Below are 63,672 nucleotides of genomic sequence, written 5' to 3'. Positions count from 1 at the left end.
CCGGGCAGTACAACCCGGTCCAACCATGCACAGGTCGAGCCCTGGACCTAGCTACGGAAGCCCCAAAACCTAAAAAGATCTTTAAGGGTGTGTTTGGATGGGGGTTTTGAGTGGATATCTATTTTTTGTAGGTGTTTGGTTGGTGGGCGGGAGTGGAATAGGGCGGCCCGGGGGAATATTCCCCCCAGATGTCGGATGGAGGAATCAGGCCGATTTGGCCGGATTTGGCCGCCCGAGCGAGCGGGCGAGGGGGCGAGCTGGCTGACGGCGATGAGCGGGCGACGAGCTGACCGATGGCGACGAGCTAACCAGCGACGACGAGCGCCGCGATGAGCTGGCCGCCACCGACGAAGGCGACGATGAGCACGGCCACAAGCTGGCCGCCGCCGACGACGATGGCGACGAGCGGGAGACGAGCGTGGCGACGGCGACGGCGACGAGCGCACCAGCGACGACGAGTGCGTGGCAGCCGGGGGAGGCGGCGACGAAGACAAGCGCGCCAGCGGCCGTGGGGAGGAGGCGACGGTGGTGGCCGGGGGAGGAGGCGCGACGCGGCGGCCGGCAGGAGGAGGCGACCGCCGGGGGGAGGTGAAGGCGGCGGCGGCCCAGCCACCCAGATCCAACCATTTTTTTTTCCTTTTTTTCTTATTTCTTCTTCTTTTTTCTTTTTTCTATGTATATTTATAATGGAGAAAGTGAATTGTTGGAAATTTTATGTTTTGTATTGTGTATTAATTTGATGGGAGTTATACTTACCTACAAATTCATCGTACTCCCTCCAACCAAATAAAAGACTCGATCACCAAATCCATCTTCATCCCTACAACCAAACAAAAGACTGAATCGTTATATTCGCTCAACCAAACAAAAAACTGGATCGCCATATCCAACAAAATATGGATCGCCATATTTCATCCAGTTTTGATCATGAACCAAATGCACCCTAAAAGAACCAAGAAAAGTACTCTAGGGTCGGGCTAGGCCCGGGCTTTGCTTTTTTGTAAAATTATCAGTGTCGGGCCTAGGTTTTTTGGATGGACTTTTTTCCAGGCCCAGCCTCTCCCGTTAGACGATAGTGGCCTGTACTTTGCCTCATAATTTCCACCCACTTAATATGGATTGGGATAGGAATTGGTTTTGACTTCGATCGCCGGCCGGCCGGACAGTACGTGGAATAGTGGATGAATCTGTGGTTGTGATCACTGGATTCACGGGTGCTGCGCTGCAGGTCAGACGTCCCACTTCGCTCGACGCCGATTCGCTGCAGCAGCGTCCTCCTGATCTTTGCTTCGCATTTGCCGGGTCTCGTAACGTGGCTCCACACGCCATCCTCAACCAGGATAATCTTCCACCGCTTAGGCAATTGGTAATTTGATACACGGACAATTTATGGGGCATGATTATCACGGTTTTTAATGGTTTTTCACAGCACTAATTGTGATTATCATGCTAATTGTGATTTTTGAGGCTAGCTTATTGTCTGTTTTTGGAAACACTGCTTGTAACCACTTCCCTTGTATACTCAGGGGTGGATATAGTATGAGGGCGGTGGGGGCTCGAGTCTCCACTACCTCTGTTAATTAAAGTCTTTCGAGATCCAACGAAGACCCTCTAAAATTTTATAGCAAAAATCAATAGAAAGAAGGGCTAACACTCTAACTAACTTATTCAGACAAGCAATTTTACCGTGTTTAAGAAGGTACACACCTAAAATTTGGTACCTCTTGATACCTACTCAAGAACAGTAAATTTGCTCTATTCAGACCCCTCTAATCTCGTTAACTGGATCTGTCACTATATATACTATAATTGACTTAAAGATTCTTATGTTTGGCCCTATGTATATTTGAAAGAAATGTATTCAAGAAAGGAGGGAATTAGCGAACTTAGCATGGAATAGGTGCATCTCATCAAATTACTGTATGTATATATGTCTTCAGTGTAATAACCAGAAAACAAGTAGATGGGGGAAAGCACGTCGCTAGGGGTGTAACTGGGTCCTATAAGCAGGATCATGAAAGGAAGTGACATATAAACAGGTCCACAGGCCGATCCACTTACATCTCGCATTATGTGGTCGTTTTTAGGGATTTCGTTACCACGGTAACCGGGAACTCCGCGGGGAGCGGTACGGGATATCCCGTGTTTTTGAGTTTAAATTCGAGTAGGATTTAAAAATTTTGAGGGAATTTAATGGAAAATATATATGTCGTAGAGGTTGATATTTAATGGAGTTTTGTCAAAGAAAATACTGAAAAAACATATTTCTGGCATAATTAAAAATTGTAAGTGAGATATCCAGGAAAAAAAGAAAAATGGTACTATTCATGGGAAGGCCCAACCAGGCCCAAGAAGCGGCGCGCGGTAATCCCCACGGTAAGCGTGGTTACCGCGGCTTTAAGCACCCAAACCACGCGCTAACAGGCGGTTCCATCTTCCTCTCAGTAATGTGCTGCAGCCACAATCCACGGTTACCGTGGTTTATTCGATTTTTCGTCGATTTTGCGCGGTTTTCTCTTGGAAGCCGGCGGTTTGTAGCTGCTGAAAATATATGTAGTGGACAGCATGTGAGAATTTGTTTATTTGGCAGCATATATGCAATGTATATATATTTGGCAGCATAAATGCAATGTATAAATATTTTAGCTTGTTCTAGATTGGCATAATTGTTTAGACAAATATGCAATGTATATTAAGTCCTATTACACTTGTATAATAGATTTGTAATTGCGTGAGCCATATATACAGGTAGTGACACATGGTTGTTATAGTTACGTGATGCACAATTAGAAATGAATTTTTCATTACTTCTTGATAATATTTTATCATATTTGTAACATACTGGTTATGTATTTAATTATAAGTATTATGTAATTATGTGATGCACAATTAGAAATGAATATTTTGGTACTTCTTTCTAATATTTTGTCATATTTGTAACATACTAGTTATGTATTTAATTATAAGTATTATATAATTATGTGATGCACAATTAGAAATGAATATTTCAGTACTTCTTTCTAATATTTTGTCATATTTGTAACATACTAATTATGTATTTAATTATAAGTATTATGTAATTATGTGATGCACAATTAGAAATGAATATTATTTGTCTTCTTTATAACAAGTGCAATGTCAAGAATTTAGACAAGGTAATGCTAAAATTTTCTTTTTTTCACTAATACATGCTCTCACTCTGGCCTCAATGTCACAAATATAACTACATAATATTTTTCCTGTTTTTTCATATTTTTTTCAAATTATTTTGCATTATGCGCGTTGCGGATTGTATTAAGCACGTTTACCGCGCTGTTTTGGCGCGGTAACCGTGTTTACCGCGGAGATTTGAATTTAAAATTTTTTGTTTTCAAATTCATCGTGATTTTTACAGCATCTACGGTTACCGCACGGTAACCGCGCTACCTCCAAGCTGCGGCAGGGGTGGGAGCCAGGTAAGTGGAACCCACAGCTGCATTGATCTATGCCTAAGACGAATTCTCGTTTCTAAAGTTGACCGACTAATATTAGCTAAGACTTCCTTGCGCATCATTCAAGAGGTCCATTGATCTCGTACTATCAGTAATCCTGGTGGATGTTAGCACTAGCTACAGGATCAGCAGGATTTGATTTCCGTACGTATTCCAAGCCAAGCCTAACATTATATGGGACGGGATGCATCTAACATGTTTATCCAAAATGTATATATGTGAGGTATTACTGTGATATTCACTGAATTTCAATTCAGTGGTAGGGAATTGTCTTCAAACTCCATCCACGGAGGGGGGTGAAGGAGAAGAAGCTGGACGAGAGGAAGTGGATTCACGGTGGCAGCAACGGTGACGTCGCTGGCTTTTTCTCAGCGATGGCAACGATGTACGTCGAAACACTGATAGAAAAACCTAGAATCGAAGTTTTGGGGTAGGGTTGGGGGAGATGAAAGAGGGTGGTTTCCATGGTGTTAAAGAGATGATCGTAGACACTAATTGGACATGTGATGTGAGGTGAACAATGGCGGGTAGCGAGGTAGTGATGGTGCCAGCAAAGCCGCAAGGTTGGAAGAGGGCAGTGGGCAGGGGTGGTAGGATTTGATGCTAGAATCCATCAAAGACAGTGAAGGAGAGGTGGGACGGGAGCAGGAAGGCCCAACTAGTTAGACGACGAGAGCAGTGATGGTGAATCTGGTGGCATAAACTGTCGAAGACCAAGGAGGTAAGATATGATAGGGGATGGTACCAGACCTAGATAGCCTCGCCGGTACTGGCAAGGTGGAGGCCGGTGGAGCTAACTTGTTGGCAGTGGCGGTGTGGTTGGGAGCTAGGCATGCACGACTTTTAGAGCAATCCACGTTGTTCAAAGTGTGACTGGAAGAACTCGTTAACCTTAATAAGCTAAAAGAATTTGTGAGCTGCCTTGTTAAGCTTGTTAACAAGCTATATATTATTTAAAGAGCTTTTTTACCATCCTTGAAAAATAACACACTTTTTAGTGTGAAAAGTATGTTACCTTGAGGTACTAAAAATTTATACTAAAATTCTTGGTGACTTGAGGTATTTTTCAAATATGATAAAAAACCCTTATTTTAAAATATATATTAGTTTAAAGTTACCATTTTATTACATATTAACATAATAATAGACACTACTATTAAAGACACTCACTAAATAGAAGTAATTTGGATATAATTATAGGGCTAAGCATCGGTTAAGAAACTCTAAATATGTGAAGGTATTGTAATATTTTGTGTTAACGAGATAGCAATCAAAGCTCATGACCTAGCTCGCTAATCTCACTGAGTTAAAAGCCAAGCTCCTCTGGATTCATTGAAACTACAAGGTTAGAGCTGATCCAAGCCATATGCTTCAAGAATTTTTGTCCATGCCTAGCTAGAATACGTGTAAGTCAACTATTGAAGTTTTAAATCGTTAGTAGATTAAAAATATTAAGATTAGATACGAGCAAATGATTTTAGTGGATTTAACTTGAAAATACTTTGATTTATTTATATTTTTACCAAAATTTCTAAATACAAAGTTAGTAAAAGGAACTTTTTTAAATAGTAATTAGACTAAGTAATAATGGCACGTGTATCTTTGTATAGTAGGTTGATATTAAAAAGGTCATGTAAAAAACAAATATAGTACTTCTTCTTGTGAAAAATATTTCATGCTTACAACAAATTTGGGTAAAAATTTAAAAATTCCATCCATCGATAATTTTTTAAATGCTTAGTTTTAAAAATGGTTTACATTTTTTTGACTCTATATCACAATATCATAAATTTATTTAAATACAAAATTGAATTTCGGAATTTGAAAATTTTAACCATCTTTTCTAAGCGTCCAATATTCCAAAGAGAGGAGTGCTACCTACATCTCAAAATACTAAACTACAAAATTACTAATATTTTGACACGGAGTTAGTAGGTCATTACTTTGAAAGTGAGCCATATGCTGGATTTATATATCTATGACCATCCTAATAAAGATTCTGATTCTTCTTCGTCTGAAAACACTTGTAAAGAAATGGGCTCGATGAGTCGACGGGTCTTTGTTTTTTGCAAGTCATTTTTTTTTTGAAAAGATTTGCAAGTCATTGGACCTCTCATGCTCCAGTGAAAGTGATCTCCGTGTTAAAAGTAACCACGGAGTCTTAGTTAATTTGTCCAGAGTAAAACCAAAAAACGTGAGCATCTAGTAGGTCAAATCCATAAAGCAGCCTCCTTTTTGTCCGTACTTTGCGACCTTCTAAGGATCCAATGATGCTCTACGTAAATTCAGCTGGGTAGGAGGGCTAGAATACTGTATATTAAAAAGAAATTATATTATGGTCAGAAACTTGGAATAAATTAACCTGTGGGTAAGATTTATTATAAGAACTTAGACACTAAGCAAACAATTATTGTAACTTACTGAGTGACTCTGATTTGTTTAAAAAAAGAATTAATGCAACAACCGAGTAAATTGCAGTTGCATTACAGACGCCGCCGCCGGCTATCAACGGCGATACCTCGGCCAGTCTCCACCTAGAACTGAAAGTCAACTGACAGACCCACGAGAGCAGGTACAGTCGCAGGCTATAAGCCAGCTATAAGCATATTTTAAAGATATAAGAGGGGAGAGAGAATAGAAGTGAACTACTAATTTACTAATTTATAGCCAGTTGTAGCACGAGCTCCAAGATACCATATGTGTATGACATGTGGGACCATGTATTAATATTTTATAGGTAACTGTTGTATTAATTAACTATTAGATTAACTATAAATGAATTGGAGCTAGTAGTTGGCTGTACTATTGAACTTGCTCTAACGTCCGGGCTCGAACATCAAGGAAAAGAAAATCATCTCATAATCCATATACTCGGGTTTGGCTTCCACCCAGATACTTTCACATGTGCTTATGTTCATAAGTCAAAATTTAAATTTTCTACCTTAAATTTAAAGTTGTTTTTAGGATTCTCACCAAAGTTTATTATTAGAATATATATATATATATAAGTTTTATTCATATAATATTTTTCGTTTATAAATATGTTGCCGCTTTGTCGTACCGTTTCAACTTCATGCACAGATACTTCTTTCTGTATGCTCCCATCTTACGACATCTCTACGAGAATGATATCTAGATTCTCCATATAAATTTTATTAGTACAAAATAAATGATTTCAATAGATTACTCATATGACTTGACATATCATCTGAATCACTAAACTTGTCTTCTCAATAACTAAATCGGTCAAGTCTCACTCTCACCAAGCTGGATGGCTTTCGTAGATCCCATGATGATGGAGCCACACTTAATGGAGAGTTTTCAAATTTATTACAGTGGTAACTTGCTGTTAGGATTTGAAAAGTGATGATGAAGAGTTGTTCGAGTACACATCAATTTAGAGATAAAATCTTTTTATATGAATGACTAAATTGAGATTTGAAAAAGCAAAATTTAGTCATGCTTTTGAAGATGCTCACATAGGGGGTGTTTGGTTGCCTGCACCAGTCCAATCTTGCATCCACACGTGCAACTTTAGTTTGTTTGGTTGTCTGCACTGGCTTCAGAGCCTGGTTGAGCGGATGCAAATTTGGCCTTTCGACCTGGTTGAGAAGAAACGTGAGGGAGGAGCGTCGCTGGGTGGCCAGGCTGAGAGCATGCAGCGACGCTGCACGCGCACGTACCTGCGCGCCCCCGAGTGCACTCGCTCGTGCAAAAGCAACCTGTGCCTCCTCCTCCGGTCACCGGCAGCCTGAGCCGCACGCCAGTTGCCGCCACGGCCGCGTCAGTCGCCCCGTCGCCGGATCCGCCATCGCCCCTCTCATCGGTGCCCCCATCGCCGGATCCGTCCCCGTCAACGCCTGCAGTCGCCGGATCTGCCGTCGTGCGCCGTTGTCCACTGTGGCCCACATGTTGGTTGATTTATCGGTTAGCCGATATTTAAGAAAGGATATAACCACCGTAATCCTATCCGTAATCCATCTCTAACTCTGAAATTCGTAACCCTTATGGGCCGTAACTGCGATCGGTGGTTACGGGTCAGAATCGGATTAGGAAAAGCCCCTGAGGCCCACCAGTGCTATATAAAAGAAGAGGAGCCCACGGGGACGCTCGTGTCGCTTATTCTCTAAACCAGAAATTCGAAATCAAGCTCTCCCGATCAGAGAAGCGCTGGAAGGGTTTCGTGCGGCGATTCCAGGGCAGTGCCGTTGGAGACCCGAAGGTCGGAGATTCAAATCAGATCACCGGCGACCTAATCTTGCCGGAGACGAAGGAAAGAAGACGGAATTGAGGAAAAGAAAAGAAGGGAATCAGATGGCTTCACCTGCAGGTTATTTAGTTTTCCGCATTTGAATTAATCGGTGATCATGTGCTGATTAGGGTTTAAATTCGTAATCTATTGTTTATGATTGAATTGAATTATCTAACATTGTGGTATCAGAGCAATCCTAATCGGATTTGATCCCATCACTGATTGATTATGAATCAATTGATTGTTTTTCGGTCTGTTAATTAATCTAATCGGTGAAGGATTCGAGTTAGCTGCATACACTGTTGTTGATTTGAATTCCAAACCGAGAAATCAAAACCTCAAACCCTAGATCAAATTACAGTCAACCAATCTATTCGATCCGGCTTCGGATTGAAGAAAGCTCACCGGAGCAATGCCGGTCGTCGCCGTCGCCGTCGGGTGGGCTTCGCCCATCCGTGCGTGTGCCGGTGCCGCCGCTATTTGCGCCGGGGATCGGCCGCCATCCACCGCCGCCGCCGCTGAGCGGGCTTCGACCCGTGCGTGGCACGCGCGCGTGCGTGGTTGCCGCGCGCCGGCGCAAGGGCGCCGCCGCCTCCGCTCTCCTCCTCCGGCCACGCCAGCTCCGCCGTGCGTGCGCCATCACCGTCGTCGGGTCTCCGCGCCGACGGGAACGGCCGGCTTGGGCTCCGCCGCCTTCGGGCGAGCTCGCCCCCCCAGCCGGTGGGTGATGGTCCGCGCTTCCGGCGCGCGCCCTCTCCGCCGGACCGCCGCGCCGACGCCTCCGCTCTCCTCCTCCGGCCACGCCGGCTCCGCCGCACGTGCGCCGTCACCGTCGCCGGACCTCCGTACCGACGGGAAACGGCCGGCTTGGGCGCCGCTGCCTTCGGGCGAGCTCGCCCCCCAGCCGACGGGCGACGGGCGTGCGCGCTTCCGGCCGAACCGCCGCCACCATCCAGCGCCGGGCGCTCGCCGCCCGCCGCCAGAGAAAGAGGAGAGAGAGAGGAGTCCGAAGAGAGAAAAGCGGCTAGGGTTAGGGTTTCGGTCGCAGGGTCTTTTGATCTCGTCGCACCAAATCCTGGCCGTCCGATCAGATCAGACGGCCACGGGCCAAGCGCCCTTATTCCTGGGCCGCCGCCATTATTTGGGCCGTCGGCGCTCATGGGCCGACTCGGCCGTGTGGGCCGGTGCCCCTACGCGCGCGCTGCCTAACGGGCCGGCCTCTCGTGGGCCGGCCCGATAAATGGATAGGCTAAAAAAAATTGATTAATTATTTTTTTTAATTCCATAAATCAATTTATACCCTGTTTGGGCTGTTTAAAATTGCAAAAAAATGATAAAATATATTTTATTGCTTAGAAAATTATTTCTAGTCAAATGGAACCAACGGGAAGTTTGCTAGAAAGAATTTATGATGTGAAGTTATTTATTGACCAACGTTATTTATGATTTCACGTCAATTTAAATTTGATTATTTCTTCCTTGATTATTTCTGCCCAACGATGATATAATTAAGGATTTATTTTATTTTTTCTAAGTCTTTTCTGCCCAACGGTGATTAGATTTGGAGAAGTATTATACACATATTATTTTATTTTGATCAAATGTTTTATAGTATAAATTGTCATCTGCAGCTTTGTCACAGCTCAAAAGGATTGAGCCACTTGATGGGGCTAATTATGCTGAATGGAAAAACAACATGCTCCTGAATTTGGGGCTGTTGGAAAATGATCTCGTACTTAGAGAGGATCCACCCGTGGAGCCAAAATTAGCTGACTTCATGGATGAGAATGATGAGGAATACACTAATCTCAAGTGGGCTTACGATGAGAAGTGGCCCGCTTGGGAGAAATCAAACAGAGTGTCCCTAATGTACATCAAGAGCAACATCTCTCCTTCTATTATAGGGGGGATTGCTGACACTGACAATGTTAAGACGTACCTGGCAAACATTGAATTGAACTACAAGGCGTGTACCAAAACCTATGCCAGTACTCTTATCATGAAAATGGGCTCTTCTGTCTATGATGGAAAGAAAGGCATCCGACAACACATCATGGAAATGTCACACATGGCTCATCAACTAAAAACGATGGACATGGAAATTTCGGAAGCCTATCTTGTCCATTTCATCCTGAACTCACTAAACTCTGATTATGATCCGTTCAAAATTCACTACAATACTCAAAGAGAAAAGTGGACCATTTCAGAGCTTATCTCCCACGCAGTGGAAGAGGAAGAGCGTCAAAAGGCCAAAAGGCAGAAACACATTGACCAGCTCAACCTCGTCAACTCTAAGGGCAAGAGGAAGTTCCATCAAGGAGAAGCCTCTGGATCAAAGAAAAAGGGCAAGCCACCTCATCCTCCGAAACAAGGAGGGAGTAAGGCTGCGCAATCAACTGCTCAACCTTCAGCTGGGCCAAAATTCAAGAATCCTCACTGCACTTTCTGTGACAGTAATGGACATTGGCACAAAGACTGCCCCCGCTTCAAGGAGTGGTTGGCCCGTAAAGGTATAAATGAAATTAATGAAATTTCCAACGTTAATGAATCCCTATATATTGAGTTTTCCCGGAATTCTTGGTGGGTTGACTCAGGTGCCACCGTGCATGTTACTAATTCATTACAGGGATTGAATGGCGTCTAGACGCTAAGAAAAGGGGAGCACATCCTAAGAGTAGCTGATGGAGCAGAGATTGAAGTGGAGGCTGTTGGAGACCTCGCACTCAAGCTTCCCAGTGGCTACAATTTAATACTTAATAATGTCTTAGTTGCTCCTTCCGTTAAAAGAAATCTTATTTCAGTCAGAGTCCTAGCAGAGTCAGGATATGACTGTTATTTTTCCAAGAGAACTTATTACATTAAGCATCTAAATAAAGTAATTGGTCTTGCCTTCGTGCGAGACAAACTCTACTTGCTCTCTTTGGATCATACTGTGATGAATGTCATAAATGCCTGCAATGATAAAAATGAGACTTCATCGAAATTGTGGCACTGTCGCTTAGGCCACATTTCTAGGGGGAGAATCGAACGTCTCATTAAAGAAGAATTATTACTCCCCTTAGATTTTTCTGACGCTGATCATTGCATAGATTGCGTTAAAGGAAAATTTGCTAAATCAATTAAGAAAGGAGCCACTAGGAGCACGAGTCCACTAGAAATAATTCACACTGATATTTGTGGACCGTTCCCAGTGACATCTGTAGATGGTTTTGATTCATTCATTACATTTACGGATGATTACTCCCGTTATGGATATATTTTCCCCATAAGCGATCGTTCTGAATCTCTCGAAAAATTCAAAATATTCAAAGCAGAAGTTGAAAACCAGCACAACGCAAAAATTAAAATAGTGAGATCAGACCGTGGTGGTGAGTACTATGGGAAACATGCTCCATTTGGGCAAAGTCCTAGTCCATTTGCTCAATATCTTCAGATTCATGGGATTATTGCACAATATTCCATGCCTGGGGAGCCTCAACAAAATAGAGTGGCAGAAAGACGCAACCGCACACTCATGGAGATGGTGCGGAGCATACTTAGTCACTCCAACTTATCAAATAAATTATGGATTGAGGCATTAAAAACGGCTGCACACATACTAAACAGAGTTCCAAGCAAGTCCGTGCCGAAAACTCCGTATGAACTGTGGACCGGAAGAAAACCGACATTAAATTATTTGAAAGTATGGGGCTGCCGTGCAGAAGCGAAATTATTCAACCCCCAATTGAAGAAACTAGACCCCAAGACTGTGAGCTGTCATTTTATCGGTTACCCATCACATTCTAAGGGATATCGATTTTACTGTCCAGACCGTGTCACTAAATTTGTAGAAACCAGACACGCTGTCTTCTTGGAAAATTATGAAATAGGGAGCTCACAGGAAAGGGAAATTAATCTCGAGGAAATTCGGGTGAGTGCTTCTTCTCCTCGGGAAATCCAAGAGAATAATGTCCCTATTTTTCATAATGTACCACAAACTGTAGTTCCCACAGTTGGCACTACGGCTACTGCTGAGGAAAATATTGAAACCCATGAAAATAATGAGCCTCAACAGAGTCCTGTGATACATAATGAAGAAGAGATTCCACAATCTGATCCTGAACTGTCTGTGGTCAATAATGAAAATCAAGAATTAAGACGATCACAACGGAACAGGAGATCTGCCATCCCTGATTATTATGAAATTTACATGGGTGAAGATATTGGGAAGGTAGACGACCCCACCTCATTTAAAGAAGCCATAAGCAGTAAAAATTCATCCAAGTGGGTTCAAGCCATGGAAGATGAACTCAAATCAATGAGCCAAAATAAAGTGTGGGATCTAGTAGAAATCCCTAAAGGAGTAAAAACAGTAGGCTGCAAATAGGTCTACAAAACTAAATTGGACTCCAAAGGAAATATCGAACGATTCAAAGCAAGGCTTGTGGCAAAGGGTTTTTCGCAGAGAGAAGGAATTGATTACAATGAAACATTCTCTCCTGTCTCTAAGAAAGACTCATTCAGAATTGTCATGGCGCTAGTGGCACATTATGATTTAGAACTCCATCAAATGGATGTGAAAACAGCATTTCTAAATGGCGACTTAAATGAAAATGTTTACATGGCTCAACCGGAAGGTTTTGTTGTGGAAGGAAAGAGCCATATGGGATGCAAACTTAAGAAATCCATCTATGGACTTAAACAGGCGTCAAGGCAATGGAACCTTAAGTTCGATGAAATTATCAAGAAATTCGGATTTAAGGAAAATAAGGTGGACAACTGCATTTATACCAAAATTAAAGGTGGGAAATTCATTATACTAGTACTCTATGTAGATGACATTTTATTAGCAAGCAGTGACAAGAATCTGCTGTGAGAAACCAAGGAATTTTTGTCATCGAAATTTGATATGAAAGATCTCGGTGATGCATCATACGTTTTGGGTATTGAGATTCACCGAGACAGGTCCAAAGGGGTGCTAGGTTTATCACAGAAATCATATATTTCCAGAGTATTGGAAAGATATAATATGAGCAAATGCTCGACATCACCTGCTCCAATTATGAAAGGGGACAAGTTTGGTTCATTCCAAAGTCCGAGAAATGAATTGGAAGAAAAAGAAATGACTAAGGTACCATATGCTTCAGCTGTCGGAAGCTTAATGTATGCTCAAGTTTGTACGCGATCAGACTTAGCGTTTGTAACCGGGATGCTTGGCAGATATCTGTCTAAACCAGGTATGGACCACTGGAAGGCAGTAAAGAAAGTATTGCGTTATTTGCAAGGAACTAAACATTACATGCTCACATACAGAAAATCTGATAACCTTGAAGTTATAGGCTATTCGGATGCTGACTTCACAGGGTGTTTAGATACCAAGAAATCTACTTCTGGGTATATATTCACTCTTGCGGGGGGAGCCATTTCATGGAAAAGTACTAAACAAACACTGACTGCATCGTCGACAATGCAGGCAGAATTTGTGGCATGTTATCACGCAACGGGGCAGGCTGTATGGCTTAAAAATTTTATCCCGGGATTACAAGTGGTTGATAGCATTGAAAGACCACTGACGATATACTGCGACAATGAGGCCGCAGTGTTCTATACGAGTAACAACAAGTTAAGTGAAGCTGCCAAACACATTGACATTAAATACCATGTTGTGAAAGATAGAGTACAGGATCAAACAATCAAAATTGAATACATAAACACTAAATCAATGCTTGCGGATCCGTTAACTAAAGGCTTACCTCCCAACTTGTTCAAAGAACATGTGGCCAACATGGGATTATGTAATGACCTTGAATAAAGATCCTGGAAACCGGGGCAATTAAGTTCAATCAACACCCGCTTAATTAATCAAGGGTTTATTCGTATGATATTGTGAACTATAAGTGTTGTCGTCTCAATGATGCGAAATGTTGTTGTGACACATTGCTTTAGGGAGCTGTATTGTATGATGAACTCGTAATTAACCTCTAAATCAAGGGGAGAATGTTGGTTGATTTATCGGTTAGCCGATATTTAGGAAAGGATATAACCACCGTAATCCTATCCGTAATCCATCTCTAACTCTGAAATTCGTAACCCTTATGGGCCGTAAATGCGATCGGTGGTTACGGGTCAGAATCGGATTAGGAAAAGCCCCCGAGGCCCACCAGTGCTATATAAAAGAAGAGGAGCCCACGGGGACGCTCGTGTCGCTTATTCTCTAAACCAGAAATTCGAAATCAAGCTCTCCCGATCAGAGAAGTGCTGGAAGGGTTTCGTGCGGCGATTCCAGGGCAGTGCCGTTGGAGACCCGAAGGTCGGAGATTCAAATCAGATCACCGGTGACCTAATCTTGCCGGAGACGAAGGAAAGAAGACGGAATTGAGGAAAAGAAAAGAAGGGAATCAGATGGCTTCACCTGCAGGTTATTTAGTTTTCCGCATTTGAATTAATCGGTGATCATGTGCTGATTAGGGTTTAAATTCGTAATCTATTGTTTATGATTGAATTGAATTATCTAACACCACATCCATCGGCTCGACGCCGTCAGCCGTCACCCCCGTCCGCCGTTGCCTCCATCCGCCCACGCGACGCCATCCACCGTCGCCCTCGTCCGCCCGCTCGAGCCGGTGGATGGGGGCGGAGCCGCCGCCGCCGCCCCATCAGTGCCGCCACTCGACGCCGACGGTGACGTTGGTGGTCACCGCTCGACGACCCTCCCCACCGCCGCCGCTCAACGTCACCCCCGTCGGAGTCCGCCGCCACACCCGTCGACGGTCGGTAATCTCCTGTCCTCCGACGAACCTAGCCGCCGCCCGCCAGATATCGCGCGTGGCTCCAACCGACCATACAGACCAGATGGTGGCCGCCACGGCATCCGTGTACCTGCGCGTGCTTCCAGGAAGCACTTTCGCGAATTCATTGCCTCCGAGTTCGTCGCCTTCAATGTGTTTTAGTATACGAGCTCGCAGTTGCTTCATTGCTAATTCCCACTTCCCAGTAATAATCACACCTAGTTTAGACACCGCAGAAGCACCGCTCTCCACCGGGCAGCTCGACGCCGTCGATCGTCGCCGCCGCTCAGTGCCACCCCCGCTAGCCAGTCGATGCCATCCGCCACCACCGTTGTTCTTCATTTTTTTTATTTATATTTTCTTTCCCACCGATTTTTTTGGAATGTATTTGTTTTATATAGTATACATGCACTATAGTGATATTTCATCTATTGGAAATTTTATATATCATATATGCAATCAACCAAACAAAATCTCTTTTCTACTATATCTCTTATACAAGAAATCAGACAAAATCTCATGCAAGCCAGGCTAATATGATACAAACAACCAAACAAGTGCATGCGTTCCTCTATAGCCAGGCTACACTCAACCTAGATGAAAGAGATGGACCAGGCTAGGACCATACGAGCAACCAAACACACCCATACTTGATTGGTGGAGTATATAGCATTTAACTGATCGGGATATTGTCCAATATTAAACCCATGCATGTATGCATAAGGACATTCACAATGATAGGTTGTTGTTTATAGAATTAAATGGATTGCTACATAGGATAGAAGATGATGCAGTAAGTGAGTAAATGAAAAAAAAAAGAGGACAATGTCTTGCATGAAATATGGTTCTACACACCACTCAAGACACAAGACATAATGAGAAACAAGTAACGTTAAATTCGAATGTGAAATAACATCATTTGTATTTGTATTATAAGAGTGGTATATTTGTTTCTATGTGACATAAAGGGATATACTATTTCTGTTTCATATTGTAAGTCGTTCTTGGCTTGTCTAAATTCATCAATTGATGAATGTATATAATTTCTATATATGTCTAAATTCATTAGCATCCATATGAATTTAGGCAATGCTAGAAAAACTTACATTGTAAAATGAAGGAAGTAGAAATCAATAATAGTGTCTTTTATTAAGATTGCTCCAAAATATGAACCAACAAATCGAGATTTTCATCGCCTTGATCAAATTTATATTTTGCTTTTCACAAAATCTAGCGGACGGAATCCCGTCCGACAGGATTACAATGATCCTTTTTTTAAGGATGGATTCAGGGGGAAGCGGCAAAGTGCGAACGAGTCAAGAGGCACTGGACACGTTGGAGCCTGCAGCTTAGCTGTTATGAAGAAATATTTTTCCTTCTTTTTTTTCTTTTTCCCCTTCTTCTGGGGTGGTTAGTGGTTACTACTCCCACTACCTGTTGCTACAGGCGGTATGAGGTGGTGGTACAAAGCCTGAGCAATATGGTGCTATCTCCCTCCCTTGTCCATATTTCTCTCTCATGGGCAAGCTATGGCTGACAGCTACATGTGCCGCACCACCTTGCACCCTGCAACATCGTCGTCGCTGCTGTGTCGACCGCACGCCACCACCAGAAGCTTTGCACCCCGCGCCCCAACTGTCCTCATGCCCGGTGCCGCTGTGCAACGTCACCGTCGCCACCGTCCACTCCTACGCCAGCTCACAGCGATCGTTGGCCTCGAGCCTTGCGTTGCTGATGCATCGTCTCATCGTCACGGTTCCTTACCGTTCTTCCCCTTATCAGCAACTTGGCCTAGGAACCATCGCCCACGTGCTCGGCTATCGAACAATGGTAGGTTCGTCGGAGGAGTCCATAGCCATCCGATCGTGCGCAATGTAGTGGAGGCTGGCTGATACGTCACCATCTGATACATGTTGATACCTTCTGATATCATGAGATACATGGTTGTACTTTTTGATACCATATGATACTACTTAGAACCTAGTGGATTGATACCTGCTGATATCTTCTGGTATCTTTTGGTATCATCTGACAAATATTGATACTAATCGGTATCATCCAGATTTCCATATGAGAATCAAGCGATACCTATCGATACTTATGGATACATGTTGATACATGCTGACATCATATGATACCACTTAGAACCATATGGTATCACTTAGTACCACCTGGTACCATGTGATACCTGCATCTTTTTTAGCTTCCCTTGTCGCGCGAAGCTATGATACCGGATGATACCAACTAGTATCATACCAGTGACATCATCTAGTACCAGCTACGCGCTGGTACGTGAGGTGCATTTGAGCGCGAAGGTGGTGGACGCGTGCGACACACGGCGGTGAGAGCGTGACGTCGGCGGAGGCGGGCGGACGTGGGCGACGGTGGAAACGGGCGGGCGCGCAGAGGCGGGTGGCATGCGGGGACATGCGGGAGGCGAGCAGATGCGGGTTTGCTTCTCAAGTTTTATTTTTTATTATCCTGTCCGACGGAATACCGTCGTGTAGCAGTTCTTATTTGGTACTAGATGATCGCGTCATGTATTTTTTTTGGTATCATCTAACACCTATTGATACCAATAGGTATCATCCAGGATTCTATATGGGATTCACATGATACATATTGGTACTAACTAATACATGTCGGTACATGTTGACATCATATGACACAGCTTAGAATATGAATGTGATATATATAGTCTCACGATAGTTTGCAGGACGAATTAACATGGTTAGGTGATAACGCGCGAGGCGCGCGGAGGATGGTCGTCGTCGTGCTCGGCACGGTAGCACGGAGACGGGCGGCAACATGAACGTACATGGTGCAGATGACACTACATTAACTATTCGTGCAGATGACACTACATTAACATTTGATCGGTACGGAATGCCGTACGCTAGCCATCCTCTTTGCTTTTTGGTAATTATAACTTGTGGCAAAAACGAACCCAGCCAAGGCTTAAGCTTATAAGACCGTATGTTTGTTTGGCTTGAGCTCTGTTCGTAGTACAATCTAAGACGTGAGCTCTGTTCGGTTCGTTTTTTAAGCTCGACATGGCTTAGGAGTCATTGTATTGAAGCAGGTTCACATCTTTAATTATTCATAATTCAGATGATAAATTAAAATTTACCAAATGATACTCCTAGTAAAATATAAATAAATCCACATGAGTATCTAATAGCTCAAGCTCACAAGCCAAACAAGCAGCTCGTAACTCACGTTGGGCTCAACTCGTTTCATTTTGAGCCGAGCCACGCCAGCCCAAACCAATTCTAAGCTGAGTTTTTTCTCCACCAGTAACTTATAAGGCATATGCTCTAAAAATGACAACAATGTTAGATCGTCCAAACTAATTAATTTGAGCTATATTTGTACCAGAATTTTTCTAGGACCGCTAATGATAGTCCGAAAACTGCAACGTTTTTTACGGTGACCACAGTTACACAACCCCTTAGTGAGATAAGCTAACCGTCTGGTAATATATTGACGTGTAAATCTTTTACGCGTTTGACAGAAAGAGATAAAAGCTGACCGTCCGGAAGATCAAATAAAGGAGCCAAACTATTCAGCACCACCTACAGCTTGCGCAGTACCGTTGGTTGTATAAGGATTAGCTGTGAAGTAACAAGGGTTTATTTATACGACCAGCTTGCCATATTCTATTTCGGAATTGCAAGTAGCAGTAGTTGCCGGGAAAATGCACGTACTAACGCAGGGCAAGCATCACGAAGAGTATTCGCAACACCGAATTCTATAAGATTCTGATAGGAATTAAACACATTGTCAAGGTTATAAGATTTTTTGAGTTTGCCTAGATTCATTTATGTCTCAATGTATATATTTTATATATGTGTCTAGATTTATTAGCACACGTATAAATCTAGGTAAAATCAGAAAATTTTATAACCTGAAACGGAGGGAATACGAAATTTTCTATAAGTTTGGAACAGATGCGATTCAGTCGTATTTGTATTGCCCAGTGCCCAGTTATCCACCACGGAATACGGATCAGTCGATAATTAATCTCTGGCTTGTTCTGCTGGGCTGCGTTCTTCTCTATAATTTACTTTCAGTTTTGTTAAGTATTTACACATGATTTTTGAACACTAAACAATATAATTTATATATATATAACTTTATTGGATTAAATTTTTAATTCCGTAGTAGATAATCTGAATGTTTAAGTGCTGATGGACGTCAAATCGGGCAAAGGAGGCGTGTGGTGTTCCCTGACGAAGACGATAGCAGCAGTGCCATCGTCGTTTCATCAATATTATAGAGATAATATTTGCTACCTTATCATCAATTAATGCAACGACAGCGGATCGTCCAGGTATCCGGATCCAATCTAATCCGGTCCTGTTCAAACACACCGCTCTACGTCCCTCCGTGGATTGATTTCTTTCTTGCGACATTTCCATGAAATTAATTGTGATTTGTGCACTGTGAGTGTGATTGAACTTGAATATGGACTAGTTAAACATTGTGAAATCCCTCGTTAATTATGTAGTATGTAGTACGTTTTACGTAGTTCATTATATAAGATGTTTAACTTTTTTGTTTGTAATATTTGATCATTTATCTTATTTAAAAGATTATAGAAATATCATTTATTTTGCTTGTGACTTACTTTTTATATAAAAAACTTTAAGCATGACTTGTTATGTTTTATATTTGTACTAAATTTTTGAATAAGACGAGTAGGCAAACGTTACTACTAAAAAGTCAAACATTTTACATTATGAAACAAAGGCAGTAGTATCTAGCTTGAAAACTCTTACCTATTGGAACTCTAGTAAGGTCTACACAAGGTTAATCTTTTGTGTAGTCAAACTCTGGACGTAGCACAAGGCATGCTTTAAATTTTCGCCAAAACAGCATCACCATTTTTCGACGTAGATCTTTGCATATCGTTCAAAATATATTAAGGATCCAGATCGATAACAGCAGTGCTCAGTTTTGAAAAGAAGCCCAATAACTCCCGAGTGATTCCCTTGTAGATGTTGATAAGCTTCTGGCCTTGTTTCTATCATCACTAGAATAAATGGCCTTTTGTAGAAGGAAGAAAGCCCGTATTGGCTCCCTCAACTGTGGGCTCAGTCTGATTGCGCTCCTCAACTGCAAAACTGGTATATCATTACTTTTTAACTGCTACCTCCGTCACTAAATGTTTGATGTCATTGACTTTTTTATGCACGTTTGATCATTCGTCTTATTCAAAAAATTTACATAATTATTAATTATTTTTGTATCATTTCATTTATTTTTAAGTATACTTTTATGCATATATATAGCTTTACATATTTTATAAAAAAATTTGAGTAAGACGAATGGTCAAACGTGCATAAAAAATTCAACTGCGTCAAACATTTAGGGACAGAGGGAGTATTAGGGTTTATTTGTTTTGGAGTAAAAACAAAGAATTGGATTTAGGGTTTAGGGACAACTAGATTCATAGGAAAGTCATTCAGTTCGGAGGAATGGAGTATAGAAAAAACAAAAGAAAATTTTCTTTCCTATGTCTTGTAGAGAGAAAATATAGAAAATTTCCATCCTACATTCTTGAAAATATTCCTAAAAATTGATGTGAGTGCATATTCTGATTCCTACATTTTTTATATTTCTATGGGTGAAAATTATTCCAAACTAAATGGGCCCTTAAAAGCATGTCATTTCATCTCCCTTGGTAGTTTGGGTGTCATTTCCGTCCTAGGTGATACCTGTTAAATAGTCACACATTGGTTGTGGAGGGGCAATGGACCTACGATATAAGTGGGGGAGCCCCTCATCTCAACGGCTAGCTTTTGAGGTGGAAAAGACCATTTACGATCTTACAATACCTACGTGTTATGTTGACTCCGCTTTCATCCTATACGGCATACTAACATGGTGTGCACATGAAAATCCTTCTTTGATTAGGGCACAAAGGTGGTACGAGGTGGCTATTAGGAACTTTGAGCTTCTCACATGTGGCTCAACAAGATGGCAATAGGAAGCCCTGATGGTAGTCAAGCTCCTCTCTATCATGGGGGTTGTGCCCTCATCGAAAGCACCATTCGGAGCTTGAACTCCATACTGTTGTGGAAAAAGACAAAGAGGAGGAAGGAACACCTCACTAACCTATTCTCCATCAACTTCGCTTCCCCAAGCTTAGTTACATTCGTTGAGCAAGGGAAGAGAGGAGTGAAGGCTCCGTCCCTAATGGATGCGTGATGTGGTTGGCCTCCATGGTCTTGGTGGATGTGCGGCATCCTTACCTGAGGTGACGCTACCACCTCCAAGCGTCATTGGTGCCACTAGTACTCTTAGCAACCACCATCTTGTCAATGGCCGCAAAGGAGCTTGGCCCTCATTTCTATCCTCCGAATGCTCCCGCTGTCTCTGTTCCCCCATCATGCACCTGACCGCCGTCGGCTTAGGGACGCGGGAGAAGTAACAGGGCAAAGCTCCACCCACAGACCTCCTCGCCATCTTTATCGTCTATTGATGGCGGGTTGGGCTAAAATTCAAATTGAATTAGTTTGGATTGGATCCTAACGAAGAATAAATGGTGTGTGTTGGTTTGGTAGACTAATTAATAAAGAGATGATTGTAGTGGACTTGAATTGGATTGAAATCCATTAGCAGACTTATATGGAAGACACCCGCATACCACTATATATGTATACATACACCATATACTCATACATGCTAGTCTGTCCATTAAGCCGTGATGGAATCTTATTATTGGTTTAGAGATTGAAAATAATGGTCTTATAGCAAAACTTAGAGTAAATTTCATAAAATTACATATAGTTTGATCAAAATATCACAAAACTATATATTTAATACCAATTACTTTTACAAAAATATATATCTAAGATTAATGTTGTCACAAACCTGTAACTTTTGTAATTAAAAAAAGACAATTGTAAAAACATGTATGAAAAATCTAGTGCTAAATATATAGTTTTGTGATAATTCAACGGTCAATCTCTTCACATATTTGGTTCTCTCTATCTCGCTATACAATAATTAAGGCCTTTGGTTGGAGATGTAGTGAAGCAATGGAGCTATTAAGCTATTAGCTATATATATTCCAGGCTTCCAGCCAGCGTGACCTCGATCGAGTCACCAGTCTTGCTTCTACGTGACCGCACGCCGATCACCTTTCACTCTCTGACTCACTAGAGCTAGGAAAGCAATGATTAAATCTCCTTATTGTCATTTCCCTGTCTTAGAATTCTAATGTCTCTTCTCTCCCTAGAGTATTACAATAGCAGGCTATAAACTAGATATAAGCATATTTTAAAGAGATAATAGAAGAGAGAAGAGAAGTGTGCTACTAATTTGTAGCTAACTGCACACGGGCTCCAAGACAAAATATGTGTATGATATGTGGGACCATGTATTGATGTTTTGTAGATAATTATTATATGAATTGGCTATTAAATTGACTATAGATGAATTAAATCTAATAGTTGACTGTAATAATATGACATTTTTTATCATTCTTAAAAAAAATATCTTAGGATACCATATTTTTTACGTTAAACTGACTTACGGTCTGCTATTATACTTGCTCTAATGCGTGCACATGAGAAGATTGTTACCGGCGGTTAATTTAATTAATCATTGATCAGTATTCCCTAGACATGCGCAAATTAATTAAGCAAAAACTATCAAGCAGTAACCGATCGGCTTCTCCGTTTCGCATTACGCTAGTTGGTCAAAGAGGTTCCCCAATGTTAATAGTTGATTGCCGGTCTCCAGCACCCGTAATCCCGTATTCAACAAAACTTTAGCCTGAAACGAGGGATATATTATCAGCGCAGTCTAATACCGCACGATTCCGCGACCCTAAATTCGGCAAGAATATAGGAGTGCGTACACTTCTGAGAACGATCCAGATCAGAACGTTTAAAACTCAGCGATAATGTCGAACCGCTAAATGGTTGTTTTTTTTAGAAAAGTCATGTTTGTTCATTGAATTTTTATAATAATTAATTTCATCATTTATCTTTATTACTTAAAAGCAAAATCATTTCGTACTCTTTCGTCAAGCAAAAACCATCTCTTTTAAAAAATATCAAAAAGAATAAAGTGAAAAAAAACTCATTTCTTTTCTTGTAGGCAATGCGCGTTACATCGTCTATTATATGGGTTTGATACCATGATCAGATTAAATAGTTATTAAACCATGATCAGATTAAATAGTTATTAAAACCAAAGATAACCTTCCCTCTTCATCCTTCGTCAGCCAAAAGAAAGCCGCCGTAATCTCGTCTCGATCGCTCGCCCTCCAAAGCCAATCAGAATCAATAACCGCGGGCCTGCCCATGCATCGAGATCGCACGTCTGCACGCAGCAGCGAACAGTATCTCGCAACCCAACTCCGCGCTGTCCAACCATCCATCTAATCTAATCTAGTTTCTATCCCATTAAATACATTGACACATAAACAAATATCTTAGGGTATTTCCAATCCATAACACTAGATATGGTTTTTATAAACTTCTCATCATCGAGAAACTAGTACTAGAAACATCACTATTCCACACTTAAATTTAATGCTACTTGTCTCACATGATATATTGGATGTTGTATAAAAATCATGTCTCATGCAAGACATTATTTTATTTTCTTTCCTCATTTATTCACTTGTCATATCATTTTTCATCCTATATAGCAACTTATTTAATGATAGACATCATCCTAGTCATTAGGTTAAAAATGTCCTTACGTGACAAGTGTGTTAACGAGGAGAGAGGAAAAAATAAAGAAATCATTTCTCATGTAAAAACCATTCCTACACAACAATCAAGGAAAAAAGATGATAGGTGAATAAAAGAAAAGAGAAAAGAGATAATTGGATTAAGAATTTAATCTAAAGATACAGTCTATTAAATACATAATTTTTACGCATAACATCTATATAACACGACAAATATAAAAAACTTTGGAAGGGCCTTACCGCATCGGTAGTTCGGTACCTCACCGCATCGGTCGCCTCGCCACCCCACCGCCCTCCGCGAGACGCAACGGCACGAGGCCACGACTCCCCCCTCCCATATCCCCTCGTCCCCCCTCCTCTATAATTTCACGGCCGGGGCTCTCTCAAACCCAACGCCAACCCACTACGTACGTGCAAACAACGCCTCTCGCACGCGCGCGGCTGCTGCTGCTGCTGCTGCCTGCAGCGCGGCATCTGATTCTAGTATAAGTTTGGTTTACGCAGCTCTCGCGCGCTTCGCTCGCTTCACCGGCCACCGCGTGCTTATTCCTGCACGATGGCCGCTACCACGACGTGCTGCCGGGGCCACGCTGCCGTCGGCATGCCGCCGCCGCCGCTGTTCGAGCTCGACCTCGAACAGCGCCGCCGCTGCCCCGGCCTCGGCCTCTGCACCGAGGGCCTCGGCTCCGAGAGCTCCGAGAGCTCCGGCGGCGACGTCGACCTCGTTGGCGGCGCGGCCGACGACGGAGCCTCCGACGACACCGACGTCGTCGGAGACCACGCGCTGCCGTGCAAGCGGCAGCACCGCCTCGACGACGACGACGATCAGACGGCGGCCGCGTGGCCCCTCCCGGCGTGGACGAGGAGGGCGTTCCCGCCGCCGATATCGGTGATCGGCGCCGGCGGGAAGCCGTGGCTGTACCTCCGGCCGCACCGTGAGGACGGCCGGCTGGTGCTCCGGGAGGTCAGGATCCCGTCGCGGGAGCTGCTCCAGGCGTGCCGCGAGGAAGGCCGCTTCAAGCTGCACTTCGCCCACCCGGAGGAACAGCAGCAGCAGCAAGAACAGCTATTGCTAGCAGCAGATGATCCAGATCCAGCAGATGCGATGCTCCAAGAATAGAACAGGTTTCGGGTTAGTTCGTGTCAACAAGTTCAACAGTGCATGCTTGCTACTTTTCCCTACCAGAGAGATGTAAATACGGAGAAAATTTTGTTTACTGTTGCATCATCACCTTCCAATGCAATGTCACTTAATTTTTTTGCTTCTGTTTTGCTCAAAAATTATGCTGTCCACTTTGATGATTCAGTTGCTACAGGAATCAACAAAGCAGAAATGAAGTGACCACCAATTACAGTGTACAGAGTGGCAATGGTGTCCGAGCAGGCATGCAATTAAGCACAGCTGAAAATCACATTAGAGACGGACCTTTCAAGGAATCACATGCTCAGTTCACAAGAACCCTGGGTTTAGTTAGTTGATGGAAAAGGAGCAGATAGCACGTGAAAGCTCACTGATGCATGGTTCTTCAAAGCCATCACGGATGCTGTACTGAAATAAAAGATCCTGATTCTTCTAACTATGATCATGTTCTTAAATCCAATAATAAAAAAAAAATCCAGCAGTACCACAATAAGTGTATATGCAAACACTTTCAAATCCAATTATTTCAAGAAACGCAGTTCGGAAAAGAGAGTGTTTCAAGATCATGTGGTGCATATCATGGAGGTTTTAACATCTGTTACATTCTCAATTTGTCTGCAGAAAGACACACCTCTAGAATTTTAATGAGGAAACAGAAATCGGTGAAAAATCATTAAGCATTCCTGCGAAGGTAAGAGCGGAGATCTACCATGATTGATGAAGCGGCGGCATTTATGGACCATGTGTCCTCCCAATGTTGTGGAGCTCATGTGCCTTTCAAGGACAGGGTGACTCCACAATAAAAATAGACCTTATCATCATTTCTCTCCATCCAATGTCAGAAGCACTTTATATAGATCAGGTCGCCTGTCCCTAAAGATCCCCCAGCCATGCCTAGTAGACTTGATCTCGTCCAAGTCGAACTCTGCAACCAGCACTTCTTCATCTTTGTCATTTGCAACCTTAACAATTTCACCTGTTGGGTCTGCACGGCCATATAGATGCAATGTTCATGAGTTCAAGGGTGATTGTTTGTTTTTTTATTAACAAAACCAAATGACATATTTGTAAATAAAAAATAATTTGTGAATACAACTTTTATATGAGATTTGCTCCGGTGTAACAAAAAGTACCTCAAGGTACCGTTACTTCACGGTACTAAATTGTTTCTTATCAGCAAGATGTGTATTGTTAGGTCCAACGATCAGAAATGATTTCATACTGTAAGATACCGGTATCTTAAAGTATTTTTTGATGCACTGAAGCAAATATCTTTATATATATATATTTAGCGATATAAAAGTTAAGGCTAGAAAATAAGAGTAATTTTACAATTCTTGAGTAGGTATCTTGAGTAGATACTAATTGAGTAGATACTAAGAGATACCAAAATTTTAGTGTAAAATTTGGTTTTTCCTAGTAACTAAGATACCAAGAGGTACCAAAACTTACGTAGAAAAAAGTAGTACCTCTTAGTACCTTTTTAAGGATGGTAAAATTGCTCAGAAAATAAATATCGATGAAAAACCTCAAAACCAACTCTAAATTTAAAATTAAAAATTTAATTATAAGTATAAGAAGAAGCAAAAGGATGGGGTGAAGTTGCTACATTGCCAGCAGTAAAAGACATCAAGATGTTGAATTACCTGCTATAAATGAATTCCCAAAGAAGTTAATAGTGCTGTTGCCATGCTCAGTCTCAACGGTTTCCTTTCCTATACGGTTAGAAGCGACAAGGGGGACCTGCATGATTGGTGTGAATCCGGAATTATCACAACATATGGAGGAATCACATATATATAAAAAATAGTATATATACGATTCTTCAATAAAGTTGAGTAGATGACAAAGCAGTCTGTCATAGAAAAACAAATATCAGTACCAAGTTAGCACCAGCATGCCCCTGCATGACACGCTTCCAGTGCTCTCGGGAATCCAGGTTATTATCCTGGGGCTCAGAACCAATTGCAGTCGGGTAGAACAAAATTTCAGCCCCCTGAAGCACCATAGCCCTTGCACACTCTGGGAACCACTGATCCCAGCAAATTCCTACCAGGATAATGGTTTAGCAACCAAAAGATAAGTCAGGTAATGTCACCTTAACTGTTGCAGTGCTCATGCTTAAAAACCAAATAGTACTCCAATGATCAGTTACTGAACAACATAATGACTTACCAACGCCAATTGTTGCATATTTCGTCTTGAAAGCCTGCATAGCACCATCAGTTAGACGTTTACACCTAGAGAGTTTTTACTAATAACAAGGGCATACATAAAATGAAAATAAAAGGGCAAATCATAGGACTATAAAACATGCTTACCTTGAAGCCAGTGTCACCAGGATTGAAATAATATTTCTCTTGATAACCTGCCCAAAAATATAGTTAACTTGTTTGCATCAGATAGTCCATGACTAGTCTATAGTGGATCTGTCATAAACTATTTACAGGCAATACCTGGTCCATCTGGAATGTGTGATTTGCGGTACAAGCCAAGATCACTGCCATCTGCATCAATAATGGCCACTGAATTGTAGTGAGCATTGTTTGCTTCTTCAAAGAAGCTGACAGGTATTACAATTTCCAGCTCCTTGGCGAGTTTTTGGAACCTATCAAACATGAAGCGATTAAGCTTAGGCCTAACTAGAAATAGAACAACAATATTACAATAGCTAGCGGAGTCCTGAAAAGCATCATGCATGAGCAAGTAAGTCCACCTGCTTATAGTTGGGTTCCCTTTGTAAGGCTTAGCACGTTGGAAGTAGTCCAAGTTTTGAGCTTGACAGAAGTACTGCCCCTCAAACAATTCCTAAAGCATTAACAGATAAATTCAGTACACAGAATCAATTAATCAAAGGGTTTTTTTATCATTCTTGAAAATTACCTAAATGTACCAAGAATTTTAGTACAAATTTTTGGTACCTTAAGGTATTTTTTCAAGGATAGTAAAAAAGCTCATTAATCAAAACATGAAGCACTCCGCTAACTCTTTGAGGCTCTGAATGGATTCGAACAAATTAGAACCAATTTAACCGGAAGTACAATAAGAGTGTTTACTCAAACACATCTGTCTTTGTGCTTAAATTCCAAACAAATATTGCAAGTTAAATCTTCTCAACTTATCACTCAAAACATATGAATGTATCATTTTAATTTAAGTATACCTGAATTAGGACAATGTTTGCGCCTTTCTTATGAGCTTCTCTTATCAACCTGCAATATGAATGAGCAGTTCTTCTCAGCAAAATGTATGATTTATTTGAGATTTAACAACTCAAGGTATAACAAAAGAAATGTAAAACAGAACTAGATCAAACAAATCAGACTTTTCTTTCCACATTTATCATGAAAATATGATATCATACCAAGTTGGTCAATATTGAAAAATAAATGCAAATTCCCATGTTAGTGGCACAAAAGGAACTCCAAATAAGATATTTTTTTGGTATGAAAGTGCAATTGATTCCATGCATACTGGTGGTGGATTTATCTGAAACAATGTTGAAAAACTTAAACGGTCTTCAGCTTTCACAGAAATCTTACATCGATGATTTGAAAATTGAAATGCATGTGCTGAAAGCTCACCAGGTGATACCACTAAAGGCATAAACCTTATGTTTGTGGTTACTGGTTAGTGCAAGCTATTACTACAGAGGTTCAACTTATTGCCATTATGTTCTGTTAGGTTTTGTGATATCAATAGATATGACACGGTATAAAGGCATATTCCTAACAGTGACACAAAATAAAAAGGTGCAAAACACAATCAGAACATAAAGGCAGGTGGATCAATAATTCAATGAACAAGAGAACAACAGTACCAGGTATCTCATTGAGAAAAAAAAAGTACAATGTACAGCACATAAAGGCAGGTGGATCAATAATTCAATAATTCAGTTTTAGTAGTTTGCGCAATGAAGAAGAAGATTGTGGTATTGTTCTTCTAGTTTTTCCTTTGTTTTTCACTTTCTTTTTGGTTATATTCCCAGTTCGCTTAGTCTCTCAATTGCACATGGGCATCTGATGGTGAAAGATGAACTCAATTGAATAGGTTAGTCAGGCTGCCTCAAAATTCAGTAGTACCAAATCACCGCAACAGAACAACTCGTGGAATTCAGAAACAACCACCGGAGCATTCATCACAGCCGAAGTGCTAAGCTGTCAGAATCTCGACAAGACCAAACCAAGCAGTCAATCCCTCGGTTCCTTCACCTGGAGAGAAAGCAGCAACCAGCAAAGCCACCCTACTCAAGAACTCAAGAACACCGTGGTACCTCTCCGCGGTGGCGACGTTCTCGGACTCGACGCCGGTGCAGGCGAACTGCACGGCGGCGACCGACACCTTCCTCCCGGCCATCTCCCTCGGCTTCTTCGCGGCGCACTGCCCTGCTCCCTTCCCTTCTCGGCTTCTGGACCTCGCGTTAGTCTTGCGCTCTCCTCTGCTACCCACTCCCCCGTTTTTAACCAGAGGAGGACGAAGGGGTCGGTCGGTCGGTGCCGCGGGGCCCACATGGCAATGGGTGCGGGAGAGGCCGTCTCCGCGGCGTTGACCCGATCGGTCGCGCGGCAGTTGGTGGCGCGGCGCGAAGCGAATCTCCCCCATCGCCCCTCACGCCGTTTTGATGGGCCGGGCCGGGCCCCAATTCGTGTTAGGCCCAAACCGCTCGAGTCGCGGTTTCAAGGCCCAAACCGCTCCGGTTTGTCTGGTTCCTTCCGGATTGCTCCGTCCTTATCTTCTTCAGCTTCGCGCCGGAAAAATGGTCAGGATCAGATCATCGGATGGACACTGACCGACTAGAAATATAGGTGGTCGGCGAGGCTCGGAGAGGGATCGCGAGTCATCGTCCACGCGTCGCCGCCGCCGCAGTTAGTACTGCTGCTCTTGGGGAGCAAGAAGAAGACGTTCTTGGGGAGCACGAAGAAGAAGAGAGAAGGGATGGCTACAAGAACGGCCGTGGCGAGGGTCGCGGCGCCCCATCAGCCAGCGTGGGTGGCGGCCTTGGCGAGGAGGATGGAGGGGGCAGGAGCAGGCGGCGGCCGGCGCGTGGCCCGCTACTTCAGCGACGGCACCGGCAGGGTGCTCAGCGAGGAGGAGCGCGCCGCCGAGAACGTCTACATACAGGTTCGTCGGATCAATATCGCACAAAAATGTTGTGAGATTCATCCGTGAAGTGGACTTCTGAACGGTGAATTGGTCGCCCGATTGATCTGGGGTTTTGGTTTGGTCGAGCAGAAGATGGAGAGGGAGAAGCTGGAGAAGCTGAAGAGGACGGCGGACAAGGACAAGGCCGACGCCGCGAAGAGGGCAGCCGCCGCCGCCGCCGCCGCCAAAGGCGACAAGGTAAAAAAAAAAAAAAGGACGAACTTTTAAACCATCTCAATCTCCAGCTTAATTGGTTCGGATTTTTGGGCTGTGAATGATGAACTGATGAATGATCTGCTTGTGATTTTCGCTTGCCTGATTGCAGAAAGGCGAGGATGCTCGCCCAACCTGATTGCTGGGGTGGTCCGTGATGATCGATCACACGATCCGGTGCTGGTGCTCTGTTCAGATGCTTTCTGATATGTGGATTTGCAGATAAAAGCTACTCTTTTTTTCGTTTTTATCTTCTGTACAGATGGTAACAAGTCAAGAATAACCGCATCAGCATGCGCTTGGTGTGTGTTACTGATGTCGATTCCTCCCTAGATGCTGAAATGCGAAATGTGACCAAGTGTGTTGTAACGCTATCTTTACGTGTAATAAATATAGTAATAGTCTATCGAACTGATGACATGATACTGTGATAGCGTTGTTCAGACTCGATAAAAAGATGGATGGAGTGAATGCTTCACTAAGAAAGCAGTTTGGTTGAAACTGAATAATCGTGTCCTTCCTCTGTTCACCATCTCCTAATATATTTGGAAACAAAAAATAATTTATAAATAAAATTTTTAAGTCGTATTCTTAACATTATAAAAGTTAAAGCTAAAAAATAAATTTCCATAAAAAGCTTCACGATCAACTTCAATTTAATGTTAATTTAAATTTTGTATTATACTTTTTTAATTTATGTTTTTTATAATTTGATTTATTACGAAAGTATTTCAAATATAATTTATAATTTGTATATTTGAAAAAAATAAGACGAAGAGTATTTAAAAGTTAACGGTGTTAATTAAAATAATCGATGTGGGTAAGAAAGATGGTTGTTAACTCCAAAAAAGATGAATAAAAGACTTTTGGTTATTTCTAATTAGCATTATTATAATATGATTATTAGAAATAATCTAAAAAAAATAAATAGAGTATTGTGGTGTACTATTATGTTATTATATTCTAGTAAGTTCATCGAGGGTAATTTTTTTATATCATTGGCTAGGATTTTTGTATTGGACAAACAGGGCCTAAGTTGCCATTCTTACTTAAAATTTTGTTTTCGTGGATGAGTAGATTGAGAGTAGGGATTAGTTTATTTTCGTGTAAATTTCACTTATAAAAATTGATTTATTTTGAGACAACCAAAAGTATATATTGCATTGTTAAGAGCAGGCAGGGCCTGCTTTTTTTTTTCGTTGAACTAACTAAAGTACCCACGATTTGCTACGAAAATATATTAAAAAATGTAAAGAAACTTTTTATCAACAATGTTTATATCACTTATTTAAACTAAATATGAAAATATCAGAAAAATATAAAAACTAAATATGAAAATATCAGAAAAATATAAAGAGATAATTTGTAAAGAAAACTGTGGAAAGCTTTCACTGCCATCATCAGAGATAGAGATATTTACACCACCGTCTTTTTATTTTTTGATGCTTATAAGTCAAATTTAAAATTTAAAATTTAGAGTTAATTATAGTTTTTTTACCGTAGTTTATTTTTAGTCTTAGCTTTTAAATCCCTAACAGGACGTATATAAAAGTTCTATTCATAATTTTTTATATTTACAAATATACATTTTAATCACCCCTTAAAGTAGAATGGTAGTCGTATATGCACTCTCCTATTTTATTCGAGTCACGTTAGATATGTGCTAATTCATACATCTCTGTGTTTGACAAAATTGTTAAAAAAAAATTATAACATCCATAGCACTAAATTAGTTTAGTTAAATTTGTCATTGAATATGTTTTTCTAGTATATTTATTTTTTGTACGTTAAAATAGGAACAATTGCTCGTGTGCATTGCTGATGCTTGGTGGGAGCGCCGCAGCGGAGCTGCTCCGTCGAATGGGACTGGCCGTGCTGGGTATTAGCCTTAAATTTCAAAATGTTTTTCTCACGATTTTTAGAAATATATTTTTAATAAATTAAAATTATACCTATATCACCGCTGTCCTTGACTAGTCCGGATTCTCTGACTTTGTTAACAAAAGTCATCAACACGTACAGTAAAGTAGTCTTGTGCTACACACCGTAGCTACAGCGAAAAACAGTAAAAGTATGGTACCATATGTATTGTTTATCGGTACTATAGCGATCAATCTCGTACGTTGGTTGTGAATCAAATGGTTAAAAGTACATCTAAAGTCACAGCACTGGTCATCTCTGATTTTTCTACACCAAGTCGAGAATCTCATTTGGTCCCTAACGACACAACTCCTCTCTTGTATTAACTCTGAAGTCTAAACGATAAGAGCATCCTAGCAGTACATCTATCTCATCATTTGTCCTAAAAATAGAGAATGATTCGTAAAAATTAAGCTCCAGCAGATCATCTATCTCATACCGTATTTTTTGATGTTATTCATATTAGAAAAGAGAAACTCTATATTTAGATGTTCTCTTTATCCTTAAAAGAAATATCGAGGATGTTATATATGGATTATCTGTTGAAATATAAAAAGATATGAATGATGAAAATATTTTAGATGATCATCTAAATAAATATATGGATAATCAAATTTAGATGAACTGCTGGGATGCTCTGTGACTGTCTAAGACTCCTTAGAACCAGGAGGCATCCTATGGCAACGAGGATGGTGTTACGTCACAGTAGCGATACGGATATACTTTTAATTTTTTTATAAAACTATTTCTGAAATAGTGTGAGAAAAACTATATTTTGAGGGAGAAAAGAGGGTATTTTACATGCGGCGTGTCCGCGTGTGGCCACTCTCAGCGAGCGAACTTGGAGAGTTGGAGTGTATTACCGGGACTCCAGTCTCCAGCCCAGCCGTCAAGGAGAATGTTTGCAAGGACTGAGCTAGCCGAGTGGGCCCGTGCTAGCTGGGCCAGCCCAGTGGCACAATACTTATCCATAACTCTGACTAATTATGTTTGTCTCAGAAAAAAATATATAATTATCTGTACAGTATAACACAATAGATGAACACCACAAACTTTGAGACTCGAGAACACAACTCATCAGCGAACAAAAAGGTGTAAAGGCAGATCGATCGAGGGCCATGTCAGGATCCAAGTACCCAGCTTTGAGATGTACTTACAAGAAACTAAATCAGATCATCAAAGGAAGAAAATTAACAAAACTAATTCAAGGCTTCCAACAATTAATTCCTGACCCAAACTAGTAGTGATCAACTCGACGCCGCCTCCCCTTGGTGCTCCGGCTGCGCGCGCGGAGCGCTCCAGCACGCGGCGCTCACCATGCGCAGCCACCAGCGACGCCTCCCTGCTACTGCTGCTGCTGCGCCGGCGGGACGGCACGGCGGCTGCTGCTGCTGCGCCTGCGACCGGACGCCGCCGAGGCAGGACACCTTGGGCGACCGGGGCTCCGCTATCTCCGCGGCCTCCCCGTCGAACACCCTCGCGCGGGCGGCGCGGCAGCGACGTCGTTGCCGCCGCAAGTGCTCCCGCGAGGCCTTCCCCGACGCCGCCGGCAGCCCGGCGATGACGACCGCCTTCATCGTCAGCGTCGGCGTCGCCCCGCCTCCTCCTCCCCCGGCGCACCCCGGCGCCGCCGCGCAGCAGCTGGCGCGCGCGCATGCCGACTTGGGGTTGGAGGCGCCCTTGGTGGAGTCCTCCCGCTCCAGCACCGCCCCGACCTCGCTCCAGTCGATGTCCTCCCCGATCCTGAGCCACAGCGACTCCACGGGCCAGTACGGGTCATCACCCTCGCCGCCGCATTCCTCACCGCCGTCGCCGTCGTCGGAGCACGAGAACTCGTCTTCGCAAGCCTCCTCCGGCTCGCCGCCGCGGCCGCGCAAGAGGGAATCCAGAGTAACCGGTGGCATGCCAAGCTCACTGTGATACCTGACGTGTTTTTTCTATCTTTGGCTGTGTGATGTGTCCAAAGACATGAGATGGTTTGGTTTTGAAGAAGATTAGCGGAGGGTAGAAGGGGCAATTAATTTGCGGGTGTGACTGTGAGAGAGTGATGGGCGGTGGCGCCAATGGTTTGGAGATGAGGATTTGAAAAACGGTGGCACGGTGGCGGTGACAGGGCAGTGGTTGGGCTGTCGCTTGATTTGGAAGCTAATGGCGATGTTTAGTTCCGTCTCCCAATCGATCGTGCTCACGGGGCCCGACGCCGTGTTCTTTTTCTGCTTGTTTTGCATCTGACAACACTTTGCGCTGCGCTTTTTGGAGTGAAGGCAGCAACTTCGAATTACTACCTCACTACCTTTGTAAAATTTATCGCAGTTTGTGTGGTAACTCCTTGTAGCGTTTGCTTGTTGTCTTACTATGCACAACCGAAATTTAAATTCGGGCATCCACGTAGGTTTACCTCTTTTGGCGCTTCGTATGACACCCTATCAATCTTTCTTCTCCAACTCCAATAGCAAAATGCCAAGCCTAGTGACGGCTGATGTCCTTTTTTTCTTCCTTGTGTTATGGTGCTCCGTCCTCGAGCTGACAATGACGGGAAAGGGGAGTGGACTCAACTGTGGTAGCCCGGATAGAGCTAATTGGCACAACGAAGGCGATGGGAGCAATGTGGGGGTCGACTCCCTGTTCCTTCTCCCGGCTTCCACCAGTAACCGCAGCCATCGGATCCGTGAGCATCAATCCGCACATGAATACATGATGCGACTGGGCAAGGCAGATCAGGAGCAGCTTGAGCTTAAGCTCTCTCCTTCCTTCGCGGCGGTGGAATTTTCATACTTTGTCCTTTTAAAAAATTTATTTTATAAATAGATCTTTGAAGAAAATTATTGTGCGAATGGAACTTATGATAAGAGTGTTATATGTCCAGATACAATCCATAATCACCCATATTGTAAAAGACAGCAATATGATATAATCACCCATATTGTAGAGGGGCGACAAGGGGAGTGAAGGAGTACATGATGTTATGAACCTTAGCAGTGGCTGGCTGCATGATACGAGCCAACGTCAACTGCTTCTCCTCGGCAGCAAAGCATGATTTAGTCAGAGGTGGATAAGAGAGCGACAAAGGGAGGGTGCTCTGAAGTGCAAAATAGTGCAAAGAGCATTTTTACCCTATTTGAGTAGGTGCCGAGTAGGCCTGGACGAAAAACTTAAAGCTCGGTAGCTCGCTTGGCTCATGACTGGCTCGGCTCGACTCGATTCGGCTCGTTAGGATAACAAGCCGAGCCAAGCCAGCATTTTAGCTCGGCAGCGCTATCGAGCCAACTCGAGCTGACTCGCGAGCAACTCACGAGCCAAACGAGCTCAAAAAAATGTCCCTAGGAAAAAGGCCCAATGGCCCAAATAGCCCATCAAGAAACCCTAATCAGCTGCCACCCCACCCCCGTGACTCACTCCACGCCACCGCCCCATCGCCCTCGTGACCCTCCACGCCAGCGCCCCCGTCGCCCCCTCCCCGCCGTCGTCGCCTCACCATCGCCGCCCCCCGTCGCACCCCTCATCGGCGTCGCCGCCGTCGTCCCCTTTCCCGGCGACACCTCCCGTCGTCCTTCTCACCATCGCCGCCCCCCATCGCCCCCCTCATCGGCGCCGCCGCCGTCGTCCCCCTCCCCGGCAACGCCTCCCGTCGTCCTTCTCACCATCGTCGCCCCCCATCGCCCTCCTCATCGGCGCCGCCACCGTCGTCCCCCTCCCCGACGCTGCCCCCCGTCGTCCTCTTCACCGACGCTGCCGCCGTTGCCTCCGAGCACCACTGCCGCCGCCCCCGTCGACCCCCTCATCGCCGTCGCTTGTCGTCCCATTCCCCGACGTCCCACTACCCGATGCCGCCCCCCGTCGCCCCCCTCACCGGCAATGCTGTCGTTGCCTGTGAGCCCCACCACCGCCGCCCCCGTCGCCTTCCCTCCCCAACGCCACCCATCGTCCCTCTCTGTGATGTCCTCCTCCCTGACACTGCCCCCCACTGTCCCCCTCACTTGCATGTGCTATGATTGCTCACAAGCTAAACGAGCTGGCTCGAGCTTTTAACGAACCGAGCCGGCGTTTTAGCTCGTTACTTATAACGAGCCAACTCGAGCCAGCTCGTTATCCTATCGAGTTATACCGAGTTAAGCCGAGCCAGCTCGTTATCCAGGCCTAGTGCCGAGAGATATCAAGCTAAAATTTTGGTATCTCTTGATACCTACTCAAGTACCGTAAAATTGTTCTAGCGTAAAACATTGAATTGCGGTAGTCCAAACTAAAACTTTATTAAGGAAAAACCTAGCGTAAACCAAAATTACACATATATAAAGTATTTTTTTCTGGATGAAATAAAAACTATTTATTGACATAACATATGACCTTTTTAAAACCAGATTGGTAAAAACTGCCCAGGCTCTACGCTCATGTTAATTTTTGAAACCCACTAAAAATAATACGTTCTCTATTTATAAATAATTGTCGATTGTGACTTTGAGAGTTTGAGTTGTTCTGTGTTGACCCATGGCAATCTCTTAGATAATTTCATTAATTAATTTAGTTAATTAACTATTTGACATCAAAATTACAGCACTATATTTATAATTAAAAAGTGTTAGCTTAATCTATCCGTTTTGACATGGCTTAAAAACTAATGTTGAAAGTTCTTCTACCTCCGATCATAGCCGAACCGATGACCATTTGTTAACGGAAAGAGGCAGTGATCATTGGAGCTGTCTTAACTAACACTCCCCGCCCCCAATAAAAAAAACACTCACGGCTTTTTTTTTTTTGATAACGTTAATTTGACTGTCCGTTTTTCAAATATATAAAATATAAGTCACGCTTAAATTTTTTTATAAAATACTTGATAATTATATTTTTAAATAAGATAAATAATCAAATATAAATATAGAAGCGGTCTCTTGTTTCACGCGTGGAACGTTTCTCTTGTTTTGGAGCGGTCTGCCGGCTGTGTTTCGATTCAGGTGGCCCGTTTATTTATAGGATATAATTTGGGTGACAACCCTAGTGCTTTGTGCTCTGTGCGTGCGTTTCTGTTTGTCCTTTCCGGATAAGGATCAGAAGCGTGAGCGCAGTAGTCATGCATGGAAACAAATCTGTCTCTATTTAGAATTGTGAAAGTGATGTTATTAAATTTGCGTTGATGATATCCCAAATCATCATAATTACGAGGAAAGCCCAAATTGCATAACTGACACTAAATTAAGTTTTTGAGGGTGATTGTTTGGCGGTTATATTTGCAAACAAAAAATAATTTATGAATAAAACTTTCATATACATATTTTTAGCGATCTGAAAGCTAAGACGAGAAAATAAACTTTAGTGAAAAAAACTCTAAAATCAACTCAAAATTTACTTTTGAGAATTTAAAATTTAGCTTACAGCAAGCAAAAGCGAAAAAGTTGGAGTGTTTGTTTTTTAAAATCTGGTTTATAATGAAGTGTGGTAGAACAACATTGTATACTACTAAATCTGACGAAAAATTAGCGAAGGGTCCATAGCTCAGTGGTAGAGCATTTGACTGCAGATCAAGAGGTCTCCGGTTCGAACCCGGATGGGCCCTTTTGTTGTTTCTCCATTTTTAAAATTAAAAAAACATTGATTTTAATAATTTTTTGTTGATTTAATTTTATAAAGATTTGAAAACATTAATTCAAATATTGATTTCAACTATTTGTTTCTAGTATTTTCTTTCACATGAATGACTTATTTCCCAATATTCATTTCAACTTTGCAATACCTTTGACTTAAATGATTTATATTATAGTACATTTGACATACCTGATTCAATTTCCTTTTAGAAGCCCTGAAGTACCTTAGTTTCTAGGGATAAAAACGGTTTGAATATAGACGAAAACTATCTCTATCATATTTGCTTTCATAATTTTCACGGAACCGAAAGCCAATATAGATATCTCGAATACAAAACAAAAATTAGAATAAATATTATTAATATAGATATGGAGTGAATATGAACCAAAACGAATGTGGTCATGGATATTTATCGGGAAGATTAAACCCCCACTGTGTTTCCAAATTCGGCTAGTCCATCTATCAAAGATAATATATTAAATCCACTTTAAATATAAATATAAAGTACCACTGTAGATACTATAGATGCTTTATGTTTTCTAAAATTTTAAAAAATAATATTTGTAATTATGAAGTTTATCCATTCAGACTCTCAAATCAGAATTTTATTTATTTAATTCTAAATTAATAATTAAAAAAAATGTGATTGGCGTGGACTCTTTTTTTTTATAGCGAAGCACTCATGGTGACTTCGTTCACGATATGATTGATCATTCTTTCTAAGGTGCTCATAGAAGTAGAGTATGTGTTTATAGGGATAAGTTTGTGCATGTTGCAACCGCATGTCTTAAAGTATGAGTTGGTACCAGTAACTAAATATAATATATTATGGACAGCTACGTACCATGTTTCTAAAATTAAAAAAAAATTGACAAGAAATAGCGGGAGAGCCTCCCACGGTACTGTACTCAATTATGTAGAAGAGAAGATAATTACAAGAGTTAGAAAGGCAAAAAGAAAAAAATTACAGAGGTGTATTAGTTTAGAGAGTCTATCCATGATTGCCAGGATGGTTTTTCTGCCTCTTACTCTGTACATTAGCAAAGTAAAGTTCTTTTTTGAAATTTGCCTTCAAAGTCTCCAAGACTCCAAGAAGGATTTGTATTATTGAAGATAAAATCATTCCGGATAAACTAAATGTTCCAGCAGGTGATCGCAATTACTTGTATGAAAAAATGATGTGGGAGCTGCTTTGAAGCATGAATAATCATATTCATAGAATTTGTACTGGATTAACAAGATATCCCAACGTACTGTCAACAAGGTGCATTAAAAATAAATGTATTTTACAAATGAGTTGGGCTTAAGACATGGATCTAAAGTTGAGGTAATTTTGGGCTAAGCCTTTATTTTCGAAAACTATCTAGATAGGTATTTGGTTAGTTTCTCACCGTTTTTCATTTCCGTCAGATACTAGCCTTATCGTATTCGTTAATGTTTTGGGAGAAATCTTCAGTTATGTTTTCAATATTATCTGAAACTATACATTCAACTCTGTCCATTTCTAAAATAGCATCCAGACCATCTGAAAAATCCGAACCATTTTCATCACTAGTTATTTTGACATACCTTTGGACAGCTTTAGCTGAATGGTTTATCATCTAAATAATGTTTTCCTTTTAAAAACTTTGATATACCTTGATTTGAATAACTTATCTTCTAATATTTTCGTTTTTAAAAAGGATCCCTTTCTCATTACATACCCTTAGTATCCATATTATAAGATTTTTTTACACTATTCATCTATAAATCAATGAATATGTATAATATATATACATATATAGGAAATCCTACTACCAGATATATATATATGTGTATATTTCTAGATTTGTTAGCATCCATATAAATCTAGAAAGTATTAGAACATTCTATAATATAAAGCAGAGGTAATATGGGATTGTAGTTGTGTTTCACTCCCATAACTTAAGAGAACCTTGCTAATGCTGATTGCCAAATTGATGTGAATGGTGCCAGTTCTCGGTCTAGAACAAGCAGCATCAGGAAGCCAGAAAGAGGATAAATTCCTCCATTTTCAAGCGAGAACAGTTGAGCGAACCTGCTGCTATACCATTGTAAATTCCTCAATTCATTTGATTAATAATTCCTACTAAGGCCATGTCCTTCCCTCCTATGCATCGAATTCAAACATTCAGGATCGTCCCAGCATCCAACCCGTCATCTTTCTCATAAAATGTCTGAATCTATTTCAATCGGTAATATTCAAGCAGAGCGACCTGGTGGTAACACAAGAAAAACGAAGGACGTGAGCCAAGACAATGAACAAGGTTTTATTGCAGTCCATGGTGCCGATTACAATTTTACCGACATTCCAGGACTTGGGTCTTGGGTACATACTAAAAAGCACATTTATTATCTGCAGATCGATGAACTGCAGCAGGCTACAACATCATTTCAACTTTTGGAACAATTACAAATTTGTCACTGGTTTAAAACGTTATTGCAAAACTGTCACTAGAAAATTATAAAAATATCATTAGAATGGTCATTCGAATGACATCCTTGCAATTTAGGAAAAACCAGTAACAAATTTACAAATACCCCTTGGACTTTCGTTATTGAGCTACATGTGATTGATCTGCACGGTGCGACCATGGAGTGGCTGCGTTGGCCTGCAGTTGTGCCTGTAACTCCCGTGCAAAGGGGCCATCAAAGCACCAGCCTGCTCCTTGCTCATTTCTCTTATCTGCAAACGGAAGCATCAGTCTCAGTTTCTTCAGAGCATAGCTGCCCCACGGTGAAGTTTTCGCACTGTTTCTGTTACTCTGCAAAAGGGAAATACCTCTCCAAAGATGTTCCAGATAACATTTTCGGTGCATGGAGGTGCAGTGAGGGATCCAACATATCTGAAATACCTATGAGCACCCTGCTTCAATTCCCTCATATCCACGAGTCCAGCAGGAAGAGGATCGCCTTTCTCAGCTTTACACCCCTCTAAGTGTAATTCAGCCAACTTACCCTTTATCTGCAAGTCACCAAGACACCAGCATAGCAAATAGCTAAAGTGTGCATGCTGATTATGATGTGTATTGAACTAGTGATGATAAAGGTAATCCAGGGATGAAGAAAAAAGGGAGACGTCAGATATATTGTCTATCTGCTTCCCAGTATACATTTCAATGACACATCGATTCCAAGCTGTGAGCAGGTTATTGTTTCTTAAGCCTATGTATTAAATATCTAGTCCTTACAGAGGACTGACTCCTAATTTGGCCGATGCAAAGGGGAAAAAAAAGCTAAATTTAAATGGAATTAAAACTCAAGTTGACTGAAGTGGGGATCCCATTTTTAGAGTCCTACAAACTACATTATTTTGGGTCATTATAGCAAGTACTACATCCTATCAGACTCACAAAAATTCACCTGAAAAAGGAATGAATCAGGTTTTCCATGCCGATAAAGGACTGCTATGACAGTAATGTTGCCATCATCAGAATAGTGAACCATGTGGAGCTCCACTGCAAACCTATTCATATGACATGGTCCATAAAATTTAGAACAACAGATAACCATGGTTCACAATGCACCAGGTTGTGTGCAGCATTGTACATGGATGGATACCTTTGGCCATTGATGGTGTGCTCTGAAGGAGAGTGCCAGTGCAACTGCTTCAGTTTATACTTCTTCCCATCCACCTTCACAGTCCCGGCAGTGTCATCGCAACGCAGCTGCATCAATCAATTAAACCCATATAATTTTCATTTTTGTAACAAATTTCTTGTTGTAGTTATAGCTACTTTATTTCAAAACACTATAATATATTGGAGACAAAATCCTATGCACTAATCAATTACAGGACATGGATATGTCATATGTGGAAGAAAGAACAGCATGAATGGATAAATCATTGATGGAATAGTAAAACAATGATGTATTCTTCTAGAAAGAACTGATTAAGAGAACATCATTCTCGTATTTACACATTTTTCGTTATTAAAATAAATAACCATCTGTTTTAGATCGAACCGCAATATTGAAGACATTATCAACAATGGTAGTGTTTGCAGCAGTATAATCCATTTCAAGGGGCTCCAACTTTGGGTTGTAGACTGAATCATCTTTCAAAATATTGATCGGAGACTGGTATCTCCCTTTGGAGCACATTGTGAAATTAGGACTTAAGCTCCCCCAATACTTCGGACCAGTACTCCCACTGTACCCAAATCTCACACCATCTGCTTCAGGTAACAGCAATGTAAATAAGACATCAGCAATAACGTATTTCATGAAAATTCTGTGAATCAACGGGAAATATCCACACTTGTGATTTCTCTTATTTTCCATTACTAGTGGCATGTGATTTTCTATGGAGTTCTGTTATTTATCTTTGGATCATCCAACTTTTTTCTGAATAATTCTATAATGTTGATAGCATTGAAGAATTCGCATAAATTTATCATGGTTTCTTAGTTTTTTTATATTGAGATATATTCTTCGATTCAATAGAAATATTGAAAGAGTAGTCATTAAAGAACCAAAGGACATGAAAGATCGCTAGATGATTGGCAGATGATAAATTGTGTGCCATTGTCACATGGATGGGGATGGTTGACAAATCACAGGTCATATGACAAACCAAACAACAGCACAACAACAGACTAGCTGAAGAGGCACAATGCTAAACAAGGGTAAACAGAATGCGTACCACTGTCACATGCATGATTCACGAGAAAGCAAGTGTACAGAAGTGCAACACAGGTTGCACTTTTCTTAGCAGTGCCATTTATCATTTGGTCCTCTGTGCAAGGCACTATAAAAGCACTTTCAGTTTTGCACTCTAGCCACAAGCGGAGCACACAGATATATATAGGGTCTGTTATGGTTTTTTTATGTGCCAGCTTCCTCATACCTGTAGAGATAAGTTGAACAATTCAGAGATGTTGATGTTTTGATCCCAAGTGCCCCAGTCCTTTCAGTAATTAGAAAGCAGCAAGGTCCTCCTAGTAGCATCACGGGATGATTGCATCAATTCCTCAGTCTTGTCCAGTGCCAGCTCCATCAAATAGAGAACTTGTGTAACAGACATAAAATAAGACAACTCTTCTTAGTAATTATAAATGTAACTGACAAAAACAATGTAGGTCACTTTTCCACCTCGAAATTGATCTCAGCTATCTTGATAATTACAACTAAATAGCACCTTATTATGCTTTTCAGTCTTTCAGATATGAATGGGCCTCACCTCCAAGATGCCAACTAAGAGAATATTACAAAATCATGCCAAGCAAAAGCATCCTATGAATAGTTATGCATATGACTAGTGCTGAAGAGCAAACACCTTCCCCACACGAATTCACACATGCTCACACAAAGAAAAGGAAGGTAGTATTGTGCTAAAAGCAGGGTACCCTTCACCTGACAACAGGAAAACCAGAGAAAAACTAACAACAGGTTTAACTTGATAATATGTCTAACCAGTCTATATTTTCAGTTGCATCGAAACTGGAAACTATTCAGAGACCATTAATTGCATATAAGAAAACACTAAACAGTGAACGGGCGTGTTCTGCTAGATGAAACCTGTGACAGCTGAATACCATTTTTTCCTTCAAAACAAGAACTGTTTATTAGATGAAAATAAATGTTGTACTTGTACCACCCTATTTTGCAGGATGAACAGGCTAAACTACGACAACCATTAGGCAAATTGTTGATGTTAGTACACAATAAAAACAAGGAAATAAGAAACCAAGTATATCTTATGCAGCCGCAAAACACATCTCTACTGCTTAAAAGTAGACATCCGTCCTCCTCCCCATCCCAAGTCGCGCAAAACCATCAAACCAGAAAAAATCAAGTGGCTTCTTTAAGAAACCGTTTCTTTCTCTATATGCATGGGCAGTCATCAGTTGTATGGACCATCTCTTTTCTTTATAGGCTGATGCAGTCCATCATTAATTATATAGACCTGTTACAATATACAGATATATTACTAGTATAAGGAGTATATTACCAATAAATGTAAATGACAAGCCAAATCATTAGATGGTAGAATATATCCCTTTTGCCAAAACTGCTGCATAAAGATCACAGCTTTACAAGTTCAGAGTTCAAAACAGAATCTGGCTTAAAGAACAATATAAGCACATTCAAGAACTTAATGATGAATTCTGTTTTTCCTGATGCTACCTTGTACTACACGTTAATGGGGTGAAAGAAATGCCCATAAGTGTCGAATATGGCAGGCACAAAACTTTGCAGAACGCATGATTTATTTAAAAACACTTCCTGGCTTTGATAAAAAATTTGTATGGAGAAAAAAAAAATCTAACTTGAGCCTCGTGACAAAGATCTTAAGCTTGGATTTCTACACTATAAATACCATACCACAAATTAAGGTATGAAAATGAACTTATGATATTTTAACACTCAATTTTACAATCAGGTAAGATCTGTGTGCGATACATGGTATACAAATTTATATACAATACGAGCAAAGGGAAGATTGGAATTCTAAATTTGTATTTGTGTACATTTGCTATACACTGAAATCTAACTTATTTGTCGATAAAGGTCATCAAAAGTTTGCATCAAGCCTCTTAACCTCCAATGCTATTTCATTACGCCTTGTAAACGGAAGTGTGAAGGGAGGATTATACTGCAGATTCAGAAAACCCAGTATCAGGCAATGGTCAATCTTATTAGTCTAGGACATTAGATTATTAGAATATTGATTGGTTATTTGAGCAAGCTTTACCTGAGCGATTTCCACCACTGAATCATCTTTCACCTGAAATTGGGTGTCTTTCTGGAGAGCTTCCCGCAATCTGGATTCCCTCTTACTTATGTCATCATCAGTAACCAAACCTGTTTCAACAGCAAATAGAGTATAAAATAATAAAAGATGACCTGTTAGTGCGGTGGATAATGGTCACAGTACGCAGGAGTGCATAACTGTGCAAAATTGCATATTCTCATGAACCCATAAAGAACTTCCTCAAGAAGTTTTCAATAACTATAAAACTTACTACCTTTGTTCCAAAATAAGTGCATTTATAGCACTCAAATGAGAAATTTGTAGGGGATACAAATGACCTTGATACCCATTATTAAATGAGGATTGATACGGAGTGGGAAGTTATTTGAGGGTAAAATGGGGAGAAATTTGAATTTGAGGTGGTTGGAGGGCAAAGTTGTACTCTAGAAGAGCACTCTTTGTGGGATAAAATTCAAACTCTAGAAATGCACTTATTGTGGGAGGGAGGTAGTATATTACTTTAGTTAACCTTTTAGCTCAAAACATAATTAATACCATGAGAGATGCTTAGTTGCTTACCATTTTCAAACTTCTGAGAAGGAAAGTTGAAAATGAAATGTTTAATGCTACATAGAATTTTGGGTGATTTTATAGTATGTTGAAATATATATAAATATATATATATATATATATATATATATATATATATATATATATATATATATATATATCACAAAGTCTAAAGCATTTCTGGCAAGATGATAGTGTAAGTGGGTGAACCTTTTTTTGGACTTTCTGGTCTGATTACTTGACAAATTTAGATACTTTTTTATGTTTGATATATGGAAAAAAAAGTATTACAGATGATTTTGATGAATACTAAGAATATGGAAAACATAATTCCAATTTACATCAGACAAAATAATCTCCTAATGAAATCACATGATATAGTTAGTGATAATGCAAGTCGCTTGGTGCGTATTCATCGGCTTCAATTATGTATTTCTCCAGAGAACATGCACTAGTGATGGGTAAGAGCTAAGCTTTTTATCATGAAAAATGAAAAGGTTACAAATGTGAAAAGGACAGTGCCGACTGCCATTAAGCAGCAGATTGCTAAAAAAATTAAATAGAGAGCTTCGCAACCAAAAGCAACATATATCACATTGATACTCTAATGTTGAAACAGGTATACAAATGAAACAGAGAATATGAAGATAGGACCTGAAAATGCTGCAACTGCTACAATTTTGGAGGGCACTTCCTTGATGGTCACAGAAGGGTCTTTTGGCACTGGCAAGTCTGGACCATATTTTGATGGCAGCACAAAGGACATCTTCCACTTGTTTTCATTAGCTGACTGCAAATGGCAACAAGGATTAAATATGATGCAGAACTCTGCAACACATCCACACTAAGTGCGCTGACTTCTGAATCACCAAAAGAGACAAGTCAGAACAATGGATCATGGCCTCATGGGAATGTCATACAGGACCCACCTTCCTTGTTATAACTGGGGTGGTCATGTCCATCTTTTCGCCATTGGGTTCACCCTTCCGAGTAAACACAGGGGTTGTCATTTCCATTTGCTCAGAATTCGTGTTCTAGAGGTAAGCATACCGTTAGTAATAAGCCCCTTACGAATTCCCCTTTCAATCCAATCAGCCAAAGCAACATAGGAATGAAATTCTGGCCCAGGGTAGGTAGAATTGCATCAACTACCTTACCAAATAAGTAAGATGCCAGCACATTGAACGACTGGGATGATCCATTGAAATCGAATCCAGTTCTTCCGGGCATCGTCGTCTCAGCAACATAGTAGGACTGATCAACGGTAAACAACCAAAGGAAGTTAACATGATGAATCACGGTGGTGGATTCCATTTTCCACACATGAACGATTTGAGAGACGATGGCAACGATCACCTCCACTTCTCTGATCTCGTACTCCGCCTCGCGCTTCAGGACGCGGAAGGGCACGGTCTCGAGATCGGGCACTAGGAAAGCACGGGAACGTCAGCCAACCGTGCTGCTACAAGCCCTAAGGGTTTTGGGGCAAAAAAAGCGCAGCCGAACTAACCAGACATGAGGGCCTCCTCGAGGGTGCGGGGCTCGAAGCGGCGGGAGGGGAAGGCGTACTTGACGGCCTCGGCGGCGAGGTCGGCCGCGCGGCGCTGCGAGGCGGCGAGGGCCTGCGTGGCGAGCGCCAGCACCAGCGACGCGCGCGCCTCCGCGCCGGCCGCGGCCCTCCGCCGCGCGGGACGGCGGCCCCGGGCTCCGGCGGCGGTCGGCGCCGACGGCCGCGCGGAGGCGGAGCACAGGAGCGCCATGCTACGTCCGCGCTCCGGGGAGAGGTGACTCGTGTCGCGGACGGCAGCTCACCGCGAACCCGGCGAGCGGCGGCGGCGCACGTGTGGTCTGGACTTCTGGAGCTTCGAGGGGAGGTGGTGACGTGGCGGCAAGCCTGCGATCTCAAGTTCGCGGAGACACGAGTTGATATTTTTGTCCTCGAAATGGTGAAGGTTTTTTAAGCTGTCACCGCAAAAATCTTTATAATTTTTCTAATTCTTCCTATATTTGCCAGGGATGTCATCCAGATATAAAACACATATACATTTAGATAAAATAAAAATATCTTTTAATATGAAATGAGAAACGAAGCGAATGCTAATTAAGGGAGTTGTGCTCCTCTTGTTTCTTTTCCATAAAAAAGTTCAAACCAACAATTTCTCAAATAAAAAATTGGTTTTAAATATACCAAACATCCTATTTAGTCCAAATGTTTTCCACTAAATTGGATTAAAAAATGTTTTAATGTGTTATGACCAATATTTTTAAAGTTGGACTACATTTGAAGGATTCAACCTTGGTGCATCAAAGTGTTAAACACTAGGTAACTAATGAGTATATACTATTTGTTAATATAAATTCATAAATACATACCGTCGGTTTGGTTTTAAGATCATTTACGGCTATGGAGTAAAAGTATGGACTAAATAAATATATTTCATTAAAGAAAAAAATGTTTTATACAGTGTATCCATTAGTAAAGTAAAAAGTTAAAAAATTGACACCCTCATCTTTTAACTTTTGCTTATAAACCAAAATCTAAATTTTCAACCTTATATTTAGAGTTGATTCTGAGGTCACGGAGGTCATACTCGGAGATGGTAAAAAGACACAATTTTAGAGCGACAACTGGTTGTGGAACCACAGTCCAAAAGCCTTGGCGCCAAAGCTTTATAGGCTTGCAAAAAGGAAACAGACCTCAGTCCACAAAGCCATGGAAAATAACAGTTGGCTCTACTCCCTCCAACAACTAACATCTATGCAGGAGATTGACGAACTTGTAACTCTAGGGGGCTCTTGCAGACAACCAACCTAATTCATAGCACATCTGATACCATCAGATGGAAGTGACCAGCAACGACACTTACATCTCAAAAAGTGCATATGAGATGCAATTCATTGGGTCCTACGCTACAGTTTGTTTTGACAAACTCCGGAAGGCAGAGTGTGAACCAAAACACCGCAACTGGGTTGGCTCATTCTGCAAAAAAAAACTCTAAGCGCTGACAACCTCCTCCGAAGACATTGGCCATGCAATTGGATTTGCAGTTTGTGTGGTGAAGCGTTCGAAGATACCACCCACCTTTTCAAGGACTGCAACTACATAAGAGAAACATGGAATCAACTCTGCTCATGGGGAAAGCATAACGCGCTCTTGCTGCCAAATACTCCCTCCATATTTTTTTATATGACGCCATTGACTTTTAGGTCCACATTTGACCATTCGTTTTATCAAAAAGTATATAATTATTAATTATTTTGTTATAATATGATTTATTATTATATGAACTTTAAGTATGCATTATAATTTTGCATATTTGGATATAAATTTTGAATAAGACGAATGGTCAAACGTAATTCTAGAAGTCAACGGTGTCATACATAAAAATTCGGAGGGTGTAACAAGACTCTAAGGGAGTGGTGGAGATCTTTCTGCGAAATCAAACCAAAATCTCTGCAAAAGAACTTAATAGGATCCCAGATAACAACTTGGTGGCACATCTGGATAGAGAGAAATGGTAGAGTCTTCAACAGTCAGTACAACACCGTCTTTCAAGTAGCCGACAAAATAAAACTAGACATAGATTTAAGGCGTTCGACTTTTCGACCTCCCTAAGAGCTTTCCTCAGCTTCCTCCTAATGTAATCATGTTTCTTCTTTTGTTAATAACTTTTATTACTTCTAATATATTCCGGCAGGCCTTCTGCCGTCGTCTTTTCAAAAAAAAAGAGTCGATTCCGAGGTTTTTTTATTAAAGTTTATTTTTCAGTCTTGGCTTTTTACATCGCTAATTATATATATATATATAAGTTTTATTCACAAATACAGTAATTTTTAGTTTGTAAATATGCCATTTGGTTGAAAGCCAAACAATTGTTCCGATTTGATTAGGATCATTAACACACACAAAGCAATATATCTCTCATTAGTTCTAATACTAGTATTCCATTTTATGTTGGTCCAGGAACAGCATGTAATTAATCAAATAACCAAGACTAGATCTTATGCAATTATACTAATAATAATATTATTTGAACAATACTTTGCACAAGTACTAAAATAAGACAAAAAGCAATACCCTAGTTATGGAGACCAAACAGAAATGGAGCTTAGCTGGGGCTAACATATCCATGTTATGTTTGATGTTGCGTCGTAAAAAAACTCTATTGCTAGCCTATTTGAATTGCAGCGAAGCCAATAGCCAATAGCATCGTGAAGCTCATACAATCCAAAGTATTTTCTAGTAGCTCACTAATTTATCTTATGAATATTCTTGATTATTAACAGCACATAAACTTGGGCGAAGCCTAGGCGTTCGCCCAACCAACCTGATGGCTCTGCCATTAATTCAGGTGAAATTTGCATAAATACCAGTCTTCATATAATTCATCTATACTTGTTTAGTGACTAGAAAGATGCTTACAAAAACAAATCTGTTGTTTTTTCCATAGTTAGGCTAGATGCTAAGCTAATACATTCCATGCATTTTCATGAGTTCGATGCTAGTTCAAGCGCTTATTTAACGAAACCAACTACTTTTAAATTTAGCTTTATGTATACTTATTTATATCAACTCTCTGCATAAATCATATTGAAAGAAGTTTGTGATTTGTGAACATCACATTGGAAGACACAATTCTTATTTTATTGGTTATTTTCTCTCTCTAAATAGGGATAGAACTGGGCCTAGCATAACTAGGGCCCAAGCCCTACTCGTGGACCGGCTAATAATGGAGGAATACATATATATTTCTCAGAATTTTAGGTCCATCCCCACTCATTTGGGCTGCAGGCCTCCCACTTGGGTTATCACTTTCAACTTCGCAGGCTCACAACGCAACTTCAGGCAAGTCGCACGAGGTTTCTTCTCAGCCCAATAGCCCATCAGCAGTCTTGCGTAGCCCAAAATACCAAACCCTAGCTAGCTATCCATACCAGCTCTCTCTCTTTGTGTCCGGCGGCCGGCAGGTGCATGGCGGCAAACGGCGGCCAACGGGTTCGATGCGGCAAGCTGGCAGCACAAAGCAGATAGTGGGGCCATGGAGGCGCCGGTAGCCGGACTTCTTTTTTCCTTTCTTGATTTGATTACCAAGAACAAGAAGATGTTAATTCCCTTTCTTTTTCTCTTTATTTCATTCCCTTCCTCAGTGTATCACTTCTCAGTATTTAATTACAGGTTAGAACAACAAGATGTTAATTGATTAGATGAACTGGCCTTAATTTTACCCGTTGCAACTGCAACCATGAGCCTTCTCGACCGCCAATGTCATTATAATTAATATTTTTTCGTACAATGGATAGTTTTAATTTGATTTTATCATAATTATACTGTATTTTGGTGCGTGAGGGCATGATATGGGTAGTTTCATGCTTCAGTTTGTGCTCTAGGCTCGAAAAGATTCTGCTTCCGCCGCTGTCTCTAAACACCTACGCAACTAACATTGAAGATGTCACTAAAGTTTTTGTTTAATCTCTGCCATTAAACCAAAAGAACCCAAATGTCTTAATTAAGAATACATAATGTAGTAGCATCATTGCCTAGCCAAAAAATGTTTTGATTTTTAGACAGCAATGCTAGTGGAGAGAGTTCTCTGTGAATTAAGCGACAAGTGACATAGTTCCAGAAGATATTTATATTTTCTGTCCCATATAAAAAATTTATAAGATTGTATTATTGTATATCCATTTTCATGGAGCAGCCGTGTCTTGATTATTTGCAAGCTAATTTATTTTCACCCAATTTGCTGCTAATTACCCTGTCGAGGAGTCTGGACGTGCCAAGCGCAGAGATTCCCCCGTTGGACCAAAATCCGATCTCGTGGTCACGGCCATCACCACACCACACCACCGCCTCCCGTCTTCCACAGCCACTCCTCCCACCGGAGAATGCCCACCTCTCCCTAAACCCCACCGCCCCCGCACCCCCATGGCGGCCGCCGCCTCCCTCTCCCTCTCCCTCTCCCTCCGCCTCGCCCCGCCTCCCCTTCACCACCACCGCCGTCGCAGCAGCACGCCCCCTCGCCACGCCCCTTTCCTCCACCTCCTCCTCCCCCCGTCTTCACCCCACCACCACCTCCGCCTCCGCGGCTGGCCCACGCCGTGGCGCCGCGACGTGAGGGCGCGGGCCGGGACCATCCGGGCGCCGGGGCTCGCGCGCCCCGGCGGCGCCGTGGAGACCGACCGCCTCCCCTCCGGCGTGCGCAACCGCGCCATGGAGGCCGTCGATCACTTCGGCGGCCGCGTCACCATCGGCGACGTCGCGTCCCGCGCCGGCCTACAGCTCGCGCAGGCCGAGCGCGCGCTGCAGGCCCTTGCTGCCGACACTGGCGGCTTCCTGGAGGTGCGCGCCTCTGCTAGTATTTCCGTTTGTCGCTGGGGTCGTTCGTGGCTAAAAACATCCGTGCCTTGTGGCGGTTTAAGCATGAAGTTGGTTGCAATTTGTGTAGGTATCCGAGGAAGGGGAGGTGCTATACGTCTTCCCCAAAGACTACAGGGCCAAGCTTGCTGGCAAGTCATTCAGAATGCGGGTCGAGCCACTGATCGACAAAACTAAGGTGCTGGGGGGGGGGGGGGGATGAAACAGAATTTTGTTGATTTTGTGCAGTCATTCGGCTTCCATTAGGGAAGAAAAAAAATAAATAAAATTGTTGTTGGCTCGATGCTGATTTCTTACAACTTTTGCAGGAAGTGGGTGCGTATTTGGTGCGAGTGTCATTTGGGACGGCACTCATTGCCTCCATTGTGCTTGTATACACTACAATCATTGCCATTATCTCAAGCTCGAGGTGAGTTTAGTTGCCAGATGGATTTTCAATTTATTAATTAACTTTTTCAGGCACAACGTCTTCATTTTAGCCTACCTTTCTCCTCAACTCCATCTATAAATTTGTACTAATTCAGAATAAAAAATCTTGCTCTACTCAAGATTTAGCCATTGTTAATTGTACATGGTTGGGCCTTTGGGGACATTAGTGTAGATGCTTCCATTTCCCTTCCAGTGATAAACTTCTTCTTGTAATTGCAGTGATGAAAATAATCGTGGCAGGCGGCGGAGATCCTATGATTCTACAATCATCATACCTACAGATTTATTTTGGTTAGTCTCCTAGAACTTTAGAGCAAGTTTTCAACATAGCTGGCAGGCGATAGCTGGATTACCCTAGTGCATTCTTGGGCGAAGGAACACAAACAATTATAATTTCCATCTACTTTTGCTTTTTTGGGATTACTAAACTTCATTAGTTATTGTACATTTATTGTTGAAAATGCCTGCTTGTGCTAACTGTTGTGCTAGAATAATCTGAAAATAAATGCCCTGGAAAAAATGCATTCAATTAAAACCTAATTGTCTACTCTTCATTTCTATTTTATGCATTGCATTCACTATGCACACTATGCAATGATTTCGACGCAACAAAAGTATTTCTGGTGTGGTATTCATGAAAACAACTTTATGTAGGGATGATATGAAAAATTCAGCCGTTAATGCTATCTACAATTTTGCACTTTGAAGAGTTATTTTTGTAAAAAAAGGGAAAAACACACCCTCAATGATGCACCTTTTTCCACTTAGCATGGAGGGTTCCAACAGACGACGTAAAAAAAACACATTTGGAAATGTAGCTCCAAATTGGTGGGGGGGGGGGGGGACAATTTTTTAGTTTGTACTTTGTAGATTTGTAGACACTGGTATCATTCACAATAACATTTCATATGTCTTCAACAGGTACTTGGATGCAGATTATTATAGAAGGCGGCGGCGGGTAGAAAAGGAAGATGGGATGAACTTTATTGAATCTGTAATTTAAAAGGGTTTGGCTTGATTTTTCATTTTCTTGGTGTAATTCTATCATGTGTAGGTGAGTTAAACTTTATGTTCATAAATCAATTATGCAGATCTTTTCATTTGTATTTGGGGATGGTGATCCAAATGATGGTCTTGAAGATAAGAGGTGGAAGATGGTAAGAGCTATGACCATCTATTATTTGTTATTAGTATTTACTGTTGCAATACTGTTTTAAAATTGTAACATCTCCTTTCAATAAATACACAGATTGGGCAATATATTTCATCGAATGGTGGAGTTGTTACGGCAGAAGAACTAGCACCATATCTTGATGTGCCACCACTTTCAGAACTATCCAAGGCATATAACTTCTGTTCTAAAGCGCTTATAACTATTCTTTTTGTTGTTATTGTACTTGATTAATTTTTGTTCTTTTCCATTCAGTACTACATACCCCCTCTGATCCTAAATATACGTCATTTTAGACCTGGGCACAAGAAATAAGAAAACAATTTAATGATTCTGTTGCATTTCATTTATATGGCATTGGGGAAGATGAGCGAGTAGTTGAAAGGTTGCCTTGAAGTCCTGAAATGACTAATATTTAGTAAAGAATTGAGAAGGCTAAAATGACTTATATTTGGGATCAGAGGAAATAAATTAATATTGTGATGAATTTTCCGTGTTAGTTATGAACTGTTTGTTGGTGTGTGTCATCTCATCAGTTCCGTATTATATTCTGAACTACAGGATGATGAATCATTTATTCTTCCAGTTCTATTACGCTTCCAGGGACATCCAGAAGTTGATGAACAGGTCTGATGTTCTTCTCATAGTTTAAGCATGTGCTAGAGGATTTCCACTAAGACATATCCCTATTTTTGACACCATCAATCCCACCCTATATTGCTCTTAATTTTGGACCATCAATCCCAACCTAGAAATGGCATGTTCTACATTTTGATTGAACTGATCAACTTAGTGTATTGTAATGTATTTTTTTCTTATTTAGGGAAATATTCTTTGTGGCATGTTCGACATATTTATTAAACTAATCAACTTTTAGCATTTTAATATATTTTTTCTTATTTAGGGGAACATTCTCTACCGATTTCCATCACTGCAACGTACTGCTTCGTCAAAAGGAAGTGGGGTTAGAGAATATGTTGGTAACAAATGGTCTGCAATGTTTAGTGGTGTTGAAAAGTACTTAGAGGAGAAACCATGGAAATTCAGGTTGGCATTTTTTTATTCATTTAAGTATTCTCCCTGTTGCTGAATAGAACTTTAGTGGAACCTGTTCTACTTCCCAACATTCTACTTTGGCCTAGGCCTTAAAATAACCTTAAAACCTTTAGCTGCCTTAAGCACTACTTTGAACTATCAAAGCTGTCCTCATCACCCTCTGCAGCCTAGGATCAATGACAAACGAAGCCCCACCGTTTGCTTCCCCCCCCCCCCACCCCCCCTCAGTTTTAAATGACAATCAGGTCACTTGCCTTTAGCTCCTCTACCTGGCCATCCTAACTCGTGCAGCTCTCTACCATGCGATACCTCTTCTGCTGTGACCATAGGAGTAGTGAATCATTTGACCCATGTCTATATGAGACTGGTGTGAGAATTGCTTGCGTTTTGGTTCAATTCAACAAAATATTTGTTCAGTTTGATGCTAAAATCTAGAGTAAATTGCATCCATGGTACATGAACTTGTAAGGTGGGTGCAAATTAGTACAACTTCTTGAAAAATGAACATTTTGATACAATAATTTGTATGATGCATGCATACAAAGGCAAAAACAGTCCATACAACTAAGAATTAAGCAAATTGTCACTTGATTGATTGGTAAGCTATAGCTAGCACTCTTGTTAAAATTTACAGCATTATTATGTTAAAATTGAAAAAAAAAGTAAAATTCAAAGCTTTTAGTAACCATGATAAGTAAATAATGCAAGAACATTATGATCTCAGGAGATTAATAGTTTAGCACCATCTGTCCTTGGTCCCTATCATCATCACCAATTCTTGCACAATCGATTTAAGAAATTAGTAATCATGTTGCGTTGGTGAACTCCAATTCCAAACCGCAAGGAACTCTTATCTTGATGGTCGTAAAGTTCTAGATTTTCTTATTTGCTTCCATAACAAATAAATGAATGTTTTTTAATCGTCTTGTGGCATTTCATTACTACAACGACAGTACACATGCACATTTACTCATGGTTTACACACACCATACAAGTTATTGTGTTGAAATGAGCATTTTACAAGTTGTTGCACTAGATTGCACCCACCTCACAAGTTCGTGTATCGTGGGTGTAGTTTACTCTAAAATCTAATATAAGGGGTGTCTTGCTGCCCTATAATTTGCGTGTATTCGTGTTTGTACTGTAAATTCTGTCTTTCATTTAGAACACATTAGTACACTACGGAATGCACTGCATTGGAGTTAAGAAATGTCTATTGATGCATTAGAGGGTAATTGCATCAATTTGTTATTTTTGAAATTGGCAGTTTGCCTTGTACCTTTTCTTTATATTCATATGTTGATGTTGTGGTTGTGCAGTAAAGCAAATGCATCAGAAAGGGCAATGGTTGCTGGTTTGGGAGGACTCAATCTTTTTGGTGTGATCATTCTTGGAAACCTGTTGAAGTAGGAATCGTGATTCTGCCTTCAAATACCATTGAATTGTACTTCATTTACTATTTTTTACATTAAACTTTGTTTTGTAGGCAAATGACAGTACCACCTGCTGGACTTATCTCATTTGCTGCGCAATTATTTCCATTGCTTCAGGTATGGGCATATGGTTGCACTCTTATGTGTTTCTTTAGTTTCTTAAAATAATAGTCCCTTGGTCTTTACACTCATTTTGAAAATCACCTGGTCGAAATCAATCATGTTCCTTTGGTTTTGCAAAGGGAACACCTGAAAATTATATGGCCAACTTGTTGGTTGTAGTACGCTGTGAGTGTATGATGAATGCATTAATGATATACTGATCATTGATACCATTTGGCACTTTGTAGATATATGCCGGTTCCTTTTTTGCAATACCATTGTTTAGATGGTTTCTACTCCGCAAGACGAACAATGACATTGAAAGGAGGAACAAGGCTAGAGAACAGCGAGCTCAGGAACTTGCGTTGCCAGAACCTTCTCTCAGAAGAAAGGTAAACCAACTGAAATTGCTGCATCTTTCATTGGAACATAACAAAGAAAGATGAAACACTGTAAAATTCAAGCAAACTTACAGTCAGCATATCCCTGTATAATTTATTCCTACACACAACTGGACCTGTTTGGAGAATCTGTATAGGTTTTGTGTGTTTTGCATGGACCTGATAGGTTGAATCATGGGGGGATTCAGTAGTCACTTTTATCTTCATAGTGTTTTTTTTTTAGAAAAAAGAAGAGTCCATGTCAGTTACATTTTGCTTACTATTGATATAGAATTTCAGAATTGAACTGATAAGATACTAAGGGGGGTGATTATTTGGCTCTTTTGCAAATGAAAAGTAGTTTGTGAGTAAAACTTTTATACACATGTTCTTAGCGATTTAAAAGTCAATGTTGAAAAATAAAATACGATGGAAAAACCTCAAATCTACTCCAAATTTAAAGTTGGGAATTCAAATTTGGCTTATAAGCATAAGCAGGAGCGAAAAAGTTGGGGCTTTAAATTGGGAGTCCAAGACAGGCACAACTTCATATTTATGTTTTTTAAAACTTGTATGCATGAACTAATAACTTGTACTCATATTTTGAGCTTGTCTCCTTTATTATTTTTATTTGAAGTGGCTTTTGTTTAGCTAGTTTTTCCTGTCTTTTCAGTTACTCAGTGCACGTGACATGGCTCAACTTAAAGTGATTACTCCAGAGGAGATCGTCTATACTACCGAAAAGGATTTTTCGGATCAGGATTATGAAGTCAAGGAATGGGAAAGGAGATTTAAGGAGCTTGAATCGGACTGATGAAAATGATCTTATACTTGGCGTTCATACTGCCCATTATGATCCTTTGGCCTGCTTGGATGGTCATTTTTATCGGCATCCAATTGAGTGATGGGTATATCTTACTAAACCATTAAATCATGGGCACAACGGCTAACTGGATTGGATGGTTCTGACACCCACGGATAGGCACGGAACTATTCGACCTTGGATTCTTTTGTGTGAACTATTGGTCATTTTACATTGATCAAAGGTCTTCAGCTGCTGTACATATCGGTAACGTTTAGCGGCATATTTGTATAGGTGGTTCAGTGCACACAGGATCAGTGAACAAATGTTCAAATTCGACAGGGGAACCAGGGACCATTCTTTATGGATGGAAGGACAACAGGAAAAAGTAAAAGATTATGCCATTACTGGGGCATCAGACTTGTCATTCTGGTTCTGGATTGCTGACACTTTACTGGTAGTGGTCATGTACAATTTTATGCTTTACACAGGCCTGCTAGAACATTCAGGGGGGGGGGGGGGGAATCAATTCAAGATAGTAAGTAGCATTGTAGCAGTGCTTGTCTATAAGAGTAAGCAAGACCATATGTTCAGATTCCAGACCTTAGACGCCAGAATTGAAATCATTTATAAAGGTCAAAAGAATGTATTACACTTAAAACTGATGATTAGCTATGTATCATCGACCAGTACCAATTCATCTGTACGACTGTTCCTCTGTAAGACGAAAGGCAGTGCAAGACTGATGGGTCAATGTTGTCCAATGTTCAGTTAGATCTACCCTAATTTAGTGTCACTGTGAAGCCATTTTGAGCTTCTGGATGCCACCACCGTTTACTGCAGTTATCGCTACGGAGTAGCACTCACTAAGTACAGCAGCTGATGCTGTCACGATAAGGCGAAAACGACCGATACGATGGCGATAAGTAGGAACCAATGGATCACCTGTAAAAACACAAATGCAGTGAGCTGTCAAGGGTCATGTAAAAGCACTGGTACACAAGAGAGCTTATAGGAGTATAATAATTGATGATACGTTTGCTAATAGCAACTCTAACAGCTCCCTAAATTTCGTTTCCTAAATCCTGTGTTTTAGGAAGTTTGTGAACAATATGGCAAATGAATTTTTATTTTATCTTTAAGAGTTTGGGATATTGAACTTGCCAAAAACAGAATTAGTTTTCAAAACCGTTGATAGTTAAAGGAGATTGCATCCATCTTCTTGTGGCCGTCACATATCTCGCATCCATCCCGTGCTGCCGGCTGCGCCCCTCGAACCATCACATCGCATCGCGCACCCCGCGCCGGCGGCGCGCGCCGGCCGCACCCACCCTGCGCTGTTCCACGCCGTGCCACAAGAAGCTCTTCCATGTATGCGGCTATCAATGCTATTCTAGCCAATACAAATTATGAGATGATAGGATGACCCAAATTCCACGGCGCAACACAACATCATCCTTGGACCAAAGCCTGTTCTCTGATACCAATTATCGGCAAAACACACACGGTGGAAACTACAAACTCTGAATTTTGCCTTGCTGCTACAGTAGCCTGACAAACAGAGGTTCAGAGTTCAACAACAGAGTACGTAAGAAGCAGAGAGTTTGGGCGCGGCACCGCCCGGCGGGGGCGGCGAGGCGCGCGTCCACTTGGGGCGTGGTGGCAGCGCGGGGCCTTGGGGCGGCACTGGGCGGCCGCGGGCGCGTGCGCGCGGGGCCAGGCCGCAGCCGGGCGGCTAGCAGCGGGCGAGCGGGCGGGAACGGGGCGCGGCGTGCGGGAACGGTCCTCGGCGGCAGCGGGACGGCAGGCGGTGGCAGCGGAACACTAGTCGACGGCGGCACGAGCACTGGGCGGCGACTCTGGAATATCGAAGACAACACCGCGGCGAGGGGTGACGCCGAGACTCCAGAGAAAAGGAAAACGTCGCACCGTGAATTTTCCAGGCTGAGGCGCGAGAGAAACCCAGCGTCGTACTTTCCTGCACTCAAGTAAAACCCGGACTCCCATATATGCGCGCAAACGAGAGGATATGGCAAATTGCTAAAATTTGGAAACCCGGATGACAAACTGTTGAAGACAGTTTTTTTACAATTTACCAAAAACAGAGATGGCAAGTTAGATGGAAACTGTTAGAGTTGCTCTAGGTGCAAGCAGATGGGACACTTCAATCGGTGGAGAATTCTATTCCTTGCCTGCCAAATGCATAACTGCCTTTACCTGTCATACTGCCACCTCACTACCATTCAACGAAAACGCAACTTCTTTTCCAGAGCAATCAGGTGAAAGCATCATGTTATGTAGCCAAGGATAAGCACGGATCATTGGACGGAGCTAGCCTTTTCGGTCGGAGTTTCTAAATTCTCAACTTAAACGTTGTTTCAATTCATAGTTATGATTCACCTCCATGAGATTTTCGGTTGGCTTCGGCCGGTGACCTATTTAAAATAGCAATTTTTATTATTTTTTAAAAAATATCTTGAGATATCATATTTTCAGTATAAAAACGTATGTCTTAAAGCACAAAAATTTTACGATAAAATTTTCGGCACCTTAAAATATTTTTAAGATGATAAAAAACCCCTACTTTAAAAAGGTAAGAAAGTATAACGAATCATGGTTAAAGGGTCCACCCAGTGATCAAATGTTTAAAAATTTTAATTCCATTAATCAACTCTAGTCACTGCTATTATATGATAATTTGAAGGCGTGCACTAAGTTAAAAAGACCATATATGCCCTTCCCGTGTATTGCACACGTGTTTAAGAAAAAATAAAAAATCAAACATTTCATCAAAGGCAAAAACGATGGTTAAATTGACGATTAAGAGAATCCGGCTGCTACCTGAGTGGGTGGTCCGTGTGATGCCATCGGCGGGAGGTAGCCGCGGAGGCCGACGTTGTAGACCGGCGTGCCGTCGGGGTAGAAGAGGCCGTAGTTCCGCTCCGACGCCGGGCCGGGCTTGAGGTTCTCGTTGAAGAGCGCGAAGACGTAGACGTCGATGGGCACCTGCGGCCGCAGCGGCGTGCCCTGCTTCATCTCGATCCTCCGGAGGAGGTTCCCGATGTAGGTGCCGGCGTTCTCGGGCGTCGCGCCGACCTCGTCGGGGTCGCCGCGGGACGGCCACCCGGTCTCGGAGACCTTCACGTCGACGTCCGTGTGCCCCAGCGCCTGGATGGCCGCGTACACGGCGTCCACCTGCGCGTACAGCATGTTGTCGTAGACGAGCCTCGTGCGCGGGTCGACCACGCCGGCGTTGGGCTGGAACAGCGTGTACTCCAGCTGCACGCGCGCCGGATCGTCCTTGTACGCGAAGTACGGGTAGCAGTTGATCAGGAACGGCGCCCTCGTCGCCGACAGGAAGCCCAGGAACGGCTGCACGTGCGGCACGGCGGACGGGTGGAACGCGCCGGCGGACGGCGGGTACGACACGCCCATGATGTCCAGCGAGTGCGCGGTGGTCACGTTCACGCGCCCCTGCAGGCCGAGCGCGCCGAGCGCCTGGTGCACGGACCGCATCGCCGGCAGCAGGCTGGCCTGCAGGACGGTGTCGTTGCCCTTGAACACCTCGTTGCCGACGGTGATGCAGGTGATGCGCGCGCCGGCGCGGAGGTGCGGGACCACGTGCAGCTGGAGCCACGCCTCCGCCGCCGCGGGGCTGACCATCGCCGGGACGGCCTCGTTGCCGATGCCGACCACGAACTCCACGCCCGTGCCGAGGAACGCGCGCAGGACGTGCGGGTCCGCGTCGAAGAGCTTCACCTTGCTGATCTTGAGCGACCGGAGTAGCGACGACACGCGCGCCGGCGACGGGAGGTTGTTCGCGATCTGCCCGTAGTTGACGCCGATGGACAGGGCCTCCGCTACTCGCACTTGCCCTGCTAAGTAAGCAGCACTACATCATGAATACAAACAAGTACAGGCAAAATGTGCAATGTTTTTCGTTTGCGAGGAAATTGTGCCATGATTTTGCTGAATTATGTCAAGTTCAAGCTTGAGCTAACCGCGTCAAACTCAAGAATGACCAAAAGGTGTAAATCCTGGGGTTTTAAAACGATAAGAATTATGAAATTGAATGAGGTGTCAGATATTCGATATCAAAGTTGATTTTTTTCCTTTTTTTGTGTGCGTGTAGGGGAGTTGGGTAGGGGTAATATCCATAAGGAAAAATTTCTTAGTCCTTAAAAATTTGCTTAATCCATTTTATACCCCTAAATTTTATCTTATCCTTATACCCTTGAGTTTTTGTTTTGATCCCCTCTATACCATTTCTGTTGACCATTAGTTAACTGTTAAATATTTTTAAATGACTATATTACCCCTCTTATACATATGTGCTACCTACCCGATAAATTTTCATGTGGAAAAAAATTAACTTATACTAAAATAAAAGGATATAATCAGTTAATGCCAAACTTAAAAAATAAAACTTATTTTTTAAAATAAAATTTTAAAAAATTATTATTAAATCCACACTTAATTTTAAATATGTTTTTTAGTTTGTGATGAAATAATTCCATCCACCTTGTTTTTTTACGACGAATCTTTTTTCAGTGCATATTTATTGAAGAGTAATTTTCAAATTTGATGCGGAGCTTGATTTGTTTAGAATGATTTTTAATTGTTAATGAAATTATTTTTATTTTTTAAAAAATATTTATTAATTTATCTCTTAGTGTTATTCACAACCTAGATAATTTACACATCAAACATTTCTAGCTTTTAGCAATATATGAAGGACACTAAAATTATTTTTATAATAATTAACTGTCAAACTAATGATCAACTAACGGAATAGGCATGTAAGGAATTTAAATAAAAACTTTGAGGGATATAAGAGATCAAACAAATCTCACGGATGTAGAAGGGATTGGGGAAATTTCATAGGCATACAGGGAATTGACCCCAATCCAAACCTTAGCACCGTTACGTTACCTTTTACTTAGTAGTGGTTAGTGTGGTAAAATTTAGATTTAACTATGTATTTTTATAAGCATATTAAATATTTTATTCAAAACTTTAATAAGATATATTTATCATTTTTTTAACAAAATATATGACACAGAAATTTATCGTAGAGTTATATATTTTAGTTTTAATTTTATCCTTATAACATTTCTGCTACACATACTATCCATATCCATATAGTATAATAAAATTAGATCCGCTGGATTTCTCGCAGTTATTCGAGTGTACCTTGAAAATTCTTAATTTAATTTAAGGGACGTATTTACGGAGAGCGCGTTTATGATCGCAGAGATAGGACACTATTAGGACCTAGCTAGAAGATAAATTGCGTTTAGTGGCTAGAACAGTGAAACTATTTTAGATATTGTAGAATATATACACGAGTACAGTAATACACAGATCGAGTGCGTGATCCAATGGGAGGCAAGATTTCACTGGACCACATGGGCATGTGGTGGATAAGCCACCAAGGCATCCTACCAAGAACTAATTAATACCGCTAACCAAACCAACTCAATTATTTCCGATACGGCGTGCAGTGTCGAGCCCTGTGCTTGCTCGCTTTGAAGCTGCAACTTGCCTAGCAAATAACCAAAATTTAGCTAGCGGTTGCGAATAACAAATGATGAACAAATGCTCTTTGCAGAGGAACTTTTGTGGAGAAAGCAACCACAGCTCATGACCAGATAAGATGAGAAAAAACGGAATTGGAGAGAAAATAATAAAAAACATGGAGTGGAGCAAAGGCAAATACAAGATAATTGTTGCTTATAAAAACAAATAGAAGAAAACGGAAGATTGATACCAGTAGAAGGATCTTGTAGAAAAGAGAGGAGTTTTATATGGTGATTATGTTTTGTCGATCGTCGCCTTAGTGGGCGGTGTCTTACGCCAGGGAGCACCTAGCTGTAGAGGCCAGGTGCGCATTACTAATCACATGATATAATAAATTAATAATCAGCATATGCACCGGCTAATGTAGATAAAAAAACCCAAGGAAATGAACGTATCGCCGGTTTGAACAAGAATGAACTCGTGAAATGCATGGCGATGTGAAAAAGCGCGCAAATATCTCTGTTTTCCCTGTCTTGTGAATCGGTATGATCAAGCTAGCTAGCTGAAGGGGGCTCCACGAGAGATTTTGCAGAAGAACTCACTCACCTGCGATGATCAGGACTAGGATGGGGACGACCGTGACAACGCGGGCGGCGACGGTGGGCGACGCCGCTCTCGCTGCTGCCGTCGCCATCCGGCCACCGGCAGACGGAAGGGGCGCGCGACGCAAGCTCCGACCCCGATCGAGTACCCCGCGGCCTAGCTTGTCTCTGTCGCGTTCCACGCGCGCGGCGGCCGGAATATGAACGGCACGGAGTCGGAGGTGGACTATATAAGCGATCGAGCGGCGGGCGCGCGCGTGTCTGTGCGTGGTCTGGCCGCCGTGCCGGACTGCCGGGTGGGAAGCAGGGAGGAAGCGAGCGAGAGAGAGCAGGGAGGTGGAGGAAGGAAGGGATGTATTATCGGCGGCTCGGCGCGCGCGCGCGACGGACGCCGTGGCCGTGGGTGGATGCCTCGTCACCGCACACGTTATCGGCGGGGGCGGGCGGCCGGGCGCTTCGCGTCACCTGCCGCTCTCTGACCACGCCGAACATGTCCTGGGCCAGGATGGAAATGTACATAATAATCCATTCCACTAAATTTCAAGTAAATTTGATAATTTTTGAGTGTGTAGGTGAGTATAAAAGTTTTAGGTCCGAAGATATATATACTAAATGAGCATGAACAAAAGTGGGTAAAATAAGTACTGTAGCTGGAATGATCGATTAGTTTCATAAGTTTAGAACCATTTAGCCCATTTAAATTATATGAACAATATTTTATATCTATTCAAGCATATCATGAATACGTTCAAGTTGATAGATTGATTGAACCTATAGCTCTATCTTTTTTTTTTCTTACTTATCAGTCAAAATTTAAATTTTTAACCTTAAAATTAGAGTACATTTTAGGGTTTTTATAGTTTATTTTTGAGTTGTGGCTTTTAGCTAGCTCAGAACACGTATATAAAATTTTTATTCATAAATTATTTTATATTTACAAATACAAGGTTAATCACCCCCTAACCATTTCCACCCTAAGTCCTGGGGCCAACAATTTTTATATTTTAGCCCTTTTAGAAAACTTATTTTATAAATAGATTTCTTAAAAAAAATTTAATCAAGAATAGATATTTTTCTCGGCTCAATAACCTTGGCGCCGAGGTCCAATGTTTCGGTGCCACGATTATTGGCACCGAGACCCTTGCCCTTAGCAACCAAGAGATAGGAAAGGACGCCACTAATGCCATTGGTATCGATAATCTATTTGCAAACAAAGTTCTAAAAAATCTATACATAATAATAAAAATATTTATAAATAGGTCCTTGGTATAGTTATATTGACGGTAAGGCCCTATTTGTA

At 41.6% G+C, this 63,672-nt stretch overlaps 8 protein-coding genes and 1 non-coding gene across 13 annotated transcripts; 4 read left to right on the top strand and 5 right to left on the bottom strand.

Moving 5' to 3' along the window:
* Positions 1–23,629: 23,629 nt before the first annotated feature.
* On the top strand, positions 23,630–24,909 carry LOC102708693 (protein FAF-like, chloroplastic). Of its 3 annotated transcripts, none has more exons than XM_015834109.2 (2): positions 23,630–24,355; positions 24,555–24,909. In XM_015834109.2, exon 1 carries the CDS (start codon positions 23,780–23,782, stop codon positions 24,341–24,343), a length of 564 nt encoding a protein of 187 aa, XP_015689595.1. In that variant the 5' UTR covers positions 23,630–23,779; the 3' UTR covers positions 24,344–24,355; positions 24,555–24,909. The 3 variants fall into 3 exon arrangements, with proteins under 3 accessions (XP_015689595.1, XP_006648694.1, XP_015689594.1); XM_006648631.3 differs by having other exon boundaries at positions 24,540–24,909; XM_015834108.2 differs by having other exon boundaries at positions 24,531–24,909.
* Positions 24,910–24,946: 37 nt separating this feature from the next.
* On the bottom strand, positions 24,947–28,813 carry LOC102708415 (N-carbamoylputrescine amidase-like). Its single transcript, XM_006648630.2, has 9 exons — positions 28,638–28,813; positions 27,528–27,576; positions 27,081–27,172; positions 26,821–26,972; positions 26,686–26,732; positions 26,540–26,573; positions 26,247–26,413; positions 26,011–26,107; positions 24,947–25,349 (listed from the first exon to the last, which is right to left on the bottom strand). Exons 1-9 carry the CDS (start codon positions 28,718–28,720, stop codon positions 25,183–25,185), a joined length of 888 nt encoding a protein of 295 aa, XP_006648693.1. The 5' UTR covers positions 28,721–28,813; the 3' UTR covers positions 24,947–25,182.
* A 307-nt stretch (positions 28,814–29,120) lies between these two features.
* Positions 29,121–30,162, top strand: LOC102707744 (uncharacterized protein At2g27730, mitochondrial-like). The gene is made up of 3 exons (XM_006647280.3): positions 29,121–29,485; positions 29,597–29,704; positions 29,832–30,162. Exons 1-3 carry the CDS (start codon positions 29,300–29,302, stop codon positions 29,856–29,858), a joined length of 321 nt encoding a protein of 106 aa, XP_006647343.1. The 5' UTR covers positions 29,121–29,299; the 3' UTR covers positions 29,859–30,162.
* A 2,432-nt stretch (positions 30,163–32,594) lies between these two features.
* LOC121053592 lies at positions 32,595–33,674 on the bottom strand. The gene has a single exon (XM_040521163.1). It carries the CDS (start codon positions 33,541–33,543, stop codon positions 32,887–32,889), a length of 657 nt encoding a protein of 218 aa, XP_040377097.1. The 5' UTR covers positions 33,544–33,674; the 3' UTR covers positions 32,595–32,886.
* Positions 33,675–37,115: 3,441 nt separating this feature from the next.
* On the top strand, positions 37,116–37,187 carry TRNAC-GCA. The gene has a single exon. It is a non-coding gene; the product is annotated as a tRNA-Cys (tRNA).
* Positions 37,188–39,486: 2,299 nt separating this feature from the next.
* Positions 39,487–41,996, bottom strand: LOC102707463 (alpha carbonic anhydrase 1, chloroplastic-like). The gene is made up of 6 exons (XM_006647279.3): positions 41,880–41,996; positions 41,201–41,409; positions 40,796–40,902; positions 40,598–40,700; positions 40,017–40,199; positions 39,487–39,920 (listed from the first exon to the last, which is right to left on the bottom strand). Exons 1-6 carry the CDS (start codon positions 41,962–41,964, stop codon positions 39,798–39,800), a joined length of 810 nt encoding a protein of 269 aa, XP_006647342.1. The 5' UTR covers positions 41,965–41,996; the 3' UTR covers positions 39,487–39,797.
* A 1,548-nt stretch (positions 41,997–43,544) lies between these two features.
* LOC102708131 (heme-binding-like protein At3g10130, chloroplastic) lies at positions 43,545–46,409 on the bottom strand. Its single transcript, XM_015833135.2, has 7 exons — positions 46,012–46,409; positions 45,858–45,928; positions 45,654–45,755; positions 45,431–45,535; positions 45,156–45,291; positions 43,932–44,041; positions 43,545–43,832 (listed from the first exon to the last, which is right to left on the bottom strand). Exons 1-7 carry the CDS (start codon positions 46,259–46,261, stop codon positions 43,752–43,754), a joined length of 855 nt encoding a protein of 284 aa, XP_015688621.2. The 5' UTR covers positions 46,262–46,409; the 3' UTR covers positions 43,545–43,751.
* Positions 46,410–50,317: 3,908 nt separating this feature from the next.
* LOC102707845 (uncharacterized protein At5g03900, chloroplastic) lies at positions 50,318–56,781 on the top strand. The gene is made up of 13 exons (XM_015833134.2): positions 50,318–50,841; positions 50,948–51,055; positions 51,186–51,286; positions 51,526–51,597; positions 52,228–52,300; positions 52,398–52,463; positions 52,556–52,648; positions 53,039–53,104; positions 53,382–53,524; positions 54,853–54,939; positions 55,020–55,083; positions 55,317–55,460; positions 56,122–56,781. The coding sequence occupies exons 1-13, from the start codon at positions 50,428–50,430 to the stop codon at positions 56,260–56,262; spliced, it is 1,572 nt and encodes a 523-aa protein (XP_015688620.2). The 5' UTR covers positions 50,318–50,427; the 3' UTR covers positions 56,263–56,781.
* Positions 56,678–62,531, bottom strand: LOC102707187 (glucan endo-1,3-beta-glucosidase 14-like). Of its 3 annotated transcripts, XR_005811090.1 has the most exons (4): positions 62,377–62,531; positions 59,092–60,125; positions 58,468–58,685; positions 57,121–57,195 (listed from the first exon to the last, which is right to left on the bottom strand). XR_005811090.1 is itself a non-coding variant. In XM_006647278.3 (3 exons), the coding sequence occupies exons 1-3, from the start codon at positions 62,462–62,464 to the stop codon at positions 57,139–57,141; spliced, it is 1,179 nt and encodes a 392-aa protein (XP_006647341.1). In that variant the 5' UTR covers positions 62,465–62,531; the 3' UTR covers positions 56,678–57,138. The 3 variants fall into 3 exon arrangements, 2 of the variants coding, with proteins under 2 accessions (XP_006647341.1, XP_040376515.1); XM_006647278.3 differs by lacking the exon at positions 58,468–58,685 and having other exon boundaries at positions 56,678–57,195; XM_040520581.1 differs by lacking the exon at positions 57,121–57,195 and having other exon boundaries at positions 58,097–58,685.
* Positions 62,532–63,672: the final 1,141 nt, after the last annotated feature.

Source organism: Oryza brachyantha, chromosome 2, assembly GCF_000231095.2.
Source record: "Oryza brachyantha chromosome 2, ObraRS2, whole genome shotgun sequence".
Lineage (NCBI taxonomy): Eukaryota > Viridiplantae > Streptophyta > Magnoliopsida > Poales > Poaceae > Oryza > Oryza brachyantha.
Note: the sequence above shows the minus strand (reverse complement) of the source record. Positions and strands in the feature narration are given on the sequence as shown.

What these genes read in the sequence shown, in the direction of transcription:
- LOC102708415 (XM_006648630.2), bottom strand. Translation starts at nt 28,720, where the DNA reads ATGGCCGGGAGGAAGGTGTCGGTCGCCGCCGTGCAGTTCGCCTGCACC. An exon ending in CAAACATTGTCCTAATTCAG is followed by an intron (nt 27,173 to 27,527) that starts GTATACTTAAAT and finishes TTAATGCTTTAG; the next exon opens with GAATTGTTTGAGGGGCAGTA. An exon ending in TGGGAATTCATTTATAGCAG is followed by an intron (nt 25,350 to 26,010) that starts GTAATTCAACAT and finishes ATGGCCGTGCAG; the next exon opens with ACCCAACAGGTGAAATTGTT.
- LOC102707187 (XM_006647278.3), bottom strand. Translation starts at nt 62,464, where the DNA reads ATGGCGACGGCAGCAGCGAGAGCGGCGTCGCCCACCGTCGCCGCCCGC. An exon ending in CCTAGTCCTGATCATCGCAG is followed by an intron (nt 60,126 to 62,376) that starts GTGAGTGAGTTC and finishes CTTACTTAGCAG; the next exon opens with GGCAAGTGCGAGTAGCGGAG. An exon ending in CACACGGACCACCCACTCAG is followed by an intron (nt 57,196 to 59,091) that starts GTAGCAGCCGGA and finishes GTGTTTTTACAG; the next exon opens with GTGATCCATTGGTTCCTACT.
- LOC102708693 (XM_015834109.2), top strand. Translation starts at nt 23,780, where the DNA reads ATGGCCGCTACCACGACGTGCTGCCGGGGCCACGCTGCCGTCGGCATG.
- LOC102708131 (XM_015833135.2), bottom strand. Translation starts at nt 46,261, where the DNA reads ATGGCGCTCCTGTGCTCCGCCTCCGCGCGGCCGTCGGCGCCGACCGCC. An exon ending in CATCTTACTTATTTGGTAAG is followed by an intron (nt 45,536 to 45,653) that starts GTAGTTGATGCA and finishes GCTTACCTCTAG; the next exon opens with AACACGAATTCTGAGCAAAT. An exon ending in CCCCAGTTATAACAAGGAAG is followed by an intron (nt 45,292 to 45,430) that starts GTGGGTCCTGTA and finishes TGCCATTTGCAG; the next exon opens with TCAGCTAATGAAAACAAGTG.
- LOC102707463 (XM_006647279.3), bottom strand. Translation starts at nt 41,964, where the DNA reads ATGATAAATGGCACTGCTAAGAAAAGTGCAACCTGTGTTGCACTTCTG. An exon ending in ATAATGTCTTCAATATTGCG is followed by an intron (nt 40,903 to 41,200) that starts GTTCGATCTAAA and finishes TGATTGATGCAG; the next exon opens with CTGCGTTGCGATGACACTGC. An exon ending in TCTGGAACATCTTTGGAGAG is followed by an intron (nt 39,921 to 40,016) that starts GTATTTCCCTTT and finishes TTCCGTTTGCAG; the next exon opens with ATAAGAGAAATGAGCAAGGA.
- LOC102707744 (XM_006647280.3), top strand. Translation starts at nt 29,300, where the DNA reads ATGGCTACAAGAACGGCCGTGGCGAGGGTCGCGGCGCCCCATCAGCCA. An exon ending in CCGAGAACGTCTACATACAG is followed by an intron (nt 29,486 to 29,596) that starts GTTCGTCGGATC and finishes TTGGTCGAGCAG; the next exon opens with AAGATGGAGAGGGAGAAGCT. An exon ending in CCGCCGCCAAAGGCGACAAG is followed by an intron (nt 29,705 to 29,831) that starts GTAAAAAAAAAA and finishes GCCTGATTGCAG; the next exon opens with AAAGGCGAGGATGCTCGCCC.
- LOC102707845 (XM_015833134.2), top strand. Translation starts at nt 50,428, where the DNA reads ATGGCGGCCGCCGCCTCCCTCTCCCTCTCCCTCTCCCTCCGCCTCGCC. An exon ending in ACACTGGCGGCTTCCTGGAG is followed by an intron (nt 50,842 to 50,947) that starts GTGCGCGCCTCT and finishes CAATTTGTGTAG; the next exon opens with GTATCCGAGGAAGGGGAGGT. An exon ending in ATCCAGAAGTTGATGAACAG is followed by an intron (nt 53,105 to 53,381) that starts GTCTGATGTTCT and finishes TTTCTTATTTAG; the next exon opens with GGGAACATTCTCTACCGATT.
- LOC121053592 (XM_040521163.1), bottom strand. Translation starts at nt 33,543, where the DNA reads ATGCCACCGGTTACTCTGGATTCCCTCTTGCGCGGCCGCGGCGGCGAG.